At 39.2% G+C, this 72,089-nt stretch overlaps 3 protein-coding genes across 3 annotated transcripts; all 3 read right to left on the reverse strand.

Annotated features, from left to right (window-relative positions):
• Nucleotides 1-352: 352 nt before the first annotated feature.
• Nucleotides 353-12,435, reverse strand: LOC118800905 (sialoadhesin-like). The gene is made up of 17 exons (XM_036561069.1): nt 12,404-12,435; nt 11,317-11,386; nt 10,561-10,896; nt 10,216-10,452; nt 6,941-7,276; nt 6,631-6,849; nt 6,031-6,363; nt 5,707-5,943; nt 5,140-5,472; nt 4,818-5,051; nt 4,097-4,366; nt 2,909-3,178; nt 2,598-2,837; nt 2,391-2,472; nt 2,165-2,213; nt 1,525-1,745; nt 353-681 (listed from the first exon to the last, which is right to left on the reverse strand). Exons 2-17 carry the CDS (start codon nt 11,372-11,374, stop codon nt 648-650), a joined length of 3,489 nt encoding a protein of 1,162 aa, XP_036416962.1. The 5' UTR covers nt 11,375-11,386; nt 12,404-12,435; the 3' UTR covers nt 353-647.
• Nucleotides 12,436-25,221: 12,786 nt separating this feature from the next.
• Nucleotides 25,222-32,401, reverse strand: LOC118800940 (sialoadhesin-like). The gene is made up of 13 exons (XM_036561114.1): nt 32,039-32,401; nt 31,737-31,952; nt 31,120-31,452; nt 30,799-31,035; nt 30,357-30,686; nt 30,035-30,268; nt 29,314-29,583; nt 28,211-28,480; nt 27,898-28,137; nt 27,691-27,772; nt 27,486-27,534; nt 26,563-26,783; nt 25,222-25,391 (listed from the first exon to the last, which is right to left on the reverse strand). Exons 1-13 carry the CDS (start codon nt 32,145-32,147, stop codon nt 25,358-25,360), a joined length of 2,625 nt encoding a protein of 874 aa, XP_036417007.1. The 5' UTR covers nt 32,148-32,401; the 3' UTR covers nt 25,222-25,357.
• Nucleotides 32,402-36,325: 3,924 nt separating this feature from the next.
• On the reverse strand, nt 36,326-37,893 carry LOC118800931. The gene is made up of 4 exons (XM_036561105.1): nt 37,853-37,893; nt 37,683-37,752; nt 36,910-37,236; nt 36,326-36,768 (listed from the first exon to the last, which is right to left on the reverse strand). The coding sequence occupies exons 2-4, from the start codon at nt 37,726-37,728 to the stop codon at nt 36,482-36,484; spliced, it is 660 nt and encodes a 219-aa protein (XP_036416998.1). The 5' UTR covers nt 37,729-37,752; nt 37,853-37,893; the 3' UTR covers nt 36,326-36,481.
• Nucleotides 37,894-72,089: the final 34,196 nt, after the last annotated feature.

Below are 72,089 nucleotides of genomic sequence, written 5' to 3' on the forward strand. Positions count from 1 at the left end.
GGTGGAGGAGGGATAATGCTATGGGGTTGTTTTTCAGGGGTTGGTCTAGGCCCCTTAGTTCCAGTGAAGGGAAATGCTTCACTCCAAGACATTTTGGACAACTGTATGCTTCCAACTTTGTGGGAACAGTTTGGGGAAGGCCCTTTTCTGTTCCAGCATGACCGAGCCCCAGTGCACAAAGCAAAGGCATGGTTGGGTGAATTTGGTGAACCTGACTGGCCTGCACAGAGCCCTGACCTCAACACCATCGAACACCTTTGGGGTGAACTAGAATGGAGATTGCGAGCCAGGCCCTCTCAGCCAACATCAGTGTCTGACCTCTTCTGGATGAATGGTCAAAACTTCAATTCAACACACTGACACACTCCAAAATCCTGTAGAAAGCTTCCCAGAAGAGGGGAAGCAGTTATAACTGCAAAGGAGGGACCAACTCTATAATAATGCCTATGGATTTAGAATAGGATGTAGTAAAAGCTCCTGTAGGTGTAATGTGTAGGTGTCCCAGTACTTTCATCCATATAGTGTATATTTGTTTTTTTTCATTGTAATATCACTTTGAAAGCTGTACTGATAATTAGAGGAGTATCTGCCCTTATTTGATATGGTGAGTCTTTTGGAGAGATTGGTGCTCGATGCAGTAGTTCTACTCAGGTTCTATTGCCTGTGCCGTAGATTGGATTTCTGCAAAAAAGTATCATTGAGGATATTAGCCAGAAAAAGTACTGACCGTAACAATTTGGCATGTAAAACGGAGCTTTACTTGACAAATTTCACATACTTCCTAATTCTTTGTGGTCAGGAAGAAGTGCTAGCCATGTTCTAAAATGTGCATTTCTGTTTTTGGTATGCTGAGAAAACTGATTTCTGCTTTCAAAAGCACTGACTGCTCAGAAAAACAGTTACACAGAATCATGTGTTGAGTCATGACACTCAAACAATCCTCTGAATGTATTATAGTACATAGTTATAAATTAGAACTTTTGTTGTTTTAGTAAGACCCATGACATGTCTCGAAAATAACTGTGGTCACTTAAATAACTGTAAACAGCTTCAATAACTGCAATCAGACTAAAGTGCTATAAAAAGTCACTTGAATTGAATTGAATCAACTAGTGTTAAAAAGAACAGCAATATATTTCCTATTACGTTATACATCTCTGTCTCGCATAATGAAATTATTTGCAGTGGTTTTCAGACTGGACATCTCCGTGCTTGCTTGTTTATACAATGGTTTTTGAAGACAGTGTTTCTAGTTGACAGATCTGTTCTGTCAGACAGTCTTCAGGGTTAGTGTTTGTGTTTAGAATATAGCAGAGAGTAGTACCATTTTAATGAAATGTGTAATGAAGTTGTAAAAAAAACAGTAACAGAAGTTACAGGTACTGTACCTTCTGTTATAAGTGCAGCTGCTGTTTATCTGTGGTCAAGAAGATGCTAAAATTGAGGTGTGTGTGTGTGTGTGTGTGTGTGTGTGTGTGTGTGTGCACGCAAGTGTGAGAGTGATCAGTCATATGCATCACCTACCGAATAGCTCTTGGTTTAGAAAGGGTTACTGTGGCATACTGTACATCCTCATCTTGTTTAAGAGCATTTGGCAGTTGGACAGTGGAGTAAAGAGGGGGAGAGCGTGTGAAACGAACAGTGGTGTAGTTAAGTTCAACCTCATCATCTGACGCTGCTGTTCTTGTGGGAGCAGAAGTCATGAGCATGGCTGAGACGTTATCATACACTGGAGCACATTCATCCTAAGAGAGAGAAACAGAGATAAATATGGAGATTACGATGCGCAGACCTAAATACAAACAAAGGAATTATCTACACAGCCCTTGCTGTGGCAGACTCAGGCTGTTTAAAGGGCGGGGCAAAAAAATTAAAAGGGCACCTACTGAACAACATGGAGCCACACCAGCATGCAAAATGCTATGATGCACCATTTATGATAAGATTCACTAGGGGATGCTCAAACAACTTTTTTCATGTGAGGGGCAGCCAATAGGGCCATTTCTCTCATATTTGCTAGTCTACAGGGCACCTTAGCGAGGCTTTTCAACAATGGGGGCACCAAGGGGCTGGTCCCCCTTGCTCCTCAGAGTCCATCAGTGATGAGACCCATTAAGGACTTTAAAGTGGGATGAAATGACATTTATCCATTAGTAAAACTTACCCTTCCACTCTTCTCCTCACCCCTCTTGCTGGCAGGTGCTGCTCGTCTCCTGTCAGAGTTTTTGTGCAGAAAGGTTACCAGCTTCATAACCACAATTCCAGAATTTTTTTTTTTTTTTACTGTGTGACAATATAGTGTAGATTAAAGGGAAAATTGACTGTGTGAAGAGTTTACATGCAGTATTCAGAGCATATGTAATATATTACATGTGGATTAAGCTTCTCACCTCATCCACAAAAAGGCAGCAATGAACGTCAGCAGGAAAATCACAGTGACTGAAGAAGCTGCATATTTTGCAGATGTGTTACCTGTATTTGTGAAAAGATATAAAATATCAAGTATTTTTTATGATGTGTTATAGAAGTCTTGGCCAGCCTTTCTGTTTTTGACTAAAGCACTAGCAAGAAGGCCATTAATTAGATCCATAACATACCTGATATAAATGACGACACAGATGAGTTGTATGACCCATACTGATTCATTGCCATGCAGTAAAGAGGTCCATGTGCTCTTGTGGCTAAAGTTAAATTGGTGCTGTTTCCAATGAGTTGGATGTCACTTCCTGTTTTCTTGTACCAGAAGTAAGAGCTGGCAGGATTGGAGTCACTGACACAGACAAGTGTGATTGAGCTGCCAGAGACATGTTCAGATACAGATGGTGGTCTGGGAGGGTCTAAGCAAAACAGACTCAGCCAGTCATTTAGTTTATCACACTTACTAAAAAACAGAACAAACTACACTTACATAGCACATCCAGATGGGTGGGTGTTGAGCTGTGCTGTCCTAGCTGGTTGTGAGCGGTGCAGTAGTAGAGTCCACTGTGCTGGGAGCTGATGTTGGTGATGGTGTAATTCTGGCCTGTTGTCAGTGGTGCGTCTGCAGCTGCTGTCTGCTTAAACCAGGAGTAGATGAGAACAGGAGGGTCTGCATCACTGCTGCAGCTCAGAGTCACTGAATCTCCCTCCACTCTCTCTCCAGAGGAAATAACTACTGCTCTGGTGTTTCTAGGGGAATCTGAAAATAGACACAGACATGGAAAGAGCTCTTTCTTCATGGGTGTGCTAAGAATGTCACATGCAGCCCTATAAAGATACTTGGAATCGTTATGTCCTTGTAATATATGTTATAGACATTTTGGGAAGAAAGGCTATCCACAGCCAAATGAGAGGTGCATGGAACTGAGGTAGCTCAAGGTGAGATGCTGGTATTTCTGTAAACCACAAAACCACACATAAACTTAAGGTGACTAGCTGATCATGTATGATTTCACCAGCAGTCACAAATAAAATCTGCAGTAAGCACACTGGGTCATTGAATAATGTCTTGATAATCATAGACTTAAGGACATTAGTATCTCCTCAATTACCTGATGTACAAAAGGAGAGTAAGAGAGAAAAAATCTTACAATACTCAACTCAAGACAGTGTTTATGGGTTCTTTCAGTCATAGATATACTTTATCAAATGTGTACAAAAAAGTTCCTCCGTTTGGCCTGTGCTGGTCTTTCAGTGTTTACTCTCCTTAGTGTCCTGATCAGAGTAGATTGGGTAATTTCCTAATCATTATCAGATGCCTCATGATCTTTGAATGTTCATATCAAAGTGTCAGACCATTTTCACAGCTGATATATATATATATATATCTTATTGGCATTTCTAATATGACTCCACTGCTTACTTGCCTTTTTCCTATGACATTTGTCAACCTTCTGTATGTTTGATGGCACTGTGATCTAAACAGCACATTTAAAGCTAGGAGAGTTTTTTCTTTTAAAAAAGTTAAAAAAAGATTTTTTCAATATTCACATCTCATATCAAATTGATTTTACTCTAGATAAAATTCAGCTGGATATTAACACCATGGCTGACCTAGTGTCTTTGAGACACCAGCCATTTTAAGTCACCGTTGTTCTGTTGCTTTAAAGGCACTTACATAACACGTCCAGGTGGGTGGGAGTGGAGCTGTGCTCTCCTAGCTGGTTGTGAGCGGTGCAGTAGTAGAGTCCACTGTGCTGGGAGCTGATGTTGGTGATGGTGTAATTCTGGCCTGTTGTCAGTGGTGCGTCTGCAGCTGCTCTCTGCTTAAACCAGGAGTAGATGAGAACAGGAGGGTTTGCATCACTGCTGCAGCTCAGAGTCACTGAATCTCCCTCCACTCTCTCTCCAGAGGAAACAATCACTGCTCTGGTGTTTCTAGGAGAGTCTGATTGGAAAGAAATATTCCAATGTTACATACCAGCACTGAGGTATTATAGTGCAAACATACTGTCCCTGTTGAAAAAAAAAAACTCATGTCTCCAAAATGGTAACTTTACAGGAGAAAAACTTGATTAAGTTTGAATGGAAGTTAAAAGAACAAGTACATTTGGAACATTTATTTTACTCTATTCATCATGAAAATTTAACATATTGTAAACAGTAGCTTGCATTTTCAAGTTATGTAAAAACACAACAAAAGTACAGATTAAAGAGCTTGTTCCAACAGTGACAATAATTTTCTTTTCTGTAAATTGTCTGAAGATTTTGCTAAAGAGCTATCCAAATAATTACTAATTAATATTAACCTTTTTATGTGTTAACTCAATCATCATCTTATAAGATAATGAAATGTAGATGACTGTGGATTATCTATGCATGCAAAATATCCCACTCACACACTGGAGGAGAGAGAAGGCTCTCATAGCCTTGAACAGCACAGCTGTAGCTGACCTCACCACTGACCACAGCTACAGAGCAGGAGGCAGATTTGCAGTGAAACACAGGCTGTCTGTTCTTGTACCAGATGTAAGTGGGTTTGTTAGGCAGAGTGCAGGTGCCGCTACACATCAGTGTTACTCTCTGTTCCTCTGACACTGTGATTGCAACAGGTTCCACTTTCACCTGCAGGCCTATGAGAGACCCCAAATAGCTCTTTAGAGCTCAAGCACAGACAGTAAACACTGAGACACAAGCAGAAACAGAACACATTTCTTCTACCTGTGACAGAGAGAGACACACCGGCAGAGCTGTCTATGCCATACCAGAGGTGGGCTTTAAATCGGAGGAGATATTTTGCTGAGTCGCTCTCTGTGAGATGTTTCAGTCTCAGTGTGTTCATATTAGCTTTGTCACTGAAAAACTCTACTCGGCCCTCTGCAGGACTCAGCTCTGTGTCCTGTCTAAGAATTCGGATGTACCAGGCAGGCTGGGGGTCAGGCAGCTGATGAGGGAATGTGTAGTAACCATGGATGTCCACTGATGAGCCAGTCAGTGCACAGATAGTCTGGGTGAAGTAAGACACACTCCAGCAGCTGTTCCAATTATAAACACCTGAAATACAAAAACTCAGTGAAAGCACTTGAAGAATACAAACTGAAAACAGAAGAGCTGCAAAACCAAATTGAATAACAAATACCTAATATATGCACAACATAGAAACCAAATTATAGCAAATACACTGTAGCATCTGTATCTCTCAGCCATATGTAATTGAATACTGGTTTAGTGTAATCAAATAGCAGCTGAGATAATGATGATGAATGAAGTTTAAAGAGATGTTCTTACAGATAGCAGGAGAGCGGAGCTCCTCATGTCCTTTTACAGCGCAGGAATAGCTGCCTGCATTCATAGGACTGACAGACAAGTACAGCCAACTGCTGTGCATGTAAGGCACAGCTACAGGCTGTCCATTCCTGTACCAGATGTAAGTGGGGTTGTTGGGCAGAGTGCAGGTGCTGCTACAGATCAGTGTCTGTTCCTCTGACATTGTGACTGCAACAGGTTCCACTTTCACCTGCAGGCCTGTAAGAGACCCCTGTCAGTGTCTTCAGAGCTCCAACATAGACAGTAAACACTGTCACAAGCAAAATCAGAACACACTTCTCCTACCTGTGACAGAGAGAGAGACTGCAGGAGAGCTGTGTGTGTGATACCAGTAGGGGGATTTAAATCGGAGAAGATATTCTGCTGAGTCACTCTCTGTGAGGTGTTTCAGTCTCAGTGTGTTCATGTTAGCTCTGTCACTGAAAAACTCTACTCGGCCATCTGCAGAACTCAGCTCTTTTTCTTGTAGGAGGAGTTTGATGTACCAGGCAAGCTGGGGGTCAGGCAGCTGATCAGAGAAGGTGTAGTAACCGTGGATATCCACTGATGAGCCAATCAGAGCACAGATAGTCTGTGTGGAGTAAGACACACTCCAGCAGCTGTTCTGATCAAAAACACCTGAAACACAAAAACTCACAAGCATCTGGTACATACAAACTGAAAATCAGGAAGAATGCTATATAGAAACAAGATTACAGCAGAAAATCCTAAAACACAAAGTCAGTAATAGAAAAGCTGCAAAGCACATGAACCAAATTCAAGGAAAAACACACCATATATCTGCAACGCATAAATCATGGGTAGCTGAATATAGATTTATTGTAATCAATTCTCTTGAGGCTTGTATGTAAATGATGATAAGAGAAGTTTAAAGTAAGTTCTTACAGACAGCAGGAGAGTGAAGCTCCTCATGTCCTCTTACAGCGCAGGAGTAGCTGCCTGCATCCATAGAACTAACATACAGGTACAGCCCATTACTGTACCAGTTATCTATAGGCTTTCCATTCCTGTACCAGATGTAAGTGGGTTTGTTCGGCAGAGTGCAAGTGCTGCTACACATCAGTTGTTTTCCCATATGTGTATTTGACACTGTAACCTGCAGACCTGCAGATGATGATTTAAAAACAAAGGGATATTTTCATCTCTGGAATATTCTTGTGGTTAATTAAACCTATATAATGTTATACAGCACTACCTGTGACAGACAAAGTCACTCCAGCTTTTCCTGTGTATTGGCTTCCATCAGTGTAGAATCTGAATCTGTAAGTTTGAGTGTCACTCTCTCTCAGGTGAGTGATTCTCATACTACAGTCATTCTGGACGCTCTGTCTGTACTGCACTCGTCCCTGATACTTTGCATCCTTTTGTAGATCCACAGGCTCAGCACCAGCCTGCTCTTTAATGAACCACACTGATTTAGTCACTGTGTGTCCTCCAGGGTTGTAGGAGCAGGAGAGATCAACTGATGATCCTTTCAGAGCACACACACGTTCAGGAGTGTAAGTCACACCCCAGCAGTCTCCCAGAACACCTGCAACACACACTTACAATCAGAAAAAAGAATTCAAGGGATTTCCAGTGATGAAAATATTATAATTTATCTGACCATTCATAGAAAAGCTGAATATTTGGACATTAACAAAAATTATTGTTATTTTATCTGTCTTCTACAACATATTGGAGTTGAAATTAAATAATGAATATATTCTCAAAGTGTAGATTTTTATCTTTATTTTAAGGGCATTTACATCCCAGTCAGTTGTACGTTGTAGGAAATACAACCACATTTATACACAGCCCATCTGATTTTTTTTGGGCTCAAATGTAATTGGACAAACTAACAATCAAAAAAATGAAATCATTATTTTTAATATTTGGTTGCAAATCCTGAAGTCAATGACTGCCTAAAGTCTGGAGCCCATAGACATCAGCAGATGCTGTTTTTTCCCTGGTGATGCTCTGCTGAGCCTTTAGTGCAGATGTCTTCAGTTCCTGCTTGTTCTTGAGGTGTTTTACCTTCAGTTTAGCCCTCACTAAGTGAAATGCATCCAATGTGTTTTGAAGCATTTGGCTGAATCTGAGCAGATAATACAGAATAATCCTATGCACTTTAGAATTCATCCTGCTGTTTTTGTCTGCAGTTACACCATCAATAAATACAAGGGAACCAAGCACACTGGCAGTCATACATGCCCATGTAGGGCTAGGCGATAAAACGATAACAATAATTATCGAGGCAACTTTCCTCGATATAGATATAAGAAATGTTCGATACAATAGACCATTCTCACACTTCCGCATTCTTGCGACAGCCCTGATGGTCTTTTCTACTGTGAGGAAAGTGACACTACTCTGCTGTCACCACAAGAGGGCGCACTTCAAAGTTTTTCAGCATGCTTAGAGAGGGAGGGAGTGACAAGTAAAATGAGTTTCCAAATATACTTTGGCAATGTTTGAAACATAGGGTTTTATGTTCCCGGTTCGAGTGGAACATTTGGCGATCTGTTTTGTGAACAAGAGTGAGTGACGAGATAAGTGGCATAACTGTATTAGCCTGGAGTGAACTCACTTCTCTCCTAACATCCTAACAAGCTTTAACAGCATTAAATCACATCTGCTCCTCACAACTACAGAGCTAAACAGTCATATTTTTGTATAAGTGCATTCCCAAACAACAAAAGTTGGGTTCATCCAAGTTACAGCCCTGATTTAAACGATAGTAAACTGAAGATCTGGTATGTGTGGCATTGGAGAGTGGGAGAATGCTAGCTTCCCAGGCTAGCTGTTTTTAGAGCTGGCTCACTTGAAGCAGCACTCTGTCACTCGAACAGCTCGGTGAATTGATGTTAATGTAGATCAAACAAGACTAACAAACTACTAAAACAGCGTAGAGAAACCCAAATGTCTGCTAGCTTGTGTTTGAATATTGTGATTCATCATTGATGTACCAAGCCAGCTAATGTTTGCTGTTCGTACTAAGCTGATGTTGGTGAGAAACTAAACAGTTTAGTATTTGCAACCAGGTTGCCTAGCACTCGTCACCAGGCAGCTAAAAATAATCTGTTTTCCCTTAAAATTATGAACATTATTATATGAATATAAAAATCATGCCCATGCTGCGCCAGCTGATAAAAACAGCTATCTTTCTTTCACTATCCCATGACAAATTTGTGAAATGTTCTACTGTTTGGCAAGTGTTTGTCATGTTCTGACCAAAAAGGATAGTTTGAAATAATGATTATCCACTCAGGAGCAAAAATTAGCCTTTAAACTTGAAATAAATAATGATTTGATAGTTATCATGATAACATTTTTGGCCATATCACCCAGCACTGTGCCCATGTATGCTATGTATGAAAATGGTTCTAATTCCCTTCACCTGATTTGGATATAAGTACCCATAATGTAAAACTGAAAGTCTGCAATTTGTGCTCATAATAATTGTTTAATTAAGTATTGAACTAGATATGCTGTAGTAGACAGCTAAAAAACAACAATAACTTTGTTGACCTTCATATATTTATGGATTTGACTATGTATGTATTGGATTTGTTCATAATATTTTTAAAATGGAATTATTACACCCCATTTCTAGAAAACTTATAGAAACATATTTAAAAAGCCAAAAAAACAAAACAAAAAATCTGCAGCACTATATAAAGATGTAGAAGATCAAAAAGTCTTTCTGTGCATGCCATATTTGCATACCAAATACACACTAATAAGGCACAGAGAAAAATGTTTCCATGATCATAACATGCTGACTTTGCATATGTAGAAACAATCAGAGTGAGGATGTAGTTCAGTAACTACATTTGAAGAGTCTGAATAAAAATCTTACTGCGATAAATGAGTGTAATATGAAGTGGAGCAGGTTTAGCTACCTGCAAACTCATCAACTCATGGCATGTTTTTAATGAAGGTATGCACACCTGTGCCGATGCTCCACCATATCACTCCATCACAGCACGCCACTCAGCATTTTTCCATTATTCCATTATTACAATTAAAGCCATATTGTAGGCCACGTGTGTCTTGAAATTTACACAGAGAAAGCAGCCTGTCTTTTAGATGAATGCTAATGGTAAGTTACCTCAGCTAACATTAATATCTTAGCCATTTTCAGCTCAAAAGCAGCCAGTTTGTGAAGAGGCAGTAAACTGATGCCAAGCATGATAAGTGATGCAGAACATTATATTCAATTCAACTTATATGAGAAGAACGTAAAAATTAACATGAACCTATCAGCTCTTCCTGCAGGTGCCAGAATGTAACTGCTGCACCAGTTAAGGTGGAACAGGAAAATTCAAACAAGAAGCTGGCAAATAAGAAACCAACTTCATCTTCGTAGTTTTAATGCTACTAGTGTTTTTTTTTTCTTTAATAAGGAAATATAAGCCACCTAAACATCATCATTTTTTTTAGTTTTTTAAATGTGATTCAGATTGATGCTGAGGGATTGGAACTTACACACTGGGTCTGAGCGGTGCCACATACTGCCATCAGACACCTCACAGTAGTAGCTGCCCCCTTCAGTCAGGCTCTTTGGGTTGAGCAGGATGAAGTTGTCACGTATACGTGACATGAATCGCGTTTTCCTCCTGTACCAGTTGTAGTAAAGGTTTTGTCTGAGTCTGCAAGTGGAGCTGCAAATCACTTTCACCTCACTCTGTCCTGCAGTCTTAGGATCTACCTTCACCTGCAACTCTACACACAGATAATATACCAGAATCTTCAAAATCTTAATTCTTACCTATATCTTATGTAACCAGATAAACTCTGTATAAGTGTAGGAACGTGTGTGTGTTTATTTACCTGTAACAGTCAGATTAACTCCAGATGAAGCTGATATCCAGTCACTGCTTGATGTTCTGAATCTGAAGTTATAAACTCCAGAGTCTCTCACTCTCACATCCCTCACTGTCAGATCACAGTCATTCCACCGTGTACTTACTGAAACTCGTGCTGAGTTATCAGGATCTTTACTCAGGACTTGTTCTTCTCCATCAGAGCTCTGGAGCTGATACCACTCTCTCTCTCTGACTCTGGAATAACTAGGTTTTGTATATTTACAGGAGATTTTTACTGTAGTTCTAGTAAAAGCACAGAGACTCTGAGAGGAGAGAGTTACACTGTAATGAGCCTGAACTCCTGAAACACACACACACACAATGTACAAATACAGATGAGTTAATGCAGTAATCCATCTCTTTATGTAATAGAAAAATGTCATTCCCAAACAAACTGTTAACTGCAGCTGCTGATTTTCCAGTAAATGAAACATTAAACAAAAGAAAAAACAATGAAAAAAGTGTAAAGCAGTAGAACTCTACTAAAAAGTTAAAATGTGTGGTTTAAAGGTACAAAAGGTTGGACCTTGCTATGCATCAAAAGATCTTACATCAATTGCCATTATTAATCAAATCTACACAAATGCAAACAAAAGTTGTTTACTGGCCAGACTGACCCACACTGTACAATTCCTGAAAACATATCAACCGAACACATGCACAAAGAAAAACACTAAGAGTGAAACATCAGTCTAAATATAAAATATTAAAACAAGTTTACCTGCCAGTAACAAGAGGATTGCTGCTACTGATGTATTTCCTGCCATTCTAATCAACATGGCTACACGACCCTTTGAGCACAAATAAAGTGTAGTGATCATTTTATACACATACATGTACACCAGTCAGCCATAACATTAAAACCACCTCCTTGTTTCTACACTATTTGTCCATTTTATCAGCTCCACTTACTACATAGGTGCACCTTGTAGTTCTACAATTACAGACCGTAGTCCATCTGTTTCTCTGTATACTTTGTTAGTATACCTCCTTTTAGTGGTGAAGATCCCCACAGGACCACCACAGAGCAGGTATTATCTGGGTGGGTGATCATTCTCAGCACTGCAGTAACACTGATGTGGTGGTGGTGTGTTAGTGTGTGTTGTGCTAGTGCGAGTGGATCAGACACAGCAGTGCTGCTGGAGCTTTCTCAAACACCTCAGTGTCACTCCTGGACTGAGAATAGTCCACCAACCAAAAATATCCAGCCAACAGCGTCCTGTGGGCAATGTCCTGTGACCGCTAATGAAGGACTAGAGGATGACCGACACAAACTGTGCAGCAACAGATGAGCTAACGTCTCTGACTTTACATCTACATGGTGGAGCAACAAGGTATGTGTGTCTAATAGAGTGGACAGTGAGTGGACACAACACGCACTAACACATTACCACCATGTCAGTGTTACTGTAGTGCTAAAACTGATCCACCACCCAAATAGTACCTCCTCTGTGGTGGTCCATGGGGGTCCTGACCTTTAAAGAACAGGGTTAAAGGGGGCTAAGAAAGTATGCAGAGAAACAGATGGACTACAGTCTGTAACTGTAGAACTACAAAGTGCTCCTGTATGGTACATGATGCTGATAAAATGGACAAAGAATGTAGATACAAGGAGGTGGTTTTAATGTTCTGGCCGATAAATGTATGTTAAATATTTTGAAACGATTATTATTATTTTTATCATTAAATGCAACTCTATATCTGATATCAAAATCCAGATATCACAACCGTTTCAAATGGCCTACTCACATGAGAAAAGTCATTGCTTGTAGAATATTTTTAAAGGAGACAAAAGACAGTGTACTTACATTTCTTTCAGTGAGCACTCATCAGTCTTGTGGTCACAATGGAATGGAAATATCTATTATCAACCTTCTGAAACTTAAGGCGGCTCAGTCACTGATTTCCTTCCTCATTTTTTAAATAAACTGAACAAAAGCTTTGTTTCAAAATGAGTCAGACAAGTCAATAAAGTAATGAAGTTTTCACACTTTAAATGGGCAATAAAGGTTTGTGCAGATGATTGTACATAAATATAACTGTATATATCAGTTTTTCCTCCTCACAAACAGATTGCCAACAATTTTAGATGTGTGAAGTGCACACTGTGAAAAAGTCAATATATTGCTTACTTTTAAAAGATCTTCAAGGAGGTTTAAGATCTTATGAAGTAAACATGTAATTAGTCCAAATTATTGGTCACAGTTTTGCCTGACCTTTGTTACTGCAATATGTTTACTTGGTAAATGCTGCAATGAGGATTCAGCAAACACTGAACGCTGTTCCTGTTAAAAACTTTTGACAAACTCAATTTATTTTCAAAATTTGATAAACTTTAAAAAAACAAAAAAAGTTTTGTTTAATGATATTGCAATGCAGCTTTCATTTTCAAATACCTATCATTACCTCTATGAAACGTGTACAGAACCTCAACATTCAACTTCTGATATTTGCACTGAACAAAATAACAAATTTCCGCCACTAGAGGACCTGCATGAACTATTAAGTGACTTGACGTTTTCCATGCAAAGAAACTTAGTTGTAAATCTGTGCATAATGGCTAGGAATGCACATAGGAAAGAGTTTATCTATAAGCTCTACAATATAAAAGCAGAAATGTATTTACCTGCTTTGGAAATGTTGCACTGTAGAAAGTGAATACTGGTTTAGGCAAATTAGAAAGTGCCAGTATCTGTAATATTTATGCTAACAATATTTCATTACAAGTAACATGGCATGATAATAGTGGTTATTAGACATGCACACCCGTCAGGTTTGAAAAGTACAAGGGAACAAGGTTAGTGAAAAAAATGCAGAAACAGGCTAGATAATTCATAATGTTAAAAACAGCCTGATGCATGTAGCACAGTTACATTTTATGTATCCAGCTTGCTACAGTATTTTCAAGTACATCAAAGAAGAAATAAGAACTGAGTTTGGTAACTTATTGCAGTTGACTAGATTCATGTGAAACTGCACTGAAAAGGAATCAACTAAGAAATGTAACTAACGTTACAAGTGAAGGCAAATTCTTGGAATCATTGAAATCGATATTACAATGAATTAATTAATACATTACTATAAGGCTGCTACAAAATGTATCAGGCTAATAACTGTACTTCATGAACTAAGATGAACTACACTGTGTGTCCACCTGTACACAGGGCCGGATCATGGTCTTAGGCACCAGCATCTTAGCAGGCCCCCCGAACTGTACCGATAACACTAAATAATTTAATAAATACCTGAAAAGTGAGATTAAACAATAGTTATTAGCCTTACTAGAGATTAATTTGCAATTTTCTATTGTGTCTACATTGTAACAGTTTCTGGTTTTTATGTAAGGTTTCTGTACCTCAAGATGAACTTAAATTAAAACTTCTTTATTTTCCTTCAGGCTAAACTGAGTCATAATGCGGAAACAGAAATATTCATACACACACAAAATAGTAAATAGCAGCAACCAAAGGAGAGAATATATATATATATTAGTAGAACTCTACTAAAAAGTTAAAATGTGGTTTAAATGTACAAAAGGTTGGACTTGGATCTTAAATTAATTGCCATTATTAATCAAATCTACACAAATGCAAACAAAGGTTAGAGTTGTTTAACACATGCACAAAGAAAAACACTAAGAGCGGGTGGGTGATCATTCTCAGCACTGCAGTGACACTGATGTGGTGGTGGCGTGTTAGTATGTGTTGTACTAGTGTGAGTGGATCAGACACAGCAGTGCTGCTGGAGCTTTCTTAAACACCTCAGTGTCACTCCTGGACTGAGAATAGTCCACCAACCAAAAATATCCAGCCAATGTGTGTCTAATAGAGTGGACAGTGAGTGGACACAACACACATCAACACATCACCACCATGTCAGTGTTACTGTAGTGCTGAGAATGATGCACCACCCAAATAATACCTGCTCTGTGGTGGTCCTGTAGGGGTCCTGACCTTTAAAGAACAGGGTTAAAGGGGGCTGAGAAAGTATGCAGAAAAACAGATGGACTACAGTCTGTAACTGTAGAACTACAAAGTGCTCCTGTATGGTACATGATGCTGATAAAAGGGACAAAGAGTGTAGATACAAAGAGGTGGTTTTAATGTAGCTGCTGATCCTGGATAGTCAACTGGATATTGTTCATGACTATTTTTTTCTGGAACCTGCATGAAATCCTTTTTAATGACTGTGTTAATCTGACATTTAGATCTAGCAAATTAATCCTGCTATTGACTATATTAATCTTTGACAGCCAGTTAATCCTACTACTGACTGTATTGATCGTGGATAGTCAATCCAGTTAATGACTGTAATGATCCTGGATAATCAATTAATCTAGTTCATGACTGTATTAATCTTGGATAGTCATTTAATCTTATGACAGACTCCATTGATCCTGGATAAACATTTAATCCAGTTCATGACTGCATTGATCCTGGATAGTCATTCAATCCTGCATAGATTCTGGATACTAAGTAAATCCAGTATCTGACTGCACTGATCCTGGATAATAACTTAATCCACTTCATGACTTTATTGGTCCTGTATAGTTAATCCAGTTAATGACTCTATTGATCCTGGATAGTCAGTTAATCTAGTTCATGACTGTATTAATCTTGGATAGCCAGTTAATTGTATTATAGCCTGCATTGATCCTGGATGAACATTTAATACAGTTCATGACTATCTTGATCCTGGATAGTCATTCAATCCTTTTCATGACTGCATTGATCCAGGAGAGTCATTCAATCCAGCTCAAGACTGCATTGTTCCTGGAACATCAGTAAATCCAGTATCTGACTGTACTGATCATAGATTAATCTAGTTCATGACTGCATTGATCTTGGATGGCCTGTTAATTCACTTACTGACTGTATTGATCCTAGGTCATCACTTAATCCAGTTCTTGACTTTATTGATCCTAGATAGTCAGTTAATACATTTCAAGACTGTATTAATCCTGGATAGTCAGTTTATCCTGTTTGTGACTGCATCCATCCCTGGATAGTTAGTTAATCCAGTTCATGACTGTATTGATCCTGGATAGGTAATTAATCCAGTTCATGACTGTATTGATCCTGGATAATCAATTAATCTAGTTCATGACTGTGTTTATCCCTGGATAATCAAGTAATATAGTTCATGACTGTATTGGATAGTTAGTTAATTCAGTTCATAATCCAGTTCATAACTGTATTGATCCTGCATAGCCTATTATTCTATTATTGACTGAATTGATCCCAGAGAGTCAAGTGATCCTGTTCATGACTCTAATGATCCCAGACAGTCAGTTAATCCTGTTCATGAATGAATATATCCTGGATAGTCAGTTAACCTAGTTATTGACTGTATTGATTCTGGATAATCAGTCATTCCAGTTTCTGACTAAACCGTTCCTGGATAGTCAGTTAATCCAGTTCATGACTGTATTGATCCTAGATAGATAGTTAGACATACTATAGACCGTATTGATCTTGGATAACTAGTTAACGAAGTTCATGACCTAATTGATCCTGGGTAGCCAGTTAATCCCGTTTATGACTGTGTTCACTTGTTTGGTTTGGCCATTATGTAAGCATTACCTATAAAATTCCAGAAGATGTGTTCACTTGTTTGGATTGTAAATAATATGACTATATTCTACCTTGTAGACCTTGTGACCCCTGGTTCTTGTCACCACAGCTGTAAAGAAATCTGAGTCTGTAAGTTTCTATACACTGAACAATATTACATCAAACCACTCTGAATCCACTGAAATATGCATTTTAAGTGAGCCAGATTTCTTTGTTATAAACTTAAAGTCTGTTAATTATTATTTTTAATTTTATAAAGACATTTGTCCGTGCATGGTTCGTCACCATTATTCTGTGTAGTGATTTGTTTTTAATTATTAATCATTCAATATTATCAAGTTGCAATTCCATTAATCATTCAATATTATCAAATTGTAATTCCATGTGTGTTTCTTATATTGAATCATTAATTTAAAGATTTTTAATTTTAAAATAATTTTTTCAGTTGATCAAGTGATTACTGAGTGGAATGAATGGTGACTTAATTTATTGCATTTACTGAATGATTCATAATAGGTTCTGAATTCAAAGTAGCTACTGAAAAATTCATACTATAATGCAAAAGTTTGGGTGCAAGTACAGTAAACTCAGCAAATAAATAGAAATGAAGCTCTAAAACTTTTGTTCCCTGTAGAAGATGTGTTTTATTGTGTCTTATTTTCACTTAGAAAATCAACAAAACCTCATCTGAACAGGAGTATTCAAACTTTTGCACATGCCTGAATCATGTTATCATGTACATAATATACAGTGCAATGTCAAATATTAATTATAACAGTGTGTCCATTAAAGTGCACCTAGGAACATGCAAAAGACACTGGAGTATGTTTTATTGCTCTTAGTTAGCATAAGGATTAAAAATACATCACACAGATATCTTACACTGCGATCTCTTACCATACTGTCAGTGTCTAAAGCATTTAGCTGAATAAATATATTGAAAATCTTTTGATAATTTCATTCATAGTTGACAGAGATATATGTGAAATCAATGCTCTCCTTTGTTGGTACCATGTTCTTCAGGTATGTTTAATTTTATGAGATACACACATAAAAGTTTTTCACAACATGTGTAGATCTGATTGTTGTAGTATTTTATAAAAAGAAATGCAAACATAGCTGATCAAGTCCGGTTCAGGAGTCAGTGGAGGCTCTAGAAAAGCAACAATAGAGTTCTTCAGAAGAATATAAGCCTACTTTACACATTTCTCAATTTTTTTACTTTTTAAAAACAGTTTTTTAACAAATTAAAAACGGACAAACAAAAAATTATATACCACATTTGAGCATCCATGACGATGTCATCAAGCCATTTTCCATCTTTAAATGACTGAAACGATGTCTTCACAATCATCATTCCACTAGGAATGTGATCCAATCTGTAGAGATAATTAAATGCCCAAGAAAACACATGATACCATTATGCTTGATCAGAAAACAACCATCACTGAGAATCAGCATCATGTAGTCAGAGATTACAGCCTATTAATGTAAAATGGAATGCATGTGTTAGCCATCCTTTAGCTCTATATCACTGTTCAGTTTGTTTTTTTTTAATAATTTTGAACAAGAACATTTTTTGGATGGTGGACTATTCTCAACAGCAGCGGTCTTGATGTGTAAAAATCCAGCAACACTGTTAGATCCACCATACGAGTACCATATCAGTGTCTCTACTGTACTGATCTACCACTGTCTAGTCAACAGCAGTTCCAGAAACTGACCAATAATTACAGGGGTTAAAGACAGCTGATAAAATATGCATGATAACATACGGCTACAGCATCTACAGTGGACTGTCAAAATAAAGTGTAACTAAACATTTTTTTTACATGCAACATCAAAAATAGAAAAAGAATACACATAGTCCATTACAAAGCTATTTTCTAGGCCTATTACTATCTGCCTATTTATCCTCCTAAAAATTTACAATTATTTCTCTCAGTAGTTTTTACTGTTAAAACTGCAACGTTTTATGATATCCATGGGTTTTGAACTGATTAGCCTTATGTATTTTAATGTAGCAAATGCACAATATTTCCAATTTAAGGTAAGGGCTGTATGCATAAATTAAACAAGAATGCTTTGGCTGGCAAATGAATGAAGAGATGTTAAACCTACATATATTTCCACTATGATATAGAGTACATTTTGATGTCAAAGAAGTTATGTTTATCATATATTATATTAATATACTGGAGTTTAAAGTTTGTTTAAAGCTTTATCATTTTGAGCTTTTTTATCATTTTTAATACTTGGACACAAATCATTTGACCGCCTGAATCTGGAACCCACAGACTAACTGGATATCCAGAATACAGAATCCAGATACATCCATGAACTGGATTAATTGGCTAAACAAGATCAAAACAGTCAATAATATTACTGACTTGTTATCCAGGATCAATATGGTCATGAACTGGATTAACTGCTTATCCAGGGTCAGTACAGTCATGAACTGGATTATTTGCTTATCCAGGATGAGTACAATCATGAACTAGATTAACTGGCTATCCAGAAAACACACAGTCAATACAGCAAGCAACTGGCTATCCAGGATCAACACTATCAGTAACAGGATTAAATAGCTATCCAAGATCAATACAGTCATGAACAAGATTAACTGGCTGTCCATGATCAATACAATTAATAATACAACTAACTGGCTATCCAGGATCAGTAGAGCCAGAAACTGGATTAACTCATTAACAAGGATTAAAACAGTCAATAATACTTCTAACTAGCTATCCAGAAAGGATGCAGACATGAACTGGATTAACTGGCCATCCAAAATTAAAACAGTTAATAATATGAATAACTGCTTATCCAGGATCAATATATTCATGAACTGTATTACCTACCTATCCAGGATCAGTACAGCCATGAACTGGATTAAGTGCTTATCCAGGATCAGTACAGTCATAAACTAGATTAACTGGCTGTCCAGGATGAACACAATCAATAAAGCAAGTAACTGGCAATTCAGGATCAACACCATCAGTAATAGGATTAAAATGTTATTCAGGATCTATATAATCAATAATATAACTAACTGGCTGTCCAGGATATATACAGTCAAAAACCAGATTAATTTATTAATAACGATTAAAACAGTCAAACATAGGTCTAACTGGCTATCCAGAATGGACACAGCCATAAACTGGATTAACTGGCTATCCAAAATTAAAACAGTTAATAATATGAATAACTGCTTATCCAGGAACAATACAGTCATGAACTGTATTACCTACCTATCCACGATCAACACAGTCATGAACTGGATTAATTTCTTATCCAGGATCAGTACAGTCATGAACTAGATTAACTGGCTATCCAGGATGAACACAATCAATAAAGCAAGTAACTGGCTAGTAACTGGCTATCCAGGATCAATAGCATCAGTAGCAGGATTAAAGTGCTATCCAGGATCAATACAGTCAATAATACAACTAACTGTTTATCCAGAATCAATATAGTCATTAACTGGATAGTAACAGTTTATGACTGTATCGACCCTCCAATAAATCTAGTCATCAACGAGATTAATTGACAATCAAGGATTAATACCATCAGTAATCGGATTAGGGATTTTCCAGGATCAAAACTGTCAATAAAAGGATTAATTTGCTATCTCAGATTAACACAGTCATTAACTTACTATCCAGGATCAGCAACTATTGGCTACCCTGGACAAGCAGCTCATCAGGCTGTGAAAATTTTGCTAGCATTCTAACTAGATAAGCTTTAGGAAGCTCATAAGTTGATCTGTTTGGTATTTGTGAATGTTGTCAAACATATCCTTAAAAAAATCACACTTTTCTTAGTTTTACTGTTTGCTAAACACAACCTAATTAGCCAGATAGCCAGTTAGCAATGCTACATGGTAAGATTACTGACTAGGCTGTATGAGAGACTAACATTATCTGTCAGTTGATGAAATGACTTTAGTAAAATTCTGTACCCATTTGTTTTATCCTAATAGATTTCATTATAAAAAAAGCTCATAGACAGTGTATTTGTGGAGTTACCTGTTGCTCTGCACGAGCAGGAGGCACTGGTAGGAATTTGAAAAACAGCAAAGGCACAGGCTGATGATGTCAGAAATTGCTGCTTGGACGATAGCGATGTTTATCCAGGAAAAGAAAATAAATGATTATCCAGGATGAGGCGCCACTTATGAAAATCACAACATGCCTTCTGCAGTACTGTGACTTGGCTGAGTGGGCCAATTGACTGAACTTGAGGTGCGTTCAACAGACACTGCACTTTATGTGGTTTCCCTATAAAAAATAGTCTCCTAGGTTGTTGAGATCTGAGCTTGAGTGCCTCTCCATCTTGACTTAATCCTGGAACAGGGCTGTGGTGCAGGGCTGTGGTGCAGCCAACTACAGAATGACTCACTTCAGCTGGATATGGGTTTATCAAATCTCTGGCTCAAATGCTTGGGGCAATCTGCTGAAGGTATAAGCATTAGATTAACTAAGAGCCCTTGAATGTGTATAAATGAGTAAATAAATTAAATAAAACTAGAAATGTTATCTGTACTCAAACTGCTCAGGTTTTATTACCATTGATTTTGTTGCTGCCATTCAAATGAGATGTTTTACACTTTGATGTGTAGGAATACTTCTGTTTTTACTTTGTGGTGTGGCTTAAAGGAAAAAAGAGAAGAAATCTTGATTCAGGTTTGTAGGATTAGGATTAATCAGGTTAAGATTAATAATTCACACTATTCCAGTGTTCATTTCAAACCGTCTCACTCACAGGAAGAGTCTCTTTTCCGTCCTGCTAAATTTCCTCTGAACACCTCAGAAGAAGTGGGCATTCAGTTTGCTGCTGTGAACTTGTGTGACACACTGCTGCCACCCAGTGAGTAAACTAAGTCATTACATCTGTACAGATTTTCAGTATTTAGCTGTACTGCTACAATATATACCTGATCGAAATAAGGCGACTCAAGAAGTATGTCAATATAAAGTTAATTACGAACAGTTCAAACATTGTGATTCTGAACAGTTTTGGTTCACAGCAAAACTTCTTGAAACAAACTCTCACCTACACTGTTATCATTCAGATTTGGAAAAAATACAGGGAGATTCACTCAAAAGAGGCCTCGAATATTTTGTTGTAACTCCTGTTAGGATGAAGCAATCTGAAAGAGACATGAAGGGGTATGGGGGTACGCACCCGGAAGTTGCAAACGGAGGTTAAACATGGCTACGGCTGTCCAGAGCCTACCTCATCGCTCCGATGCAGGGGCATCCTGGCTTGGTCGAAGCTCCATATACTGAGGAGCACAGTGCACATTGTTTCGTTCCAATTGCTTCAACCTAGCGAGAGTTATTACAGAATATTCGGGGCCTCTTTCGAGTGAATCTCCCTGTAGAAGAACAATGTCGGACAAGGGACCTTTAGTAGTTTCCCCAATATCACATGGTACATGATGTGAATTCTTCAAGGACTTCTGTGTCTTTCCTTTCCATCACAAATATGAGTGGATCACTCGAGGATCATCGAGTAATCATTTAATATGTATTGAATAAAAACATTTTGTAATGTTTTTATGGATATTCAATACCAAAAATACAATGTACTGGGCAGTGTTAGACTTTTGTGTGGATCTAAAATGTCAATTGTGTTACCTGTCAACTCAGTAAAGTAACTCTAAAATGGTGCCCAGCTCCCCATGTAGGACACTATGGGTCATGAAACAAGAACATCCACATTCAAATAATACATTTTATGTCTAATAGAAACCCATTCGGGATTCAGCCATAGCATCAGCATTCAGTGCAGTATTTGTATGAAATATATTTTAGCACTGTCTTACTGCATAGATGACATGGTTAAAATACAATGCAGAAGTCAGTACCACTCATTCAGTACATGTATATTTAAATTACATTTTTATCCTCTGTTAAAACTACATACAATTAAAAAAGTAGAACAAATACAAATAAATGCATTTAAAAATATATTTGACAAAACATTTTGTACATTATTATATATTGCACAAATATATTTGGTAAATAAATAGGGAATATATTTTTTCCATAAGGGAAGGTTATATGGATGACTTGAAGATATGTCCTCTCTGTCTTTGCCTTGCCGTTGACCCCACAGAGACACCAGTGCCAAATGTTCTGGACATCGTTCAGTTGGTTCCAAATGCTCTCAGACACTGGAAAGGTCCCTGTACCCCACTGCCAGAGCTCATTGTGCAAGCACAGGACAAGAAAGGGTCTATGAACCTCAACAGGTGCACTGCTGCCATCTGCTGAGCAAACGATGGTCTTGTACCTACACTTTGAAATGCAACGTCTATTACATTTGACTGAGTGAAAAAATAAATTATTAAGCCATTCTTGCACTCTCTGCCTTTCATTTCATGTTCCACAGGACTCTGACAGCTTACGCAGCTGATGACCATCTCAGATCTACAGTCAGATCCAACTGAACTGGACTTTCAGCACTGAAGATACATTCACAGCATTTTGATCACTTTACAGAGGAGGCAAAGGTACTGTTAGGTGTTTCACTCAGGGCCTCTTATTAGTATTGTATATGGTACTTGCCCAGGTAAGAGAATGAACTCCGATGCAGGAGAAAAGCTGAGAGAGATGGACATAGTACATTTCTGGAGCAACAGACAACGTAACTGTTTTTCTCTGTTTTCATTTTCGGTTTTCTGACTTGGTTTCTGAAATTTAATGTAACTTTTGTTGCTGTGCCTTTAAGGCAGATATATGTAATTGATCCCTGTTCTTATTGGCTGCCCTGTATTGTCGCTCTTTCAAAAAGCAGTCCAAGCTAAACGCTCTTTATGATGTCATTGTTCTGTTCCCTAAGGGGTTCTTTCTGCTGCTCTCCCTGCCTTAGGCTTCCATGTATGCACATGGAAGGACAGGGAGGTCCTGGAATATAGCCATACCACCAAGTATGACTTACTGCAAGTGGAAACAAAATATTTTCTTTGATGAAGTGCTCCTGACTGAAATCACTTTTTTTGAATCTTAAAATATTTATTTTGTGACAAACACTAAAAAAAAAAAGCAACCACAATTTTTTCCCTGCAAATACATCCCACCCGCGCCTTGATGTAAGATAATGGATGCTCCAGTATTGTAGGATGGTCATAAAGTTTAAGTTACTGTGGGTCACTCTGCTAACTGCTCTCACTTTATTATTTTGTTCATTTAGCCTATACTGTACTGCAGGACTAGCTACTTTTTAGCCTTGTTTATTTTTGTCATGGTAGTTTCAGTTTTTTGTACTTTTTTGCCTTATTTAAATATGAATTTTCATTTTTTTATTATTATTGTTGCTGTTCACAGATGCACGTGTCTGTGGAAAGGAGAAAAGCTAAATATTGTCAATTTCACACTATGTGACAGTGATGCCTTTTTGGTCTAATAATTATTACAGTTTTTCCCTTACTGCCCATCCATCATTGGTTGTTATACACCAAGTAGAGAAGACCTCAAACCAGAATGTACATAGAAAAACTGTACAATTTAATAGTAAACTTCCTTTCCAGAATTACACAAACATAAAAAATAGACATGAAGAAGATAATGGATAAAAATACTAGATGAAATGCTAGCAACAATAAAAAAGTAGAGAAATTATATCAACAGGTCAACATATTTGAAAAAATATATCTCAGACAACATAGCAAAATGTATCGTAATGTAATATAAAGGAGATCGGGCTGGTTCACAAACATAACTAAGCATAATCTCACTAGTTAAATTCAACAAAAATTATGTCCACATGGGTCCCTCATGTGCATCTGATTGGCAATCAGGGGCTACAAAATCACCTATCATATAGATCCACAGTGATGGAAGTACCCAGTGTCAGGTGTAGACTGTGGCAGGACATACCACAGGCCTCATAGAGGCACAAAACCCAAAGACATGTATCACATGCTAAGTGTAAGAGTATATTTATAAGAAATATGCTCTATATTATAAATATACCAGTTAGATTATAGTAGATAATCTATAACTCTTCACAAGGCAGGTATGTTTCAGACATAGATTAAACTGTGCTGGAATGAACTGCAGTGCCAACAGCATTTAGGCTTAGGCTTAATCTGGGTAAGTAACGTAGAAAACAGGCTTACATTGTTCTGATAGTTTCTCAAATCAGTAAACCGCTGTAATTACTGGCTGACAAGGCTTAGTTTTTATCAATGACATTACACTTTTGTGACCAATATGGTCATTAAGCAGCTGATATGACAGCAAAAGTACAAAAGAGATGTTAATATAGTCACATGTCTTTATATATACAAGCAGTAATCAATGTTATTGTAAAACCACACTGAGGTAAATAATTTCAGTAAAATACAAAATCTGACGAAGTGAATACAGTAGATCTGGAATTAGAATTTTACACAGCACTGTTTAAATTACTGTCATGCAGTTTGGTACCCAACAGCATCACAAAGCATGACATTCAATTCAACACAAAGAAATGTACATCAAATGGAAGTGAAACAGTAGTAAACTGGTAAAGCGATGAAGTCTAAACCAGTAACACATAATAAACATGCTCTGCAAATTCTGGTCCAATGGTTATAGAGCAGTGTTTCATAAAAGGTGATAAACTAAACTATCCTTATGATTATATGAACTACACTATATGGACTAAAGTGTTGGGACACCCCTCCTAATTACTGAGTTCAAGTGTTTCAGCCACACCCAATAGCTAACAGGTGGATAGAATTAAGCACATAGCCATGCAGTCTCGATAGACAAACACTGGCAGTAGAATGAGTCGTAAAGATGAGCTCAGGCACTGTTATAGGATGCCACCTCTGCAACAAGTCAGTTCTGTGGAGTTTCTGTGGAATCAAGCTTCTCTATCTTGCAGTCTGGTGGACAAGTCTGGTGGCGAATGCCAGGAGAACATTACTTTTCTGTCTGCCAAGTGTAAAGTTTGGTGGAGGAGGGATAATGCTATGGGGTTGTTTTTCAGGGGTTGGTCTAGTCCCCTTAGTTCCAGTGAAGGGAAATCTTAATGCTTCACCATACCAATACATTTTGGACAACTGTATGCTTCCAACTTTGTGGGAACAGTTTGGGGAAGGTCCTTTGCTGTTCCAGCATGACTGAGCCCCAGTGCACAAAGCAAAGGCAGGGTTGGGTGAATTTGGTGAACCTGACTAGTAGTTTGTTCTTCTCAGATTCTTTTGGCTGTGCCGTAGATTGGATTTCTGCAAAAAAAGTTTCATTGAGGACATATTAGCCAGAGAAAGTACTGACTTTAACATTTTGGCATGTAAAACTTTACTTGACAAATTTCACATACTTCCTTATTCTTTGTGGTCAGGAAGTGCTGGCGATGTTCCAAAATGTGTTTTTGGTATGCTGAGAAAACTAATTTCTGCTATCAAAAGCACTGACTGCCCACAAAAAGCTTATTTCTCATATTTGCAATTTTAACAGATCCTTTTCTTTTAAACATGCACCACTGTCTCTTCATGAAAAAACAAGCATCAGAATTCAATTCTAGAAGCTAGGCCTGTTATGATCATGAAATTTTGCTGATGATTAACTGTCACATAAATAATCACAATTAACATGTTTTTGATGTTGTTGTTCATTTTCCGCAGCTATCAAACTGCAACCTGACAGCAGCCAAATTGGCTAAGTAGGCATTTTGCTTCCTAGTGAGGTTTACTTTGTAGCAAATATCAGGTTGTACTGACATGAAATGATACACTGTGCTATTATGTGAATGCAAACACAGAAAACATCTACAGTTACTCAGAATCATGTGTTCAGTCAGGACACTCAAACAATCCTCTAAATGTATTATAGCACAGTTATAAATTAGAACTTTTGTTGTTTTAGTAAGACCCATGACATGTCTCGAAAATAACTGTGGTCACTTAAATAACTGTAAACAGCTTCAATAACTGCAATCAGGCTAAAGTGCTATAAAAAGTCACTTGAATTGAATCAACTAGTGTTAAAAAGAACAGCAATATATTTCTTATTACGTTATACATGTCCGTCTCGCATAATGAAATTATTTGCAGTGGTTTTCAGACTGGACATCTCCGTGCTTGCTTGTTTATACAATAGTTTTTGAAGACAGTGTTTCTAGTTGACAGATCTGTTCTGTCAGGCAGTCTTCAGGGTTAGTGTTTGTGTTTAGAATATAGCAGAGAGTAGTACCATTTTAATGAAATTGGTAATAAAGTTGTAAAAAAAACAGTAACAGAAGTTACAGGTACTGTACCTTCTGTTATAACTGCAGCTGCTGTTTATCTGTGGTCAAGAATCTTTTTTTTAGAAAAAAGTTTAAAAAAGTGATGCTTACATTGAGGTGTGTGTGTGTGCATGCAAGTGTGAGAGTGATCGGTCACATGCATCACCTACCGAATAGCTCTTGGTTTAGAAAGGGTCACTGTGGCATACTGTACATCCTCATCTTGTTTAAGAGCATTTGGCAGTTGGACAGTGGAGTAAAGAGGGGGAGAGCGTGTGAAACGAACAGTGGTGTAGTTAAGTTCATCCTCATCATCTGACGCTGCTGTTCTTGTGGGAGCAGAAGTCATGGGCATGGCTGAGACGTTATCATACACTGGAGCACATTCATCCTAAGAGAGAGAAACAGAGATAAATATGGAGATTAAGATGCACAGACCTAAATAAGACCCATAAGACCCAGTGGCAGACTCAGGCTGTTTAAAGGATGGGGCAAAAAAATAAAAAGGGTACCTACTGAACAACATGGAGCCACACTAGCACGCAAAAAGCTATGATGCATCATTTATGATGAAATGATCTTCATCCTTGATTAGGGATAATATTACATTATTGGGCAATCCACTATAAACCTTTAAAATGTTTACTTCACAAACACCTTCGATGTAAAACACAGAGGGAACTATTAACATGTGTTCACAAACACATACACGGATGTGATAATGTAAATGAGAAAGCAATGGTTTCAGAGCTTGGTAGTCAGGAGTAGTCACTCTTAAGCTAACTGAAAAAGCAATTCACACCAGCTTTAACGTCCTATGGGCATAGGGAACGTCAAGTTTAGACCATTGTAAGGGCACCTTATAGGGCCCTGAATCACATTTTCTCCACTAGAAGGGCACTCATTAAAATGTAATATCTAATTTTCTTGCACATTGCCATAATTTTTTTGCCTGAAGGGGCACCCTAGGGGGCACTCAACTGTCTTTTTTTTCATATGTGAGGGGCAGCTAATAGGGCACTTCCTTCCATTAAGGACTTGTCAGTAAATTTAAACTGAGATGAAATGTCATTTATCCATTAGTAAAACTTACCTTTCCACTCTGCTCCTCACTCCTGTTGCTTGCAGCTTCTGCTCTTCTCCTGTTGGGGTTTTTGTGCAGAAAGGTTACCAGTGAATTTTTACTTTGTGACAATATAGTGTAGAGCAAAGAGCCTATAGATTGTGTGAACAGTTTACATGCAGTATTCACAGCAAGTAATATATAATATGTATTACATGCGGTTTAAGCTTCTCACCTCATCCACATAAAGGCAGCAATGAGCGTCAGCAGGAAAATCACTGTGACTGAAGAAGCTGCGTATTTTGCAGATGTGTTATCTGTATTTGTGAAAAGATATGAAACATCAAATGTTTTTTATGATGTGTTATAGAAGTCTTGGCCAGCCTTTCTTTTTTCGACTAAAGCACTAGCAAGAAGGACCTTAATTAGATCCATAACATACCTGATGTAAATGACCACACAGATGAGTTGTATGACCCATACTGATTCATTGCCATGCAGTAGAGAGGCCCATGCACTCCCGTGGCTAAAGTTAAATTGGTGCTGTTTCCAATGAGTTGGATGTCACTTCCTGTTTTCTTGTACCAGAAGTAAGAGCTAGCAGGGTTGGAGTCACTGATACAGACAAGGGTGACCAAGCTGCCAGTGACATGCTCCAATACAGATGGTAGTCTCGGAGGGTCTGAGCAAAACAGAGACTCAGCCAGTCATTTAGTTTATCACACTTATTAAAAAACAGAACAAACTACACTTACATAACACAACCAGATGGGTGGGTGTTGAGCTGTGCTGTCCTAGCTGGTTGTGAGCAGTGCAGTAGTAGAGTCCACTGTGCTGGGAGCTGATGTTGGTGATGGTGTAATTCTGGCCTGTTGTCAGTGGTGCGTCTGCAGCTGCTCTCTGCTTAAACCAGGAGTAGATGAGAACAGGAGGGTTTGCATCACTGCTGCAGCTCAGAGTCACTGAATCTCCCTCCACTCTCTCTCCAGAGGAAACAACTACTGCTCTGGTGTTTCTAGGGGAATCTGAAAATAGACACAGACATGGAAAGAGCTCTTTCTTCATGGGTGTGCTAAGAATGTCACATGCAGCCCTATAAAGATACTTGGAATTGTTATGTCCTTGTAATATATGTTATAGACATTTTGGGAAGAAAGGCTAGCCACAGCCAAATGAGAGGTGCATATCTGCAGTAAGTACACTGGGCCATTGAATAATGTCTTTGATAATCACAGTGACTTAAGGACATTAGTATCTCCTCCATTTGCTGATGTACAAAAGGAGAGTAAGAGAGAAGTAAATCTTACAATACTCAACTCAAGACAGTGTTAGTGGGTTAGACAGTAGTTAGACAGTGTTCTTTCAGTCATAGGTATACTTTCTGTCAAATGTGTACAAAAAAAAGTTCCTCCGTTTGGCCCGTGCTGGTCTTTGAGTGGTTGTTACTGAGACTCTTTCAGTGTCCTGATCAGAGTAGCATGGTTCCTTTGCCAGTCTTTATTAGAATCCTCATGTTCTTTAAATGCTCATTTCAAAGTGCTGATTGTCAGATCATTTTCATAGCTGATATCTCCTTGGCATTTCTAATATGACTCCACTGCTTACTTTCCTTTTTCCTATGACATTTGTCGACCTTCTGTATCTCTGATGGCACTGCAATCTAAACAGTACATTTAAAGCTAGGAGAGTTTTTTCTTTATTGGTTGAAAAACATTTTTTTCAATATTCACATCTCATGTCAGATGTTGGTTTTACTCTAGATAAAATTCAGCTGATGTTAACACCATCACTGACTTGGTGTCTCTCAGACACCAGCAGTTTTAAGTCACTGTTGTTCTGTTGCTTTAAAGGCACTTACATAACACATCCAGATGGGTGGGTGTGGAGCTGTGCTCTCCTAGCTGGTTGTGAGCGGTGCAGTAGTAGAGTCCACTGTGCTGGGAGCTGATGTTGATGATGGTGTAATTCTGGTCTGTTGTCACTGGTTCATCTGCAGCTGCTCTCTGCTTAAACCAGGAGTAGATGAGAACAGGAGGGTTTGCATCACTGCTGCAGCTCAGAGTCACTGAATCTCCCTCCACTCTCTCTCCAGAGGAAACAATCATTGCTCTGGTGTTTCTAGGAGAGTCTGATTGGAAAGAAGATAAATATTCCAATGTTACATACCAACACTGAGGTATTATAGTGCCAACATACTATATCTGTTGAAACTAAATCTCATGTCTCCAAAATGGTAACTTCACAGGAGAAAAACTTTGAATTGAAGTTAATAGAACAAGATCACTTGGAACATTTCTTTGCTCTATTCATCATAAAAATAACATTAACATAGTGTAAACAGCAGCTTGCATTTTCAAGTTCTGTAAAAACACAACAAAAGTACAGATCCAAGAATTTGTTCCAACAGTGATTTTTTTTTGTAAATTTTGAAAAATTAAAGATTTTGCTGAAGAGCTATTCAAGTATATTAATTACTAACTAATATTTACTTATTTATGTATTAACTGAATAATCCCCATATAAGATAATGTAATGCAGATGACTGTGGATTATCTAGGCATGCAAAACACTTTACTTACACACTGGAGGAGAGAGGAGGCTCTCATAGCCTTCAACAGCACAGCTGTAGCTGACCCCATCACTGACCACAGCTACAGAGCAGGAGGCAGATTTGCAGTGAAACATGGCCTGTCTGTTCTTGTACCAGATGTAAGTGGGATTGTTAGGCAGAGTGCAGGTGCTGCTACATATCAGTGTTACTCTCTGTTCCTCTGACATTGTGACTGCAACAGGTTCCACTTTCACCTGCAGGCCTGTGAGAGACCCCAAACAGCCCTTTAGAGCTCAAACACAGACAGTAAACACTGAGACACAAGCCGAACCAGAACACACTTTTCCTACCTGTGACAGAGAGATAGACTCCGGTAGAGCTGTCTATGTCATACCAGCTGGCTTTAAATCGGAGGAGATATTCTGCTGAGTCACTCTCTGTGAGATGTTTCAGTCTCAGTTTGATCATATTAGCTCTGTCACTAAAGAACTCCACTCGGCCCTCTGCAGGACTCAGCTCTTTATCCCGTTGTCCTGTTCTGATGAACCAGACAGGCTGGGGGTCAGACATCTGATTAGGGAAGGTGTAGTAACCATGGATGTCCACTGATGAGCCAGTCAGTGCACAGATAGTCTGGGTGAAGTAAGACACACTCCAGCAGCTGTTCCAATTATAAACACCTAAAATAGAAAAACTCAGAGTGAAAGCACTTGAAACATACAAACTGAAAAACAGAAAAGGCTGCTAAGTATAAAATGAATTATAGCAGAAAGCTAAAAGTGATGTTCTTACAAACAGCAGGAGAGCGGAGCTCCTCGTGTCCTTTTATAGCGCAGGAATAGCTGCCTGCATTCACAGGACTGACAGACAAATACAGCCTACTCTTGTACATGTAAGGTACAGTTACAGGCTGTCCGTTCCTGTACCAGATGTAGGTGGGGTTGTTGGGCAGAGTGCAGGTGCTGCTACAGATTAGTGTCTTTTCCTTTGTCATTGTGACTGCAACTGGTTCCACTTTCACCTGCAGGTCTGTGAAAGAGACCATCAGTGACTTTAGAGCTCCAACACAGTAAACACTGAGACACAAGCAGAATCCAAACACACTTTTCCTACCTGTGACAGAGAGAGAGGCTGCAGGAGAGCTGTGTGTGTGATACCAGTAGGGGGATTTAAATCGGAGAAGATATTCTGCTGAGTCGCTCTCTGTAAGATGTTTCAGTCTCAGTGTGTTCATATTAACTCTGTCACTGAAAAACTCTACTCGGCCATCTTCAGGACTCAGCTCTTTGTCCTTTGGGGTGAATCTTATGTACCAGGCAGGCTGGGGGTCAGGCAGCTGATGAGGGAATGTGTAGTAACCGTGGATGTCCACTGATGAGCCAATCAAAGTGCAGATAGTCTGGATGGAATAAGACACACTCCAGCAGCTGTTCTGATCAAAAACACCTGAAACACAAAACAACTCAGAGTGACAGCACACACAGTCATCTAGTATGTACAAAATGAAAAATAGAATAAATGCTACATATAAACTAGATTACAGCAGAAAACCTTAAAACACAAATTCAGTGATAGAAGAGCTGCAAAACACATGAAACAAACTGAATGACAAACACCTGATATATCTGCAATGCACAAATTATGTGTAAATAAATATATATTTATTGTAATCGATTATCTTGAACCTTAGATGTTAATGATGATGACAGAAGTTTAAAGTAAGTTCTTACAGACAGCAGGAGAGCGGAGCTCCTCATGTCCTCTTACAGCACAGGAGTAGCTGCCTGCATCCATAGAACTAACATACAGGTACCTACTACTGTGCCAGTTAACTACAGGCCTTCCATTCCTGTACCAGATGTAAGTGGGGTTGTTCGGCAGAGTGCAAGTGCTGCTACACAACAGTGTCTTTTCAATACCTGTATTTGACACTGTAACCTGCAGACCTGCAGAAGATTTTAAAAAAGTGTTATTTTCATCTCTGGAATATTCTTGTGGTTAATTAAACTTATTTTATGTTATGTAGCTGTACCTGTGACAGACAAAGTCACTCCAGCTTTTCCTGTGTATTGGCTTCTATCAGTGTAGAATCTGAATCTGTAAGTTTGAGTGTCACTCTCTCTCAGGTGAGTGATTCTCATACTACAGTCATTCTGGACGCTCTGTCTGTACTGCACTCGTCCCTGATACTTTGCTTCCTTTTGTAGATCCACAGGCTCAGCACCAGCCTGCTCTTGAATGAACCACACTGATTTAGTCACTGTGTGTCCTCCAGGGTTATAAGAGCAGGAGAGATCAACTGATGATCCTTTCAGAGCACACACATGTTCAGGAGTGTAAGTCACACCCCAACACTCTCTACCCAGAACACCTGAAACACGCACACTTACAATCAGAAAAAGGAATTCAAGTGATTTCCAATGATGAAAATACTATATTGTATCTGACCATGAAAGGAAAAGTTAATAGTGCTTGTTGTACAGTCAGGACCTTAAATATTTAGACATTAACAAAATTATTGTTATTTTATCTGACGGCATATTGGAGTTGAAATTAAAAAAGGGAGATTGCAGACTTTTAGCCTTAATTAGAGGGTATTTACATCCAAATCGGTTGAACACTGTAGGAAATACAACCACTTTCATACACAGGCCACCCCATTTTTATGGGCTCAAATGTAATTGGACAAACTTACAATCACAATTTAAATTGTCATTTGCAAATCCTGAAGTCAATGACTGCCTAAAGTCTGGAGCCCGTAGACATTAGCAGATGCTGTTTTTTTCCCTAGTGATGCTCTGCTGAGCCTTTAGTGCAGATGTTCCTGCTTGTTCTTGGGGTGTTTTATCTTCAGTTTAGCCCTCAGTAAGTGAAAAGCATGCTTGATTGGACTGAGTTCAGGTAATTGAGTTGAGTATTGCAGAACACTTCCATTTCTTTGCCTTAAAAAAAGTCCTGGGTTACTTTTGTTGTATGCTGCCATTTGTGCTGAAATCAATTGTATAATTAAGTATTTAACTTTGACTATATATGTATTGAATTTGCTTCTCATTTTTCAAAGGAATTATTATACTATTTTTTAAAATATAATAATATTGTTCAACTTAAAAATATAGTTAAAGCGCCAAAACCTGCAGCACTATAGAAAGATGTAGAAGATCAAAAAGTCTTTCTGTGCATGCCATATTTGTATACCAAATACACACTATCAAGGCACAGAGGAAAAAGGTTTTGGTAAAATTATCATAACATGCTTTGCATATCGCTGTTGTCAGAAAAAATCATATCTCTAAAATGGTAACTTTACAGGAAAAGGATAAAACTTACTATACTTTTAATATAAGACTTTTTTGCAAGTCATTTTTGGTCATTTGTTTTAGTCCATTCATCATGAAACTTACACACACTGTTAAGGACAACAGGCATTTTCAAGTTAGGTTTTGTTCCGACGGCAGCGATATGTAGAAACAATCACAGTGAGGATGGAGTTCAGTAACAATGGCCATGATACTTATGGTATTCCAAGATATGGAAATTGTGTGCTTTTCAATAAAGAAGAGCTAAACATTTGAAGAGTCTGTTTAAAAAGCTTACTGTGATATATGAGCATGAAATGAAGTAGAGCAGGTTTAGCTACCTTTAAACACATCATGGCAGGTCTGTTAGTAGTATTGCAATATTGTTATTGCTATATACAACCCCATTTACAAAAAAAGGCATGTTTACCGTGTTTCATCACCTCTTCTTTTGACAACACTCTGTAAGCGTTTGGGAACTGAGGAGACTGACTGCTGTAGTTTTGAAAGTGAAATGTTTTCCCATTCTTGTTTGATATAGGATTTCAGCTGCTCATCAGTACGGGGTCTCCTTTGTCATATTTTTCATTTCATAACCCTGCAAATGTTTTCAGTGGTGACAGGTCTGGACTACAGGCAGGTCAGTTTAGCAGACTGTTTTAATACAGAGCAATGCTGTTGCAATACATTCAGAATGTGATTTGACATTGTCTTGCTGAAATAAGCAAGGCCTTTCCTGAAAACAGCATTGTCTGGATGGCAGCATATCTTGCCAAAACATGTATATATCTTTCAGTATTAATGGTGCCTTCACAAAAGTGCCAGTCACCCATACCATGTGCACTATTGCACCTCTATACCCTTATGAATACTGGCTTTTGAGCTGTGCACTTATAACAAGCTGAGTGGTCTTTAGCCTGGAGGACACAGTGTCCATGATTTCCAAAAAGAATTTCAAAGTTTGATCCATCAGACCACAGGACACTTTTCCACTTCCCCTCAGTCCATTTTAAATTAGCTCGGGCCCAGAGAAGGTGGCAGAATTCCTGGATCCTGTTTATGTACAGTTTCTTCTTTGCGTTTTAGAGTTTTAACTTGCATTTGTGGATGCAGCGCAAACTGTTTTCACAGACAGTGGTTTTTAGAAGTGTTTCTGGGCCCGTGCAGTGATTTCCACTACAGAATCATGTCTGTTTTTAATGCAGTGCTGTCTGAGGGCCCAAAGATCATGGCCAGCAAATACTGTTTTTTGGCCTTGTCCCTTGCATACAGAGATTTCTCCAGATTCTCTGAATCTTTTAATGTTATTATGTTCCGTAGATGATGAAAAGCAAAAGTTCTTTGCTATTTTATATATTTATGCTGAAAAATGTTATTCTTGAATTGTTGCTCTATTTGCCTGTGCAGTCTTTCACAGAGTGGTGAACCAATCCCCATCTTTACTTCTGAAAGACTCTCTGAGATGCTTTTTTATACCCAGTCATGTTACTGACCTGTTGTCAATCAACCACCAGGTGTTTTTTTTAGCATTACACAACTTTACCAGTGTTTTGTTGCCCCTGTCTCAACGTTTTTTGAACATGTTGTTGGCATCAAATTCAAAATGGGCATATATTTAAAAAACAATAAAATGTATCAGTTTCAACATTTGATATGTTGTCTTTGTACTATTTTCAATTAAATATAGGGTTTACATGATTTGCACATCATTGCATTTTGTTTTTATTTACATTTTGCACAGCGTCCCAACTTTTTTGGAAATGGGGTTGTAGACGCTATTTCATCCTTCAAAAGACATACTGAGATGCTTTCACGTAAGTAGACTTTTAGAGTGCTGTTGTTTTTAGGGATGCACTGATATGGGGTTTGTGCGCTGATATCTGATAGTTTACATGTGTATATCTCTACATCTACATGTTGGACATGCAAAACTGCCTCTGTAAAGGGCACCGCACACTTGATGAGCCATGTCATGCAGCGTCCAGAAATTCAAAACCATTGTTTTTAAATGGAGGTCTGCACACCTGTGCCAGTGCTCCATCACATTGCTCCATCACAGCATGCCACTCAGCATTTTTCCATTACTACATTAAACTAAAGCCATATTGTAGACCACATGTGGCTTGAAACTTACACAGAGAAAGGCAGCCTGTCTTTTAGGTAAATAGATGAATGCTAATGGTAAGCGGTTGAGTGGTTACCTCAGCTAATGTTACTATCCTAGCCATTTTGAGGTCAAAAACAGCCAGTTTGTGAAGAGGCAATACAGTGATGTCATACGTGATAAGTGATGCAGGACACTTTAATTTAAGGCCATAACACTGACTAATGGTAACAGTACAATAGCCTTTTCATTTTTGATGATTTTTGGGAACTTTGGGTGTACATGATTAAAATAAAAAGTAGGTCACCCAATTAAAAACAACTGCTAGTTTCAATTGAATTTTGACAATAACAGAAACCAAAACAATTGAGCTGAACAAAATTTACAGAAAAGACAGCAAAATGATGGTGAATATATGAAGCTGAAGTTGACTTTTTGGTCCACTTCTTATTTTAATTTTCCAGTCCACCTTAAACGTTGCAGCAATGACATTCCAACGCCTAACTGCTGCACCATTTAAGGTGGAACAGCAAATTCCAATATATAGCTGGCGGATAAAAAGTCAACTTCAGCTTCGTGGTAAATGTTGTCATGATGCTCATCAGCGTCAGAGTCTGAGTCACTGGTGTTGAAGTGAAAGTTGAGGCCCAAGTCTTTCTCGATTTTCTCAAGTCGAGTCCAAAGGTTTTGAAGTGGAATGGGAAAATTTGAAACAGAAGCTGACAAATAAGAAGCCAACTTAATCTTCAAAGTTTTAATGCTGCTAGTATTTATTTTTTTTTCTTTCATAAGAACACTTAAGCTACCTAAACATCCTACCTAGAGTTTTTTGTATGGAGCTAGCTACCTGAGTACCAGCGTTACCTAAACATTAATGGTGATCTTCCAGCACACAACAAATGCATCATGAAATAATAGTTTGAAATATCGGCCAAATCTAAGCATTGGAGCGATGATGATGATTTTTAAAAAACATCAGCTGATACCGACATGATTCCGATATCATCATGCATCCCTAATTATTTTGAATAATACTTAAAGAGACAACATTAGCTTCACTATTTTGTCAGTTTTTTTAATATTCTTCAGTTTGATGCTGACGGACTGGCCATGTCTGGGACTTACACACTGGTTTCGAGCGGCGCCACATACTGCCATCAGACACCTCACAAGAGTAGCTGCCCTCATCAGATAAGCTCTTTGAGTTGAGCAGAATGAAGTTGTCACGTATATGTGATTCGAATCGCATGTTCCTCCTGTACCAGTTGTAGTAAAGTTTTTCTCTGAGACTGCAAGTGGAGCTGCAAATCACTTTTACTTTTCTCTGTCCTGCAGTCTTATGATCCACTTTCACTTGCAATTCTACACACACACACACACACACACACACACACACACACACACACACACACACACATCATATACCAGAATTTTGAAAATCTTAATTCTTATGCAAATGTATAAACTCTGTATAAGTGTAGGTACATGTGTATGTTAATTTACCTGTAACAGTCAGATTAACTCCAGATGAAGCTGATATCCAGTCACTGCTTGATGTTCTGAATCTGAAGTTATAAACTCCAGAGTCTCTCACTCTCACATCCCTCACTGTCAGATCACAGTCATTCCACCATGTACTTACAGAAACCCGTCCTGGAATGTAGGTCAGGACTCGTTCTTCTCCATCAGAGTTCTGGAGCTGATACCACTCTTTCTTACTAACACTATAATAATCAGGTGTTGTATATTTACAGGAGATTTTTACTGTAGATCCAGTAACAGCACAGAGACTCTGAGAGGAGAGAGTTACACTCTGCTGAGCCTGGACTCCTGAAAGACACACACCCGGTGCACAATTACAGATATGAAATTATAAAATTACAAAATGAATTTAGTTAACACAGTGTTAATTGCAGCTGCTGATGTTCCATTTAAATGAAATATGAAATTACTGATACAAGCAATAGAAAAATGTGTGAAGTAGGAACTCTGCTGTTTTAAAAACTCTGATATAAAGGTATTGAAATGAGCAGTTTAAATGTGCCGGCAGATGGACCTTAGGGACCTTTGCTATGTATCGAGATCTTAAATCCATTGCAGTTGTTAATCAAATTTAATCAAATGTGAACGAAATATAGTGTTGTTTATTGGTGAGACTGACCCACCCCATACACTTTTAAGTTCCTGAAAACGAGCCAAATATGAACCAAACACAAGCACAAAAACACAGAGAGTGAAACAAGACAATAAATATGAAATAATAAAAAAAAAGTTACCTGCGAGTAGCATGAGGATTGCTGCTAGTGATGTATTTCCTGCCATTCTATAAAGCACGGCTACATCAACCTTTGAACACAAATAACAAACACACACACACACGACTCATTATTATTTGATTTTATAATAACTATATATGTTTTAAAAAGACAAAACACAATGTACTTACATTTCTTTCAGTGAGCACTCGTCAGTCATGTGGTTACACTGGAATGGAAAAATCTATTATCAACCATCTGAAACTTAAGGCGGCTCAGTCCCTGATTTCCTTCCTCATTATTTAAATAAACTGAACAAAAGCTTTGTTTCAAAATATGTCAGACTAGTCAATAAAGTAATAAAGTGTTCACATTTTAAATGGGCAATAAAGGTTTGTGCCAATGATTGTATATAAATCACTGTGTTCATCAGTTTTTCCTCCTCACAAACAGACACAACACTGTGAAAAAGTCAATGTATTGCTTACATCTAAAACACCTTTGAGAAACTTGTTTAAAAAGTTAAATGTTTAAAATGCAATGCATAAACATGTGGACAGTCTAGTTATTCAGTTAGTCAGAATACTTAATCAGTTTTGCCTGACCTTTGTTACTGCAATATGTTTAATTGGTAAATCCAGCAATGAGAATGCAGCAAACACTGAATGTTATTCCTGCTAAAAACTTTCGACAAACTGAATTTATTTTCAAAATTTGCTATACTTTAGAAAAGTTCTGTTTAGGAACATTGCAATGCAGCTCTCAGCTGTCATATTTCTGCATGCATACACATATTTAATGTTATACTTAAATACACAAACTGTGGCCTGATGCACTTCTCCATAGGATGAGATAGGCTTGATCTTCAAGAAGTAGACTTAAACTGGTATCATGCCATTTTACAGTTCCATTTTAAACATTGTCAACTATGATTACGATAAAGCCTTTGATCATGTGTTTTAAAAAATGTATTACTTTCTTACTGTTCTTTCAGAGTGTAGTTATCGGCCATGTGTTTTTTTTTTTTTCCGTAGAGAGGAAATACCCATCATTACCTCTATGAAACATGATATTCTGATATTTGCACTGAACAAAATAACACATTTCCGCCACTAGAGGACCTGCATGAACTATTAAGTGATGACTTTTGCAATGCAAAGAAACTTTAAACACAAAGAGACAAAGAAGCAGAAGGAGAGGGAGACCTTCTAAGGCACTTGTAGCCTAATTTTTAAGTCGTACAATGTTGTAAAGCTATGCATAATGGATGGGATTACATGATAAAGTGTTTATTTATTACGTTCATTTATACATTTATGTTTATTTATATGAAAAAAATGCAGACACAGGCTTGATAAATGCAGTATAATTACATTTTATGTATCCAGATTAATTAATTAACATGTTATTATAAGGCTGCTACAAAATGTACCAGGATAAAGAGTAAATGGCAGAACAAAACCAATGATAATATAAACCTGAGCAAAGAACAGATAACATTTCTTGTTTTTGATTTTTTTAGTCATTTGAACATATTCAATGCCTGCTCATTTATCTAATGCTCATATCTGCAGTGGATTGCCCCACGCATTCAAGCTCCCTTGGGCCATGTGGTCTGAGGCCCCCCTCATGTCCCTGGCAGTCAGAGTCCCCTGGGCACTGGCCTCACTGGACATCAGTTGTTACTCTTTTCCAAAAGTAGTTATATGCACAATTATTACAAATGGACATACAGCATTTTGGAATGAAACAATTGCAGATTTTTGTCCATCTGTTTCTTTGCATATTTTTGCCTTTCTTTACACCATTCACTAAGGGTCACCACTGAGCACAAATAAGCCCACCACTGAGCAGATATAGACCTCTGAAGGACAAAAATAAAGGGAATTTTTGAAAATCGCCTCCGCCATGAGTTAGTCAAAAAGGGTTCCAAATCTGATACATTTTGCCCTACATACATTTTTCCACTGACAGTCACTGTATTCTCTGCATTACAAGGACATTAAGGAGTCAAAATATGAACTTTGCTACATTTGTGCTAATAGCTAACACTCATGTGCATTGACATGACATCGCATGAAAGCAAGGTGACTACTAAACTCCAACACTATCATATAATAACAGCAGCTACTCTAAATGTGCTCCATTACTGCAAAGCAGCTTAACTACTACACTTGACAAGGCTTGCTAGATTGCTTGGGGGTATTTTGGTGAGGTTTCCAGTCTTATGATTTCAGTTCAATGGGCAGCGGTATCTCACATGTAGCAAAATGAATATACCAACTCCTTAAGTGGGGGATTTAAAGGACTCAGTAACACTACGTAGAAAAATGTATAGGACAAAATGTATTGGGTTTGGAACATTTTTCTTCACCACAGGGCGTGATAGAGGCGATTTTCAGAAATCTCATTAATTTTTGTCATAGAGAAATCCTGCTTAGACCCAGAGTTTCTAATGTGGGCGTGGCGCCAATTACAGTGATGAGAGGTCGGTTATTTGGTTGGTGGATCATTCATAGCACAGCACCATGGTGGGGTGTTAGTGTGTGTTGGTATGAATAGATCACACACAGCAGTGCCCACCCCACTAAGAATACCTGGTAAACAGCGTCTTATATATATATATATAGAGAGAGAGAGAGAGAGAGAGAGAGAGAGAGAGAGATTTGTACTTTCTCAACACAAAAACATCACTGTATATTAGGGCACCTATTTTTTTAATCACAGTTTTTCATGCCTATACTGTCAAGCTCAAAAATAAGTTCCTTTACACATTCATTACATTTAACCTTTGTTCTGTCTCTGTGGAGGACAGAGTTTCTCTGTGGGCCTGTTAGAGCCTAATTAGCCAGTCTGATTAAATTCAGCAAGCCTCTGAGGAAACACTGGGCCATAAGACACCAGCTCCATCTGCTGCCAACTGCACAGCAGAGAAAAGTGTGGGGAATCTGCCCCTGTACAGATTTAAGAGGTCTTCCCACACTGTGTGACCTACAGAAGAGTGCCACTGTGGGGTTACCATCTGGTCTTCTCCATGTTGTCTGATGCATCCCACAGCATTGAGACTAAGCTGTGAGTGTTATTTTAATAATATTTTGTCCACAGCATATAATGATTATGAACAGTGAAGTATTAATATTCTAAAATACTGTGTATAATGTGTGAGATCCTCATCCCAGTTGTGGAGCTGAAACCATGGAATGTAACGAATGAACAACCGTGTGCATAATCAAGACACTGTCCAGACAACAGCAACATTACACTACATACACTGATACACTTTGTCTTATGTACATTTTTCCTCTGAATATCACGGGACGATAATGACGTTGTTAAAGATCTGAAATGTGAATTTTGCTACACTATTAGAACAACACTAGACACGTCAGTGTGTTCACGTTGAGATGACACATTTTGTATTACTTTTAACACAAAATGTATGGAAATACACCACAAAAGTATTCGCCTGTCTGCCTTCGCACGCATATGTACTTGAGTGACATCCCATTCTTAATCCATAGAGTTTAATATGATGTCGGCCCACCCTTTGCAGCTATAACAGCTTCAACTCTTCTGCGAAGGCTTTCCACAAGATTTAGGAGTGTGTTTATGGGACTTTGACCATTCTTCCAGAAGCGCATTTGTGAGGTCAGACACTGATGTTGGACGAGAGAGAAATTAAATAACTTGTTATGGACAGGCTTGTAGAGCTGCATGTTTTGCCTCTGGCAGCTGATACCTCCGCTCAGCGCCAGTGACCCCTGTGTCGGCGGCGGATAGGGGGGCCGCGATAGTTTCTCCTAAACACCCAGCAACGTTACCACGGTTTGACCCGCTCTCTGCAGGGTCATCCGAGTTTCGGGACAAAGCCCATATGAAAGAGCCTGTAACAAGGTGGGAGCTGGAACGAGAGGAGAGGGCAGAGCAGAGGTGGGCAGAGATGGAGCTCAAGCTGTCTATCCGACGAATGGAGCTGGATATGGAAAAAGAAATTCGACTGCAGGAATTGGAACTGAGGGTGAAGGAGTTTACCCCACAACCTTTTATACTCTTTGACTAGAGCTCTGCTTTTGCTTTTCTTCCTTCTTTTTTAAAGCTGAGCAGTTTGCAATAAGATGGTCAGTTTTATGACAATAAAAACACTCCTTTGGACGCAAAGGGGAAACTGACCGACCTGACTGGTTATGTGGTAGCCCAGTAGATTCAACATTGACTTGCTTAAATACATTTCTGTGGGTAAGAACAAATTCATCAGCCAACACAGCAGCTTCAGACACAGAATTAACCTTTGTCTCATTTAAATAGACTACAACACGATCTGGCAAACAATTCTTAAATTCCTCCAACAAGATCAACTCTCTTAGCGACTCAAAGTCAGTAACTTTGCTTGCTGAACACCATTTATCGAACATAGTTTCTTTGTCTCTAGAGAACTCGACAAATGTCTGGTCTGGACATTTCTTATGTGATCTAAACTTCTGTCTGTATGCTTCTGGAACCAACTCATAAGCTCCAAGAATTGCAGCCTTGACAAAGTCATACTGCAAACAGTCTTGCAGAGATAAGGACGAGCAAACCTCCTGCGCTTTTCCTACAAGTTTGCACTGGAGCAACAATGCCCAAACATCTCTAGGCCAATTTAATGCTGTAGCTACACGCTCAAAGACAATCTACTTCAACTTCCCTAAAAGGTGGTACTAACACAATGTGCTTAGTTATATCAAAAGGAACGGTGACAGAAGGAGCAGAATGAGGCACAGGGACAGGCCCTACCAAAGGTTCGGGTGGAGAGGACACTAAGGACGGAGAGGATGGTGGCGGTGAAGCTTCCGGCTGGGCAGCAGTCTGCAAGGTGATCTTCATCACCTCTAGGTCCAGCTCCCGCAGCCGAATTTCCCGCTCAACCTCTAACTCCATCTTAGGTACTGCCAGCCTCAGTTCCACATCCGCCCGACGAGCTTGCTCTTTCTCTTGTGCCTCGACCACCGTTGTCTCAACAAGGGGAGGCATTTCTAAAATTCCTAGCTCAGCAAGCCTAGCAAGAACTCTGTGCCTAATCTCTTTTTTAACCATATGCCTTGCTGCTTGAACTCCATAGTAAGCTGCAATTTCTAGTAAAGCATCCTTACGACAAGTCTCAACCATCTCCAGGCTTGGGGAAACAACGAAAGTCTGCAAATCAAAAGTTGCCATACTGCCAATCTATACACTGACACTGTACCACAGTAATGGGACACCACCTCCAACCTAACGGGATACAGTAAACTACCCCGGACGAGCCCCCCACTTGTTACGTCCCAACCATAGACTCAGGTCTAGGAGGAGGTTGGGACAGTAACTAAAGGATGGAGGAGCACACTAAAGGGGTACAGAGACCCGTATAAAGCAGCTAAAGTTTTAACTGTTTAATTATACAGACAAATAAACAACACAAACAAACAAGTTACAAATAACAGGGTACTGTTATGAAAGTTGTTACAGTCATACTGGCAAGCTGAGCAATCTACCCAGGAAGGGACTACAGACAGTACCAAAAGGAAAGAAATAAGCAAAACGGATCTGGTCTAAACTAAGAGCTAACCAGCTCTAGCTACCACCCTATGCTAAGCTACTAAAACACACAGGCCTCTAATCTAGTGTGTTTAGACAATCATATACCTAACATGCCCTTCCTCCCGGGAGAAAAGCACCAGTTTGAGAGACTTTAAAGCCAGTACACTCAGACAAACAACAAAAGATGACAAATGCTAACAAAGCTAAAGCTAGCAAGCAGAGACTAAAGCTAGCTAGCAAAGGGCTAAAGCTAGCAAAGGCAGAGAGAGTCAAGATAACAGCAAGCCAGACACCAAACAAATGAGCCAAGAGTTGCGACAGCAGTCACATGACACTCAGGGCTGATGACAAACTCTAGCACACTGCTTTTAAAGTCAAAGCTCCACCTCCTTGGGCTCAAATCTGCAGGCTGATTGGCCAAATGATGTCCAGGAAGTGATAGTGATTGACCTCCCAGGCAACCTATAAGGAAAAGAGACAGCCAAAAGAGAAGGAGAAGAGCAACAGAGAGGGGAGAAAAAACAAACACACACATGCACAGGCACTGACACGTAACAGACCCATTCTTTCACTAATGTTTATAGAAGCAGTCTGCCTGCCTAGGTGCTTGGTTTTATACACCTGTGGCCATGGAAGTGATTGGAACACCTGAATTCAATGATTTGGATGGGTGACTGAATACTTTTGGCAATATAGTGTATTTCTATACCCAGTTATGGATAACAAATTTTGGGTTAATTTTACCACAGAATGTGTTAAATCGGAAAACAACATGACACAATAAGTGTTAAAATAGGTAACACAATGTGTTGTTATTAAACACATCACTTTTTCAAGCGTACACACGAGTTAACACTGCTGTGCATTGAATTGACTGAATCACAAGACTGGAAACCTCACCAAAATACTCCAAACAAACCAGCAAGCTCAAAAAGACAAAAATGAAGAAGCGCTGCAGGGGTCACAAAAGGGCAGGTGCTCCTAGGGCATGGGTGCAGCAATGGGAGTGGTGAAAACATCACAGTCCATCTGCATCCACAAGAACTAAGAACTATACAAAATAGACCCAGAGCAATGAAATTCCCAGGCACACCATCTTAGGAAAAAAGCATAAAGGCTTAATTAGCACATGACAATGTATACAAAAATACGCTAACACATTGTGGCCTACGCATATCAACACAAACCATCTGAGAATACACTATCCAAACAGAAGCATTAGCTACACTGCAAACACTGATACATTTTTCCTCTGAATGTCATTGGTTATCCTCTGAATTACGTGATCATTAAACAGTCAAATTGTGAATTTTGCTACATGCAAGCTAACGTTGCTGTGCATTGAATTGATTCAATCACAAGACTGGATCCTCACCAATATACCCCAAACAAACCAGCAAGCTTTGTCAAGTGTAGTAGTTAAGCTGCTTCGGCAGTAATAGAGCGAATTTGGAGGGACTAGTGTTATTATAGTGTCGATAGTGTTAAAGCTTAGAAGGTGACTTGTTTTGATGTGACGTCATTTCAATGTGCAGAAGTGGTAGCTTGCTATTAGCACGGATGTAGCAATTGTAATTTTTTTTACTATTTAATAACCTCAGAATTCAAATAATATACCAGTACATTATACGCTGCCAAATATCAGAAGAAACCATTTAAAACTGGCAGAGGAGAAGGCCTTGGCTGCATCTAAACCGCATACTACCTTACTAAGTAGTATGTACACCACTGTTAGCGTTCATTAGTGTGGTATTGGTGAGGATCCAGTCTTGTGACAGCATAGCAGTATTTAGATAAAGCTTGCATAAAAAATCCCTATTTGGGTAGTAATACAAGTAAGCATGTGTTTGTGTGTGTGTGTGGATGCAATGTGCCATTCTATGGCTGCTGGCAAAGCCATACTACACTAAGGGGAGTACAGTGACATTTCATGAAGGCAGAAAAATCCCCACATTGTTGTCACAATGAAAAGAAATGTATAGCATATGAGCCACATACACTAGAGAGAAACATAAACAAAGTTAAAAAACAAAGCATGCTAACACTGAGAGAGTTGCACTAGCTAGACAAAAGTATGTGACCATCAGACCTATGTGAGCTTGTTGGACATCCCATTCTAATACTATGGCAATTAATATGGCTATAATAGCCTCCACTGTTCTGGGAAGGCTTTCCACAAGATTTTGGAGTGTGTTTGTGGGAATTTGTGCCTATTCAGTGAAAAGAGCATTTGTAAGGTCAGGCACTGATATTGGATGAGAAGGCCTGGCTCACGATCAACATTCCAATTCATCCCACAGGTGTTCAGTGGGGTTGAGGTCAGGGCTCTGTGCAGGCCACTGGAGTTCCTCCACACCAAACTCGTCGTACCATGTATTTATGCACATTGCTCTGTGGGCTGGGGCACAGTCATGCTGGAACAGGAAAGGGCCATCCCCAAACTGTTGCCACAAAAAAGACTATAACTTTCTAAAAAGTCTTGGCATGCTGTAGCATTAACATTACCCTTCACTGGAACTAAGGGACTAAGCCCAAACCCTGGAAAACAGAGAACATGTGTCCACTGCTCCGGAGTCAAGTGGCATGCTTCACACCACTCTAACTGATGCTTGGCATTGCACATAGTTATCTCAGACAGAAACCCATTTCATGAAGCTCCAGACACACAGTTGCTGTGCTGTTGTTGCTCGGGACTGTACACAGCAAATTTGCCAATCTACACTGAGAGTGTTAAATGTATCAGTTTCACAGTGTGCATATAGATACCTCACAAATTTAAGTTGAAGTTACACTTTAGCGTTGGTAAATTTTACTTTGTGTTTTATTTGAACACTGAAGGTGTTGCTGTTACACCACTCATGTATTGCATGGTACACCAGAAAGTGTATACTGTTCAGAGCACAGATGTTATTTTATCACTGCACTGAACTTAGTTGTTGAATTAAAAGGTGTTAACCGTTATGAGCTCTCCCTTGGAGTTGAATCATTTTAATAAAATAAATAAAATTAATTTTATTTAACAGACATGGATACCTTAGGGTAAGTAATACAAAGGCACAATGTACAGATTGTTAGCATGCTTCTTTTTCACAATAATTAAGCATAATAAATAATGTAAATAAAGTTAACAAAAGTATAGGAATAGTTTTAAATGGCACATCACAAATCATAGATAAAATATAAAGATGTCTAAAAATATTGACACTTTTTAACACTGTTAAATGTGTTGTGTAGTGAGGCATGCCACAGCAGACGGGCAATTTTCATGCATTACACACTTGAGTGAGTTGTGGCCTACTGCGTAAAGGTTGAGCCATTGTTACTCATAGACACTTCCATTTCACAATGATAGCACTTACAGATGACTAGGGTAGATCTAGCAGGTCAGAAATTTCACAACCTGATTTGTGGCAAAGGTGGCATCTCATGACAGAGTCACATTTAAAGTCACTAAGCTCTTTAGTATGACCCATCCTACTCCCAGTGTTTGTCTATGGACATTGCATGGCTATGTGCTTGATCTTATACACCTGTCAGCAATTGGTGTGGCTAAAACTCAATACTTAGGTGGGATGTCCTCATATTTCTGGCCATATAATGTATGTCAGCATTTATTATGGGTTTTCTCACAAAAGTAAAAAACAAATCCAAAACTAAGAGCTGCAGATTATTTTTAATAAAACTGTAGTATATTTGCATCTTGTATATTTACATATTATTTGCTTTGAGAATGCAGTTAGTTTAGCTGAGGGCGGCACAGAATGAAGGAGATAGTCACACTGACTGAGAATGCCATTGTTATGCCGTGTTTAAAGGGCAGCACTGCTGCCACACTTCATCACACATCATCACACACACACACACACATGCTGCCCCTAGAGATGCATTGCACCCCAGATGTGTTTGTTGGAGGGGATGGGGAGGGTCCTAACCTGCCCCTCAACTAGCATTAATGAAACCCCAACATGTGCCCAATCTTGACAGTTTTAGCCAAACGGGGTTTTCCACATCCCCACAGTGGGCATGTCTGGTAATGACCATGGATTGGGGTAATCCTTCATGTTAAACCCCTGCCTGCATTCTTAAACAACATGAAATATGGAGGACACAAGAGTTTTCTCTTCAGTATGACAGAACTAAACTAAACAAGAGCGCATTGTCAACTAGCATTTAGCTCTTTTAGCTGGAGGCACCTTCGTAGTGACAGGGCACAAACAGTTGACAAAAACACCAGAGCAACAGCTACTGCATTCAGTTTGTCAGGCTGGTTTGTCCAGATAGTACTCAGCGGGGATGCTTTAAAGTGTCCAGTCGTGTTAGGAGAGAAGCAGTAAAGAATAATGCTTCTGTCAGATACATTAAGTCACTGCGTGCATTGACTACGTCTCCTGTAGGGCATTGATTTGATGAGAGCTAGCCAGGTAGCACAACAGCAATTGTTATATGTGGAAGCACGAGATGTCTTACATGTACACATGCACACAAAAGCTACGCGTACACAAGGGTACAGAAGGGTTTATGTAGCCTGATTTTTGTGCTTCATCAATTAGCATTTAGCTATATTTGATAAGAAGAGGCCAACAACATGAAGGGCTTTTATACTTCAGCACATGATTTTTATATGTGAGATACATTTCTAATACAATTAAGAGACCCTTATTAATCCCACAACAGGGAAATTTCACCTCCACATTTAACCCATCCGTGCAATGAAACACCACATACACACTAGTGAACACACACACTAGGGGGCAGTGAGCATACTTGCCCAGAGCGGTGGGCAGCCCTATCCGCAGGGCCCAGGGAACAGTTAGGGGTGAGATGCCTTGCTTAAGGGCACCTCAGTCATGTACTGTTGGCTCAGGGGATCGAACCGGCTGGTTCCCTGACCTCCAGCCCATGACTGCCCCCTTAAAAGTTTAATGTTTGATGCCAAGATGTATTCGAAACACTAAAGTACACTGTATGGCCAGAAGTATGTGGACCCATTGATTTCAGATGTTTTAGCCACACTCATTGCTAACAGGTTTATAAAATTAAGGATATAGCCATGAGATCTCTATAGACAAACATTGCTAGCAGAATGGGTCGTACTAAAAAAGCTCAATGGGCTTCATTCACCAAAGAAGAAGAAATTTCTTCTTGCCATGTGCACTAATGTACCCCTATACCATCATGAATACTGGCTTTAGAACTGTGCACTGATAACAAGCTGAGTGGTCTTTAGCTCGGAGGACACAGTGTCCATGATTTCCAAAAAGAATTTCAAATGTTGATTCGTTGGACCACAGGACACTTTTCCACTTTGCCCCAGTCCATTTTAAATGAGCTCAGGCCCAAAAAAGGTGGCAGCGTTTCTGGATCCTGTTCATATATGGTTTCTTCTTTGCATTTTAGAGTTTTAACTTGCATTTGTGGATGCAGCAACGAACTGTTTTCACAGACAGTGGTTTTCAGAAGTATTTCTGACCCCATGCAGTGATTTCCACTACAGAATCATATCTGTTTTTTAAAGCAGTGCTGCCTGAGGGCCCAAAGATCACAGCCAGCAAATACTGGTTTTTGGCCTTGCCCCTTGCTTACAGAGATTTCTAGTCTTTTAATTATATTATGTACCGTAGATGATGAACAGCAAAACAGCAAAGGTTCTGTGCTATTTTATGTTGAGAAACGTTATTCTTGAATTGTTGCACTATTTGCCCACACAGTCTTTCACAGAGTTGTGAGTCCCTTCCCATCTTTACTTCTGAAAGCCTCTCTGGGATGTTTTTTCTACCCCATCATGTTACTGACCTGTTGCCAATTAATCACCAGGTGTTTTTTTTAGCATTACTCAACTTTACCAGCCTTTTGTTGCCCCCGTCCAAACTTTTTGGAACCTGTTGTTGGCATCAAATTCAAAATGGGCATATATTTTTCAAAAACCTTTTTTTTTTTAGAAAACTGAAATTTCTCAGTTTCAACATTTGATTTGTTGTCTTTGTACTGTTTTCAATGAAACATAGGGTTTAAATGGTTTGCAGATCATTGCATTATGTTTTTATTTACATTTTGCACAGTCTCAACTTTTTTGGAAATGGGGTTGTATTTCATGTAAATGATGTGTTACCTTATCTGCACTTAGAAAATCAATTTGACCAGAGGCATTCATAATTTTGCATACGACTGTACATATATTTATTTACCGTATGGCCTGCATTAAACCTGTTTATTCAACCAGTTGTTTGTAGCAACCCAACAATTGGACCAAACAAAAATTGATCTACAACAAGCTATGATATTTATGTTTTTTCATATGACAAGTTCAGTTTAACCTAGGGGATAAAGTCATAGGTTGCTACTGACCTGATATATATATTTAAGGAGTAATAGATTTGCCGTTAAGCTAATGTCAAAACACAGAAATACATGTGCTCTATTGTAATATCGTAATTCAAGTGTCTGGTGCTCAGAGGAAGATGGGTTCCTCTTTTGAGTCTTGGTTGCTCTTATTGTCTCTTCCCATGCCTTTCCTGCAACTCAAATCTAACACCTCATTCAGGCGATCAAGGGCTTCTGAAGTCAAAGGAGTCTGTGTCTCAAAGCAAAGGATGGAGCTACATTCTCCAGTTATGTCCCATTTTGTAGGATCCTTTGAATCTGGCCTTCATTCCTGAGAAATCGAAGGACTCAATGTGGAGTTATGACATAACTGAAGTTTGAGTAAAGACCACGCCTAAAACACCTCCTTTTCAATTCCAGCTTCTCATAAATGCCAGTCCTTCACTCCTCCTACTCGTGACGAAATATCGCACCCCACCTCCTCCCCTTTCTCCTCCACCTTGTCCACGCCTGCACTTGATCTTTAATATAGGGGGGTCGGCCTTCTCGTGACCCACAGAAGCCGTACTGAACTCCAGCCTAAAATTCCTCAGAGTTCCCCTCCTCTCATTATCTCATTTACCAAGTCGTGGTCTGCATTCACAAAGTATCGTTTAAGACATTCAGTCACCCTCAATCCTTCATATGCAGCACAAAACAATTTGAAAATGTGGGAAAAGCCATGAGTGTCAACTTACCGTGATGTCGTTGTAATGAAATGTAAATTTGAAATGTCTCAGTACAGCCTGCTCAGCCCAACTCAGATGTGCTGAGTAAACACCAAAAAGAAGCCTTTGTATATCAGTGCCGGCAAGGACTCTTCTACCTCGAGAGAGTTTGGGAAAAAGGACTACGCCCGAAACTCCTACTTTCTAGGGCCTTTAAATTCTTCCCTCTTCCTTCAGTTTTCTGCAATGAAACCATTGCATGCTTGGACGTTTTGCACAGACCAAGCTACACCTCACTGTGTGTAACCATGCTTACTGTTCCTTGGACCGTGGCATTCTCGCCTAGATCATGCCAGGCTCTAATGCAGCGGAGATCCTCCCCCTTCTGTCCTGCTTCACCGGACTCTGCACCCCAGATGCAGAGGTGGTGTGTCTGCTGTTCCTGCGCATTCGCTTGCCTCCACCTCGAACTCTCAACCCCCCTGGCTTGTCGCCAGACTTTTGAAGGTTTTGACAGAATGGCATATTCCTTTTGCCCGCTCTGCCCCCAAAGCAGAGCTTTTGCTCTATCTCGGCTCCACTGGAGGTAAACAACATGCGTCTCCCTCTGCAGTGGCTCAACCTGATCCTCAGGAACTGGTCTTCCCAAGCATACCACAGCTACATCCGCACACAAATCCAAGATCTCCGACAAGCTCATGAAAAGCCGGCGCTAGTCTTATCTGGAGTTTTTGGATGTCCGACTTCCTCAATCTCAGCAAGCCATACAGAACTCAAAACAATAATTACATGGATCAGGTAGGGTTAGAGTTAGGATTAGGGTTGGAACTAAAGTCTGCAGGAAGGTAGTTCTCCAGGAGCAGCGTTGGTGACCACTGTCTTAGAGAGTTTTTCTTGCTACAGGAACTCCTTTGGGGTCTGAACTGGACCTGCATTTCAATAAAGCTGCTTTGGGATGCTGGAAAAAGCACAAAATAAAAAGAAATGGAATAGGTTAATCAAGTTACTTATTATAGATAATGTCTTTACTAACTACAGCACTGTATGTTGCTAGCATTATGATCATATGGCAAAAATGGAAAAGCTCTGCTGAACACAAGCAGGTCAGGACAAATAGTAAATAGCAAGTAAAACTGTAGACAGTAGGTCAGGATCCCCTCTGTCAAATCAGACCACGTTCCACTTCCAAGCACCCTACAGCATGCACACAAACACACACACACAAACAAACACACAGTGGGTGTACAGTAAGCAGCCCAGGGCTGTGGGTCAGGTGTGAGGGTTGGCCTTTACCGACCAGACCAACAGGAAAAGATGTAATGGGTAGTGACCTTATTCCCCCAGTGCACCTCATCACCTGGCATTAGCATCATTGAGCAGCACACCTGAATGGTCCCATGCAGTACTGTACTATCTGTAGGGGGAATTTCCACTGAACTAGCATATTACTGTAGCTACAGTATCTGATCATAAGTCATAAATGTATTGTTTCTTAGTTTTCGATGCTGAGCGATATGTTGTCTCCACTGATATATGTATATATTTTGTATTGTTCACAAAAGAAATTTTTTTTAGCTTTGCTAGTACAAATGGATAAAAGAATGATATCCACAATAACAGTGTATTTCATAAAATAGCAAATAACCTGCTACCATGGCAGTAGAAGCATACTAGATTCTCTCTCTCTCTCTCTTTCTCTTTCTCTCTCTCTCTCTCTCTCTCTCTCTCTCTCTCTCTCTCTCTCTCTACATATATATTTGCAAATATGTTAAACTCAGCAAATAACTACAAAATTGTGCACTAACATTTGCAGTTAAAATGCAACATTTAAGTTTGTTCTTTGTAGAGGCCGTTTCTTTGCCACAGAATAAGGAAGCATGGGTTCATTGATACTGACATAATATTGTGATATATTTGGAAATTACTGTATTGTATTATTACATTTTATCAATACTGCCCAGCACTACATGAAAATATATATTTTTGTGCCCACAAAATACCTACACTCATATAACACCAAATAAATGCAACAAAACAAGACCTGATAACCAAACCATACATACTAAACATAAAGCAAAATTGATTCCCAGCCACTATACCAAAATAATCATCACAGCATGGAGCAATGTGGTAGAAAATAATGCATTGTAGTAATGATTACTCTTCCTGTAATTAAATAGTGTAACACATTGCAGATTAAATCCTTTCAATCACATTACAGTTCCTGACTCAATAAGATTTACATTATTTACATTACTCATATATCCCATGAGAACAATATTAATTACATGCAGCGCAAATTTCCTTTATGTAGATTGTTCATACCAGTTCTTGCATGTGACAGCTTACTGCATGAGTTTGATAACCCTGAGCTAATCTTTCATTGTGCTGGGTGATTTTAGCATATCTCCAATTTTCACCTTTAACCCAATAAAATCCCAGGTTTACTACATACTACTTAATATTCTGTAGCTACAGAGACTTCAATGCAAAATGGCTGAGCTATTCTTTGGTTATAGAAGTGTGTAATCAAACTTTGGGCTGCCGGTGGGCCCTTGCCATTTAAGGGGTTAAAATAAGTGATGAAGTGAGGCTGTCCATTGTGCCAGCTCAATTTAGACCTCAGAGGCATAGTTGGAGCAAGGAATCCAGAATGACCAGAATTGGGCACTCCTTGACTGACCCTGGTTGGTCTCTGCTGTGCATAATGCACTGTTTCTTCTTGCTCTAATATGGCCACTTCAACTCAGGAAGGATTTGCTAATAAGCTGATTGGATCAGGTGTGTTACAACAGAGCAAACAGTAAAATATGCAGGTCAGGGGTACTCCATGATCACGGTTGGGCACCACTGGATTAGGTTATATAATATGTACCATCAGTGTAGTCCTTTAAAAACACCAGTAATGAAGCGTAACAATTAAAGATAGGCGTTGTGTGAGGGCCCTGTAGAATATTAATTTTTTTTTCTTCTTAAAGTTACTTTCTTTTATTCTTAATTTGTAAAGTTCACTCACAGCTGATCTGAGTGTCTATGCTGAGCTTCTATTTCCTGTAGTCCACATGACGAGTCAGCATTTGCACTGATGATTAGTCATGTGACTAATCATCAATGCAAATACTAACTGTGGTCTAAACTCTGTATTCCCACACAGTTACTGATTGCGGTACCTCTGTCTCATGACCTACTACAACAGAGATAATCATTAACAACTGCACTGTATAAAGCGTCTTCTTCAGTATTGTCAAATTTAGGCAAGGCTAGGCAGGATCTTCCAGCATCCTGTGGCCTCCAGACTCTCTCCTTTTGGCAAAGACAAAGATCTATAACCACCCTAATTTTCCAAAAATGAGAGAAAAAGATCAATGGAATTTATAATGGTGTTTTAAAGCAGGTGCAAATGAACATTTTGTTGTCCATTCTAGATTTAACAGGGACATTTGAATCTTATAAAAGACATAGTTTTTTTTTTATTCAGTATTAATGATTTTATTTGTTTCTCTGTACCAAGAATTCCTTTATTGTATTGTATTTGAATTCAATAAGCATTTTGATCAAACAGTCAAACTAAATAGTATGTTTTTAATCATTATGTTAATGATATGTCTCCAGGATGAGTTGAGGCATGGTTCAACAGCCACCATGCCAAGGCCAGATGCATTATTGAGTGCACATGTGGCATGCTCAAAACCCGCTGGAGGGCCATCTTCCCAAGGGCTCTGGCAGTCCGACCTCTATTTGCTCCCAAGGTGGTTGCCACTTGCTGCATCCTCCACAACCTCTGCTTATCTACTAATGACAACGTGGACAAGGAAAACCTTGTGCAGCATGAGGAAGAGGATATATTTATATAATTATATATCATTCAAATTAAACACTTTAAATAGCCCTGTAATTATAGTAGTATAACTTTTTTTCTAACTAACTGATATAGTTAAATATAATAATTCTACTTTTTACCATAGTGAATTATTAATTCAAGACTTATCAATATACTACAGTAATAAATTCATTATTTATTTTAAAGCTTGTCAACAAATTTTGCAAAAAGGGCAAGGCATCTCTCTGCCCTTGCTGTCACTGCTTTGTCTCTATCTTCTTCCTCATTACTGCCTGTCGCTCCCTCTCCTCTTCTCTTTCTGCCCGCTCCCTTAGAAAGTCGATTACAGCCTCACTACTCAACTTCTTCCTAGAGGCAGTCGCCATAACTGTTTTCTGGGCTTGGGCTGAGGAAGAAGAGGCCACCTGCAGTGGCTGACAAATTAGATGCAACTACCAGGGGCAGATTTATAGAGTGCTGCCCCTGGAGTGCTGCATCCATCATGCTGTACCACTGCCAAGTAGCAGCAGTAAGCCCTCCTGCCTCAACCCCTTTCCTTGTTGATGGGTTCCTCATTAAAGATATAATACAGGTCTTATGACACTAGTTTCAAAGTATGTACAGTAGGCTACATAGGGCATTACCCTAGAATTGCCCTATGACATTACTTTTCTTTAAGATCATTTCATTTTTTCACAGCAAAAACTGTGTTTACTCACATTGCCTCATTCACCAACCATTGTTAAGAAAAGTTTTCTTATTAAAACTCACACTTTCACGAAGATTATGATATTCACCTTTTTCTTATTTGAAATGTGTTCTTAGGTAGAAACTGAATCTACACACACTCAAAAGCACAAATTCTGTGGTTTAATAACACGTCATGAATCTGATGTAGGCTTTTTCTTAGGACCTTTCTCAAGAACAAATTTAAGAACAAACTTAGGAAGATATTGGTGAATGAGGGCCAGTGATACTGGGAAAAACACAGAATGGAAACCATTTCAGTACAATGCAAATTTAAATGGTTAGTAGATTTTAAATGAAAAGTTGTTTAGCACTGAGTAAACTAAGCTATTGTTTGAATAGCATTTCTTTATCTGAAACATTGACACACATCATGTAAACCAGTAGTAATGTTATATATGCATAAAGTAATTGTATATATAAACCAATAGTCACTGTACTCTACCAGCATTGGATAAGACAAAATTACTCACTCCCATCTAGATCTCCTCTTTACCCTCTCACTCGCCCTGCTCCATTCAATAAGGGCTCTGGTCTCTTCCACAGCCCCATATAAGTTAATAAATAAAATGTTATATTTAAGAATGCCATGTAAGAACTAATATGGTTATGGTTAATATGCACTGTAGTTGTGGATATAACATTAAATTGATAGTCCTGTAAATTATAGCGGTAAAGTCCACCTTTCAAGTTAGTCGCTAACATCCAAAACTAACAACATTCTATAAGCGCTTGGGGACTGAGGAGACCAGTTGCTGTAGTTTTAAAAAAGTGAAATGTTTTCCCATTCTTGTTTGATATAGGATTTCAGCTGCTCAACAGTTCAGGGTCTCCTTTATCATAATTTTTCATTTCATAATGTGCCAAATGTTTTCAGTGGTGACAGGTCTGGACTGCAGGCAGGCCAGTTCAGCACCCGGACTATTTTACTACAGAGTCATGCTGCTGTAATACATGCAGAATGTGGTTTGACATTGTCTTGCTGAAATAATTAAGGCCTTCCCTGAAAAAGACATTGTCTGGATGGCAGCATATGTTGCCAAAACCTGTATATGTTGTTCAACATTATTGGTGCCTTCACAGATGTACATGTCAACCATGCCATGTGCACTAATGCACCCCATACCATCATGAATACTGGCTTTTGAACTGTGCACTGATAACAAGCCAGGTGGTCTTTAGCCTGTCCATGATTTCCAAAAATAATTTCAAATTCTGATTCGTTGGACCACAGGACATTTTTCTACTTCACCTCACTTCATATTATGAGCTTGGGCCCAGAGACGGTGGAGGCATTTCTGCATCCTGTTTATATATGGTTTCTTATTTGCGTGGTAAAGTTTTAACTTGCATTTGTGGATGCAGTGACAAACTGTGTTCACAGATAATGGATTTCAGAAGTGTTTCTGAGCCCATGTAGTGATTTCCACTACAGAATAGTGTCTGTTCTTAATGCAGTGCTGTCTGAGGGCCCAAAGCTCACAGCTAGCCAATATTGTTTTTTGGCCTTGTTTCTTACATACAGAGATTTCTCAGGATTCTCTGAATCTTTTAATGATATTATGTACTGTTAGAAGGTGAAATCCTGTGCTTTGCTATTTTATGTTGAGAAACGTTATTCTTGAATTGTTGCACTATTTGCCCATGCAGTCTTTCACAGAGTGATGTTTCATAAAATGAAAATGTGATTGGCCGACTTCACTGTCACTTCCTAATAGTGTAATAATCTAATTCCATCTGACCAGGTCCTGAAAGCTAGCTTAGGTATGTCTGACTACATACCACACATAAACAAATTCTGATTGGGCAGTTTTCTTTTGAGTGTTTCCTAATTTTAACTCTTTTGCTTTCAAAACTTAACAATGAAATTAGAGAATTCCCCAACACTTATATAGTTTAATTACAACAAGCCTGACAATTCTATTATACAAAAAGCACAAAATCACAGACATACTTACTCCCAGAACTCATTAGGCCTGCTCTGAAAGCCTAGAAGGCATTGAGGGCACCCATGTTGATTTAACCTGTATAAAGATACAACCCACAGAGTTGAACTCAAATTGTTTAAATGATGTTAATTAATTGTCCACAGGTGGTACGTTTACTGAGAGTGATATATGGGGTCTTGATCTGGAGACACACTAAGCGCAGGAGAGTGGAATGCATGCTGACCTGACTGTCGCTAGGGCACAGCCTGCCCCTCGGCAACAGCGGGCCATTTAGAGGATCTGTCAGCTCATAATTACTGTAATGTGATAACTCCACTACAGCCAAACAAGCCTGCAGCCTCATCAGAGAGAGAGAGAGAGAGAGGGAGTGAGACAGAGAGAGTGAGCATGATCCGATTAGATATGGCTGGGCCACAAGTGACTCTAATTGCCTGGAAAACAGTCAGCGAGATGATGATGGCTCGCAGCGGCGCAGTACTTCCAGTGGCCTCAGGGTGGCCTCGCTCCAAGTAAATGAATTAATGATGACACCGAGAGGCTCATAACTCTTAGCACCCATTAGAGTTTCATTATGCAACGAACCACAGACACTATAACAATGATTTAGTGAAGGGTCCAAAATGTAATGCTGCTGTTTGGAAGCTCAGTCACTATTGCATCCCTGCTGTATGGCTGTGTGCTTTAGTTTAGTCTAGTAAAGCAAAAATGCCTGAATACCTCTCTTTTTTAAAATAAGAATTAGAAAAATATATTCTTACTTTGAGATAAGGTTATTCCCACTAGGTGACCTTTGTGTATTTGTGCTAAATGTGTTAATGTAACGCAGAGTTTGCATTTTTCCATTGAAAACACTGGATTTCTCACTACATCCAAAAAAAAGTTATGCATGGTGTGAATAAGGAACTTTAATAGCAAGCATATATCACTCTACTGCCTTGATAAGGTCAGCGGTCACTGTATGCCACTGATGGTCCACCCTCAGACCTCAGATTATTGTCCACAAGTACAAGGTCTAACTAGCTTTTTACCTCAGATTTTAAATGCGCATAGCCTTTAATTTTGGAAAATAAACAAAGAATTTTACAAGCAAAATAAAATAATGACTAGTATAAAATGGTCATGCTGGTTGACCAGCATCAAAACACAACATATGCTGCTTTTGGTGGTGATTAGCATGACAACTACCATTGCTGCTGACCAGCACACCAGCATCCAAAACACAAGATATGCTAGTTTTTCTAGCAGGGATAGCTGACTTAACATTTGAAATGCAGTTAACAGTTAGCTAACACAAAAATTATATTGGCATTTCAAATTATTATATTGTCAAATCTATATTCCACTTCTGTCCAATAAACTCAAATATGGTTTGTAGAACTGTCCTAATAGCAGGTAGTAGCAGTTTAGGATGCTACAGTTCTATTAACTACAGTCTTTGTTAACAGCAGAGGCTAACGTTAGCGTAGTGAGCAGGCCAAATAGCTTCACAACAGGTTCAGTTCTGGCTCACTTGAGTCTTCATTGACGTTACTTTTAAGGAAGGCTTACATCTCAGGCAGTGAATTGTTTTTGTGTGTTGAGCCGTTGGCTATGCCAGTCTTGTTCCATGATGTTCTTGCTCCAGGCTAGTGTTAGCTTAGCAAGCAGATTAAAAAATGTCCGTACACCACAACACACGTTCAATATGCACAAGTTTAGAGGACACAGACTCAAAGTGGATCAAGTGAAGTTGAGTGGCTGGTATGGGAGTGACAAAAAAGACAGAATGTAACCTGTTCTGTAGTGTGTTGAGCTGTTAGCCTGCTAAGCTAGCGCTAGCATAATCAACCATACTTTGTTTCCTCAGCACTGTTAAACATCCAGCAATAGCTAAGTAAACAGGTGATGATTTGAATATTTCACTATTTTCAGATTATTAATGTTACATTGGGAGCTTATTTGTTTTTATTGTACTTCATCTCATCTGCTCAGTTTGTTCAAAGAAAGGGAAGGGGAAGGGGAAGGGTTTGGATTTTTGCATAATTGTACATATTCATAGATCTTCACATTTTTAAAGAATGTTAAGGTTTAAGGATGCCATTTTAGCGGTTTCCTGGGCATAACGATAACACATAAAAATATTGAACAATTTCAATTATTTAGCACTGCATAGTAACCTTTTGCGGTTGAAATGATGTACTTTGAGGTGGAAAAAGGTACAACCACTAACATGGAAACACCGCATAAGGGTTAAAACATTAATGTTGGGATACATGTTGGACATTCCTACAGAAAGTCGTTTTCTTGTTAATTTGCGAGGATTGAGGGTTGCACCAGACCTTTTTATGTATCAAGCCACTCTGAAATGGACATTAAAGCGCTGTCCTTTTAAAGAAATTGAATCAGATATCGAGTTTATCAGAGGATGTCTGCTGTCTGGATAAGTAAATCGTTGCTTTCATTAACAAAACACTTTATCATAAAAAGTGAGATGAGATATAACTAATTCCTACAAGCCTCTGGAAACCAGACAAGCTTTGAGGCTGTGTCGGACGTCTGCCAGTTCAACAGAAAAGACACTGACATGGTCTTAGGCGTGATCCAGTCAAACTGTGAAAATGGTAATTGAGAAAAGAAAGATGGAGTTTTCAGTTTCTGCTTCCAGTTTCGGTGTTTGGTGAGCAGTGATGGCTTTCATAGCCATGTTAAGGCATTGGCTCACCCTGTATCAGGCCTCCTACACCACTGCAATCAACACAGTCATCACAAAAGATAAATGTTCATTTGCAGTTGACATTATCATTTAACAATGACACATATCAGAATAAAATGACCTAAATTAATAGTCATAATTGCAACTTAAGAATAAAGATTTGTAGTTCTACAATTACAGACTGTAGTCCATCTGTTTCTCTGCATACTTTGTTAGCCCCCTTTTACCCTGTTCTTCAGTGGTCAGGACCCCCATGCACCCTCACAGAGAGGGTACTATTTGGATGGTGGATCATTCTCAGCACTGCAGTAACACTGACGTGGTGGTGGTGTGTTAGTGTGTTGCGCTGGTCTGAGTGGATCAGACACAGCAGTGCTGCTGGAGTTTTTAAACACCTCAGTGTCACTGCTGGACTGAGAATAGTCCACCAACCAAAAATATCCAGCCAACAGTGTCCTGTGGGCAGCGTCCTGAGGATAGAGGATGACCAACACAAACTATGCAGCAGCAGATGAGCAAGGTGGACTGACAAGGTAGGAGTGTCTAATAAAGTGGACAGTGAGTGGACACAGTGTTTAAAAACTCCAGCAGCACTGCTGTGTCTGATCCACTTATACCAGCACAACACACACTAACACACCACCACCACGTCAGTGTTACTGCAGTGCTGAGAATGATCCACCACCCAAATAGTACCTGCTCTGTGAGGGTCCATGGGGGTCCTGACCACTGAAGAATAGGGTAAAAGGGGGCTAACAAAGTACGCAGAGAAACAGATGGACCACAGTCTGTAATTGTAGAACTACATAGTGCACCTATACAGTAAGTGGAGCTGATAAAATGGACAATGAGCGTAGAAACAAGGAGGTGGTCATAATGTTACGCCTGCTTGGTGTATCATGACAATAGTGGATAATTCACTCACATTCGCAAAAGCAAGTCCTTCACGAACATTTAACTGAGTTCTCTTTGAATACTCAATTCAGTGTCCTAGCAATAATCAGATTCATCTGCTCAGGGAAGGGGTCCGAAGCACAACCCACATTACAAAATGCTCTTCCGCATGCAGTGTGTTATTACACATTTACACCAGAGAGGTCTTCAAATCCCCCAAAACTTACATAGTGTAGAGTTAAGTATCGTTTTTTCTTGTAACTATTATATTTTCTTTATGATATTCAGATATCGTCCAGATGTAGAGACTAAATAACATGAACTCAGACTAAACTGACACTAACAGCACCTGTGATGGTCATAAAGGTGACTTTATATGCAGTGTAAAACAAGGCACCACAAGAAACAGACAAATCTCCATTAAATCAAGCATATTTTCCAGTTGCTTTTACTATTATTCTATTCACAGTCACGCCGTGCATCCCCCTGTTGTCTGAAGCCCTGAGCTACAGCCCCTAAAGCCCATTGGCTTAATTTGACCTTGATGGTTATGGTCTCAAAAGAAAAAAAGATTTGAACATTCTGTCGCCAGCATGTTTAAGAGTTCATCTCAACTCAATAGCATTCAGCCGTCAGAGGCCTGACTTAATTAGGTTAACCTTAGGCTCAGAGATCAAAAGGCACTTAAGCGTATGTGGTGAGGGGTGGGAGGATATGTATGTGTAAACCCCCTGACCCTACCCCTGATGCCCTAAGGGCACACATTAAACAGCATTACTGAGCAGAGGCTACTGCTCTTCTCATTTAAACAGCTTGATTCAAACCCTATGGGTGTTTAAATGCTGGTAGGCTTGCTAGGCTTTGGCCTTCTTCATTCAACTGCTATTTGGGTCAGAATATTATAGTAAGAAAATGCTCTAGCAAAGGAGACATAAGGGGTAAATATACTGTTTTTACACAGGCATACCAAGCACAAAACATTGCTGTGTGTATACACAATAAAGCATGACTTGAGGTCATGCTTCATTGGTGTTTTTTTAATATTTTATTTTATTTATGTTTTTATGACAAACTACTCTGAATGACTTTGTTTGTTGTAGATGGTTTTTAGCCAAGGTGTTGCTAGGAGGTTGCTATAGTATCCTAGGGGGTTACTAGGATGTTGCTAAATAGCTGCTGTGATTTGCTAAGGGTTGCTATGGTATCTTTTTAGTGGTTGCTAGGGAGTTGCTAGTTGTTTAATATGGTGTTCGCTAGTGTGTTGTTGTAGGTGGTCATATGGTATCTCTGGTGATTGCTAGAGTGTTGCTAGGTGGTTACTATAGTACCTAAGGTGATTACTAGGGTGTTACTATGTGGTTGTTATGGTATTCCAGGTGGTTGCTAGTTGGATGGTAGGGTAGCTTTAGTGGCTGCTATAGTACCCGAAGTGGTTGCTACTATGAATAATATACAATGAACAACACTAATGTTACACAATCACAAATTATTATTATTAATCATTAGCAACAGTAGTAGCTGTTGTAGTTTGTGGTGATGAAAGAATTGCTTCTAATCATTGACTTACTATTCTGGAGGCAAAGTAGCATAATTAGCATGGCAAACATTTGCTAGGGGGTTTGTTTGGTATCTTTAGTGGTTGCTAGGGTGTTGCTAGGTGGTTAATATGGTGTTCCAGGTGGTTGCTAGAGTGTTGTTAGGTGGTTGCTATGGTAATTAAGGTGGTTGCTAGGGTATTCCGGGTGGTTGTTAGGTGGATGATAGGGTATCTTCAGTGGCTGCTAGTGTACCCAAAGTGGTTGCTGCTACAAATAATATACAATGAACAACACTAATGTTACACAATAACAAATTATTATCATTAATCATTGGCATTAGTAGTAGTTGTTGTGGTTTGTGGTGACAACAAATTGCGTCTAATCCTTGACTAACTATAGTGGAGGCAACAGTAGCATAATTAGCATAGCACACATTAATAGGACCATTGTATTTTTCTTTATGTTGCACTGGTTCTAAAATAACCATTGCCTTTACTAAAGAGCCCACAAAGAACATACGAAGAACCTCTGTTTTAAGAATGTAGCCTATAGTTCTCTGATTATACCTAAACTATAACCCCTGGTCCACCACCATGTGCATTTTATACAGTATTTCTTTACTACAGCTGCTTCATTCTGTGTATTTGAATCCTCTACAAGCATTGACTGTCTGTGGTCACGTATGTTGCAGTTGTGAAAAGGTCAAGAGGTCAGCAGCAGCATCTTTATTGATTACTTTAGCCCAGCAGAGGTCACGTTTCTCTATAACAGTTCAGACTTTAGCACTGGAATCTCCACAGACATTCATAATGAAAACTTCATGTGGATGTGAGGGAGGAGGGTATGTTTTTGTGGAGAGTGAAACTCAAGGTTAGCATCTCATTCTGAGACAAAAGAGATGCATTTTGCTTTCTACACAGTGAGTGTTATTTCCACCAGAGAAAAGCAAGACACACACATACAGCAGCCTCTGCTCTGAAGGACTCGTGGATGGGCTGCTGTAAGGTCCTTAGAGCTGGAAAATATTTGTCCAGACCTGACGGGACCTGACTATTCACTATTCAAGTTCAGACATCACTTCTTAAACATTTGTACGGCTTGGGTGAAAATTTCATATTGATCATAAAATATAACAGAAAAAGCAATAAATTATACTCACATGCCAACATCAGTTCCCTGTGAAGGCATTTTTCTAAGGCTGGGGAAGTGATTTTTTTTTTTTCTTTTAAATAACAATAATAAAAAATAAAAGTGGAGTCATTTTCCTTTCTGTATTCCAGATCCATATAGCCCACCTTTTGATAATTGTTCATAATTACAATAACTCGCCTAATCATCATTGCCTTGATAACAGTCAAACACTTGTAACAAGACACTCTTTCATTTCACTCATTTAAATTTACCTTAAAGAACACAAAAAAACCAAGACAAATCATATGGGCTGAAGATGACACTAGAGAAATGGGAGTCAAATATTTTGAAACCTCAAACTCTTTTCCGTTTCCATTCTCAATTTCATGTTTCTGTATTTCACAGGGCATTTATTTAGCCCAAAAAGGATTTAAAGGGGAACAACATTTCTGCATAATTCAGTCATTTATATGTAAACACAGTCATTAAACGTGGTTTGATGTGAAATGGTTGATTCCAGAGAAACTTACTGACACTGGTTTCTTTACAGTGGAAGTGATAAAACCCAGGAGTCACGAGTCTACAATGCAAATCTAGCCACAGGTATTTTATCACACCGTTCAGTGACCCCTTGTGCCCCGTAGATGTGGGCATCATTACTATGGGAGCATTGTTAACCAGATATTATTTGGGTGGTGGACCTTTCTTAGCACAGCAGTGACATTAACATGATTATATGTGTGGTGCTGGTATGATTGTGTCCAGGGCAGTAGTCATGCTAGGGTTTTAACATGTCGTTGTCACTGCTAGGTTGAGGGTGGTCCACTACCCCAAAATATCCAGTCAAAGGAATGGCTGTGGTCAGAAACTGACCATTGATGAAGGTGTAGAAGAAGCCTAACACAAGCTGTGCATCAACAGATGGGCTACAGTCTCTAACTGTACACCAACAAAGTGAAGCAGGTGTTTCTAATAAAGTGGCCAGTGTGACACAGCCTTGGGTTCAGCCTAATTCTCTGACCAGCACATCACGTTGAACCTATTGATTGTCCTGCAAGACCAGAGGCCCAGGAATGTGCTGTTTGCCCAATCAATCTTTGCCACCTTGCAGGCCTTACAGCTCAATATGTGGTTTATCTTCTCCCAGCCACCCCTCAAATCCATGGTCTGCTGTCCCTCCTTGATAAGACCCAGAGACGGACAGACGGACCCGCAGGACACGGCCGCTAAACCCCACTCACACAAAACCTGGCAAATCCCTCCGGAGAGAGAGGAAAGGGATCAATAAAGGAGAGAAAGTTCTGAAAGGAAAGGAGAGTGAGAGATGAAAGACGGACGGTGTGACCTCATCTTCTCCGTGGCGACAGAGGCAGTTGAGTCTAAGCCTGGCCAGCTCCTGGACGATGCAGCCACGTGCAGAGACCCAATCTTAGATAAGACTCAGTAATGCTGATTCCCATCATGATTGGACAGAGAGGATACCTCTGTGTCTGTGTGCCTGTTGGTCTGTATCTCTACCTATGAGGGAATTTAAGGAGGCATTCCTGCTTAAAACTAGACTTAAATATGTTGTTTGTTGTATTATACAATATAGCATAACACAGCTAACTTTAATCCTAAACCATATATAATCTTAGTTTAATCCTAAACATAGCAGGGCCAGTTCTAGCCTTTTGGGGGCCCCCATCTTGCTAGCTGATGTACTGTAAACTACTGTAAACAACTAATTCCCTGTCTACACAGCAACACTGAAGAAGTTTCTGAATATCTTCACCCTAAAGGAGGTTTGCAAGAGGTCTGTTTTCAGAGAGAGAATTACAGACAATTGTCCTCGCATTCTCAATCCAGGGCTTTGTCTAACAGTGCAGTATTACTTGCTTACCTAGTTTGATCTGACACTGGTGGGAGTGGGACAGTGATGCTTTTCATCAGAAATGCTTAAACATCACCGTTTGACTATCTAACCCTGGATTACTATTGTTGTAAAATGAGTTGTGTGAGGCTGAAACAGAAAACCTGTCAAAGTTGAACCTGCTTCATTAGACAGACCCCAAATCTGGTACCTCTTGTTGTCCAACTACAAAACCAATAATATAATATTAACACCATAAAAAACCAAAACATACCTTTATCTTTAAGCTTTTTTCTTTTTCTTTTCCAGTTTTCAGTTCCAGATGTGTACCTTTTTTTAAAACCAGTTGCCCTTTTCCCCCTCACTTGAGCATCTTAGACAACATAGCGATACAGTTATAACCCAGTGACGACTTTAGCCTATTTTGAGCATAACTCAAAAAGCACTAGCCAGTCCATGACTAGTAATCACAGATTTGAACATGTGTTTTGGTGGTTAACCACCAATTTTTAGGCTTGATTATAGTAATACATTCACTTAAAAAAAATGGGATTTAACTGGTTGCCATGTAGCCATGAGGGGCAGGGATGCAGTCTCACTTCCGGCTCTGAAATGCAGGGGTGTGGCTAAAATAAGGCTCTGCCTATGTACTAAAGCACTGAGACTTGACAGAAGTGGAGTTTTTAAACAGGAAAAAAGAGAGCTGAAATGAGAAGGAGAGGAGAGGAGAGGAACTCAATAACACTCAAATAATTCCCCAAATTACTTCTCACCACTTTACCACTGTAATTGCTTTGAGAACAGGCAGACTTCCAGGGAGTAATACACACACATACATATATATACACACACACACATTATATCCAATTATTTCCTCTCTCACAAGAGCACTATAATAATTATTTCCCTAATTGCCAATGGTGCTTCCTCCAGTGCATTGCAGACATACAGGAGCCAGCCAATAGCTGCTGAAGAGGCCAGTTCAGGCCATGCTGGGGTGAACCGTGCTAGAAGAAGCCCTGGGACTCGAGCGTCACTTCACAAAGGATTTGTAAGAACTGTAACAAATATAAGGCACTTTGTTGAAACTTTTTTGAAAAAAAAAATCCTAGTTTGAAGTAGTCTGTAGTAGTGCAGGGTGAAGCTCAGCTGCTCATGATGTGTAATTATGACAGAATACTCAGTTGCAGCCCTCTCATTCAAATACAGCTTTAAATGGCTTTTAAAATGAAACCTTCAGCAGGCATTGGGTAGTGTTAACTGGAGATCTATGGATAAATCAACAAGCAGATAGATAAGTAATAGCTCCACTGTAGCAAGAATCCATGAGTTCGAATGGGAACGAGAGGAGCTGAACAACTGACTGTATATATGGAACATGCAGACTCTGTTGCTTTCACTGGACGCTGGTGATGAAAGTTGGAAACTGCATTCACTGTATGGAAATCATGTGATTTTCATGTTTAGGTTCATGTGAGGTTCAGTGTCACTGCTGGACTGAGAATAGTCCACCAACCAAAAATATTCAGCCAACAGCGTCCTGTGGGCAGCGTCCTGTGACCACTGATGAAGGACTAGAGGATGACCAACACAAACTGTGCAGCAGCAGATGAGCTGTCGTCTCTGACTTTACATCTACGAGGTGGACTGACAAGGTAGGAGTGTCTAATAGAGTGGAGCTAACAAAGCATGCAGAGAAATAGATGTACTACAGTCTGTACTTGTAGAACTATAAAATGCACCTATATAGTAAGTGAAGCTGATAAAATGGACAATGAAACAAGGAGGTGGTCATAATGTTATGCCTGATCGGTGTGTATATACATATATATTAATTTTTTTCCTGCACTGTCAACGAACATATTTTGTACATTAAAATTAAACACTGCACCAAAAATACACTGAAAGCTGTCAAGAGTGTTACACCAGAGGGCAGCTTGTGTTACTTGTGCAGAGAGAGAGAGAGAGAAAGAAAGAGAGTGAGAGAGAGAGAGATAGAGAGAGAGAGTGAGAAAGAGAGAGACAGAGGGAGTGAGAGAGAGAGAGAGAGATAGAGAGAGAGAGAGAGAGAGAGAGTGTGTGAGAGAGAGAGAGATAGAGGGAGTGAGAGAGAGAGAGATAGAAGGAGTGAGAGAGAGAGAGAGAGAGAGAGAGAGAGAGAGAGAAGTAACAGATAAGCAGGTGAAGTTGGCAGATTATGTGAGATCTCACAAACAAGAACTCAGTAGTCAGCAGGCTTTCTACTGTTAAGGAACACTCAGTTTTCTTCTGTGTCACTCTCGCTCTCTCTCTCTCTCTCTCTCTCTCTCTCTCTCTCACACACACACACACACACACTCTCTCTCTCTGTTTGCTTTGAGTGCGGTAGCTGCTGACAGATGTATGAAGCATACGGCGGGTGGCTTATTTACTGATTCCTCTCAACCTGCTGAGTGGTCACCTTGTCTCACTACATCAGAAGATGTCCAGGAAGATGGTCCATGGATGTCACTGTGGACACTGAAAGTTTATGACATACTGAGTAGACAAATTGTAAACATCATGTTTATTTGATCTGTGGCACGTACAGTCATCTGAAGGAGAGACGCATGGCTGAAGTTGCAGATGGTCAAACACTCAAACTACACATAGTGTCAAATAACAGTAACTGTATTGCAAAAGAGGAATGTTTTGTAGATGTCACAAAAATTATACTGTGCACTCACCCTTCGTTTATTTAATTCTGAATCCTCAACATCTATTTTTTCATGTTTAGTGTGTCCACTCTTTGTCTTTATTACAGCTACCATTCTTTTCAAGAGGCTTACTTTCAGTGTTTCAAAGAAATCTGCAGGGATATTTTTCCACACCTCCAAAGTTCAGTCTTAGTTGGTTGCATTTTCTGCTTCTCTCAATCCAAGTAATCCCAAACACATTCAGTGATGTTGAGGTCTGGACTCTGGAGTGGTCAGTCCATTGTTCTGAGAAGACAAGCAGCTTCTTTGATTTGCAATTGTTCTTGTTTTCCTTTTAGAACCATAGGGTCGAGATGTCTTCTTACAGTGGAAAGATGAACAGAAAAAGATTTGAACCGACAGTGGAGTTTGATTTTCTATTATCTCTCAAAGATGAAAGCTTTGATGGTGACAGTTTTGGTGGTCTACCAGACATTGCATGGTTGTTAGGAGTCCTATTTTCTTTGCTACCAGTTTTGGAAACTACTCTATTTCCTTTCCCCTTTCCTTATTATTTTACATCTAATTTCCTCAGGAATATCTCCTGAAAAATGAATCATTTGTATTTAATGGCCATTTTGACTGGAAATTAAAGACCTCCTGCACTCAGAAATCTGTTTTATAAATGGTTAAATCCTCTTGGATGGCTTATTATGGTTATATAGACTGATATTTGTATCAAGTGTGTTACTATAGCGCATAGTTCACATTTTTCCATTGAAACCACAGGCTTTCTCAGTACATCATGAAAGACTAATTCGAGAGGTGCTGCTTAGTGGCTTATCTTTGTACCTAATGAATGGCTCTGAACCTATCACGCTCCAATATACTAAAATATGCTGAAGACAGGATGTGCCAGCAGGTGCAAGGCCAGTGGCTGAGCCCCAAGTGCCAACGAGAGCCGCAGGAAATGGCTTGAGTCCAGGCCGCTGATGTCAAGCCAGCATCAGCTGGCTCTCATTTAGGGCACCACACCACCGGAGTCAAACAGCATGGTCCAGAAGCTGTGCCACTAGACGTCAGCACAAGATGCTAGTGTTAACTTAGCACTAAGGCCTATATAGCCCATGCTCACTGAAACCAGAATGACACTAGTTTATAGGATAAAGACTCAAATCTGAACAGGTAAACCTGTTTTTGTGTGTGGAGCTGTTAGCTTCAGTTGGGAGTTTAAGTAAGTGGGAGCTTATTGTAGTTAATTAGCCGTCCGGACCAGCAGGAAAGTATTCAGTCTGCACCCGACGTTAAAAACCGAGTTTAGCACTCCGGTAGAAAACAATCTCACTTCAGCAAATCGATCAATGTGTGAATCACGTCCAATCTTAATACACACAAAAATAAAATAAACCCCCCAAAACACAGTAAGAAGTACGAAGCTACAGTTGGCTTCCTATTCGCCAGCTTCTTGTTCGAGTTTTCCTGTTCCACCTTAAATCGTGCATCAGTCACTTTCTGGTGCCTGAAGCTGCACCATTTAAGGTGGAACAGGAAAATTCAAACAAGAAAGCTGGCTGATGCACCATTTAAGGTGGAATGGGAAAATTCAAACAAGAAGCTGACAAATAAGAAACTAACTTCAGCTTTGTGTAAGAAGGTGCTAATGTTAATCTATTACGAATATCTACAGATAAAGGAATGCTATAATTTATCTAGCTACAAAGCAATAACCATTATTGTAAATAAATAACTACTACATAAGGTTAAGACTATTACATGAAATAAGCTTAATATAAAACCAGAGAAAAAAACAATCACATCAACAGGTTCTCTGTGCCTCATTAACCACACGACCATATCTACACTTAAACATCACACAAACAATACGCATCACACAATCATGAGTGTGGATCGCTACGTTCCCTCCGTTATATAATCTTATCCCACTTTCTGAGTGCAATATTCTTGAAATAGTATAATTTGGACAGTATCTTTCTTAAACTGCCACTCTGTAATGGTACTGTAAGCAGTCCAGCAGCGATGTTAATGTGTCTGGTTGGACCCAATGCAGCACCTAGGTATATACACTATATTGCCAAAAGTATTCGCTCGTCTGCCTTCACACACATATGAAGTTGAGTGACATCCCATTCTTAATCCATAGGGTTTAATATAATGTCGGCCCACCCTTTGCAGCTATAACAGCTTCAACTCCTCTGGGAAGGCTTTCCACAAGGTTTAGAAATGTGTTAATGGGAATTTTTGACCATTCTCCCAGAAGCACATTTGTGAGGTCAGACACTGATGTTGGACGAGAAAGCTTGGCTCACAGTCTCCGCTCTAATTCATCCCAAAGGTGTTCCACCGGTTGAGGTCAGTCAAGTTCTTCCACACCAAACTCACTCATCCATGTCTTTATGGTCCTTGTTTTGTGCACTGGTGCGCAGTCATGTTGGAACAGGAAGGAGCCATCCCCAAACTGTTCCCACAAAATTGGGAGCATGAAATTGTCCAAAATCTCTTGCTCTGCTGAAGCATTAAGAGTTCCTTTCACTGGAACTAAGGGGCCGAGCCCAACTCCTGAAAAACAACCCCACACCATAATCCCCCCTCCACCAAACTTTACACTTGGCACAATGCAGTCAGACAAGTACCGTTCTCCTGGCAACCGCCAAACCCAGACTCATCCATCAGATTGCCAGATGGAGAAGCATGATTCGTCACTCCAGAGAACTCGTCTCCACTGCTCTAGAGTCCAGTGGCAGCGCTTTACACCACTGCATTCGACGCTTTGCATTGCGCTTGGTGATGTAAGGCTTGGATGCAGCTGCTCGGCCATGGAAGCCCATTCCATGAAGCTCTCTATGCTGTTCTTGAGCTAGTCTGAAGGCCACATGAAGTTTGGAGGTCTGTAGTGATTGACTGTGCAGAAAGTTGGCGACCTCTGCACACTATGTGCCTCAGCATCCGCTGACCCCGCTCTGTCACTTTATATGGCTACCACTTCATGGCTGAGTTGCTGTCGTTCCCAATCGCTTCCACTTTGTTATAACACCACTGACAGTTGACTGTGGAATATTTAGTAGCGAGGAAATTGCACGACTGGACTTGTTACAGAGGTGGCATCCTATCACAGTACCACGCTGGAATCCACTGAGCTCCGGAGAGCAACTCATTCTTTCACAAATGTTTGTAGAAGCAGTCTGCATGCCTAGGTGCTTGGTTTTATACACCTGTGGCCATGGAAGTGATTTGAACAACTGAATTCAATGATTTGGATGGGTGAGTGAATACTTTTGGCAATATAGTGTATATCTTTGGTTTATGGGTAGATCATAAACTAAATGTGGCCATCAACAGCTGGATAATAAAGCACTAGGACTTGTGAAAAAGCTCTGTCTCTTTGAATAGTGGTGAACGCTACAATACATTAAAAATGTTTAGCAATTTATTATTCAACATTTATTCAACAATTTATTATTCAAACAAATAAAGAGTGGTGTCTGACATTTGCACAGCACTGTATTTTGTGTATTTTAATGTTTTTAAGTTATATTTATAGCTGATTCAAGAACATTTCTTTCATTAAGAACAAGGTTACCATTTTGGAGAGCGGCACTTTGTAGCCGATCTTGGTTTTCCAAGTGGATTGGTGAAAATGGACTTCACTGTGTCGTCCCCCCATCATCACCAGCCTTGCAGTTCAGAGAGACACACGCATTTTGAAACTCAAAGCAGTATGAAACATCATCAAATTACCTCCAGGGCCTCTGTTGACCTTGCCAAATATAGCTGCAACCTCTGTCATGCTGTGCCCATTTACAGCATCTGGGGACACTTCTCCCTCTGCGTCCACTAACAGACAGCATGTGTGCTTGTGTGTATGTGTGTGAGCCGGACAAAGCGTACTCTGTATTACTCTCCTTCTGGAACGCAAATAAAATAGGTATAAATAAATTGTATTTCAAGAAACGTTTGCACACCCCTGGTCAAATTATATGTAGTTTTGATTGTCTGAATGAAAATAAGTTTAGAGAGCACATTTAAATACGACATTTTTGATGCAGATTTTAGTGCACCAATTCTATTTATTTGCTGAGGCTAACACATCGGAAACAAAACAAAACGAAAATTTTAAATGTACTATAACTTTTGAACAGGCCATGTTATGTATACCCCGCCCCCACCAATATCAATTCAACAGACAAACAGTAATTGTTGGCTAAAATGTGAAGAAGTGTGTTCTCTGTACAGGATAGAGAGGACTATTTTTACTTGGACAATCAACAAAACATGTAATTTAACTGTGAGATGCTCAAACTTGTGCACACGATTGTATAAAGCACTTATTTACAAATGTGTTTACCAAATGTTTTGGATTAAAAATGAACAAAATACAGAAGAAAAAAGCTTACATACAATAATATCAGGTTAAATGTGAAACACAGAGAAAAAAGGACAATAACATTGGGTTAAATATGAATAAAGAAATTATTTATAATCATTTCTGACATTTTAAGAGCACTCAAAAACCTGAAAGACCCAATAAATGTCTATTTGTTTACTGAGGTAA

Source organism: Colossoma macropomum, unplaced genomic scaffold, assembly GCF_904425465.1.
Source record: "Colossoma macropomum unplaced genomic scaffold, Colossoma_macropomum, whole genome shotgun sequence".
Lineage (NCBI taxonomy): Eukaryota > Metazoa > Chordata > Actinopteri > Characiformes > Serrasalmidae > Colossoma > Colossoma macropomum.

Bases quoted from the DNA above. Each gene is read 5' to 3' on its own strand.
- LOC118800905 (XM_036561069.1), bottom strand. From the start codon at position 11,374: ATGTTGATTAGAATGGCAGGAAATACATCAGTAGCAGCAATCCTCTTG. The intron at 6,850-6,940 runs GTAGTGCTGTAT...CATCATCTGCAG, and splicing joins AGTGACTTTGTCTGTCACAG to GTCTGCAGGTTACAGTGTCA. The intron at 5,473-5,706 runs GTAAGAACATCT...TTTGTATTTCAG, and splicing joins GCTCCGCTCTCCTGCTATCT to GTGTTTATAATTGGAACAGC.
- LOC118800940 (XM_036561114.1), bottom strand. From the start codon at position 32,147: ATGAGAATCACTCACCTGAGAGAGAGTGACACTCAAACTTACAGATTC. The intron at 31,036-31,119 runs GTAGGAAAAGTG...TCTCTTTCACAG, and splicing joins AGCCTCTCTCTCTGTCACAG to ACCTGCAGGTGAAAGTGGAA. The intron at 27,535-27,690 runs GTGAGAAGCTTA...AAACCCCAACAG, and splicing joins GCTGCCTTTATGTGGATGAG to GAGAAGAGCAGAAGCTGCAA.
- LOC118800931 (XM_036561105.1), bottom strand. From the start codon at position 37,728: ATGGCAGGAAATACATCACTAGCAGCAATCCTCATGCTACTCGCAG. The intron at 37,237-37,682 runs GTAACTTTTTTT...TGTGTCTTTCAG, and splicing joins AATCCTCATGCTACTCGCAG to GAGTCCAGGCTCAGCAGAGT. The intron at 36,769-36,909 runs GTAAATTAACAT...GTGTGTGTGTAG, and splicing joins AGTTAATCTGACTGTTACAG to AATTGCAAGTGAAAGTGGAT.